The sequence below is a fragment of the Salmo salar genome, chromosome ssa22, assembly GCF_905237065.1.
Source record: "Salmo salar chromosome ssa22, Ssal_v3.1, whole genome shotgun sequence".
NCBI lineage: Eukaryota > Metazoa > Chordata > Actinopteri > Salmoniformes > Salmonidae > Salmo > Salmo salar.
In genome coordinates, this window is record NC_059463.1 from 17,797,794 (window position 1) to 17,858,741 (window position 60,948).

Genomic DNA, 60,948 nt, shown 5'->3' on the forward strand with positions numbered 1-60,948 from the left:
AGAAATTAATCGAAGGCAGACGTCAGGAGGTTGAAGTCGGCCAGTACGATGAGCAGTGGGCCATCATCAGGAAATGAGCTTATCAAAGTGTCAAGCTCATTGAGGAACTCTCTAAAGACACCTAGTGGGCGATAGATGGCAACAATGTTAAGCTTGTGACAATATGGAATTCAAATGAGTAGATGGATAGGTTATTGAAGGAGAAAAGAGAACATCTCCAATTAGGAAAAATTAGAAGCTCTGTGCCACCAGCAAAACGGGGGCCCCCTGGAGGTCAAGGTCCCTGTACACGTGCCCTGCATGCCGGTCGGTATTCAGCCATGATTAGTACAAATTTAGCTGGCTAGCTACTAGACTAATGGACCAATCAAAAACTTGTTAGCTGACATGGCTAATTGAGTGACTGACATAACAAGAGAAACTGCTGATGGACAACCAAATTTCGAAATTGCACCTGGTGTATTCTACTCTTCTTACTCTCAACAGTAAGTTGAGACCCAGACTGAGTTCGCTTATGTCTCTAATGCCTGGAACCGACCTTGCCCTGGCATGACGTGGGCATGAAACAAACCTTACCCACCTTTCACCCACCACTCCTGGGGATCTTTCCCTCAAAAATGGGTCCATTGTTGTAGCACTGCCTAAAGTCTTGCAAGTCTCTCAAGTTCAGGCCAAAGTCCACTTCTCTTCAGTGCTGGCAATAACTATTAGTGTGAGAATGTTATTTGCCAGGAAGTCAGACATTATTGGCAAGACGTGTCATTTGGGACTGTGTCTGACGTCTGTGTGTGTGCGTGTTATGGAGATGTGTGGAGGTGAAAAGGACTGCCACGCTGCTCTTATTGGTTCTCAGCCTATGGCCTGGTCTGTCAGTGGATCATCTGTGTCTCTGTGTCCCTCTGGCACATACTTCAGGAACACGCTGTTTAATGCTCTACCCACCTCACTAACGGCCAACAACCTTACTTTACTGCTCTATAGCAAGGTTACAGGCACCTCTCTCTTCCTCTCTGACATTCTTGTGCCCCTCCCTAAAGTCTTGCAAGTGTCTGCAAAGTTTAGGCCAAAGTCAGCATGTCTTCTGGCAATAGGCTACCATTGGCATGGATATTGACCAATGTTCAGGTCAGAGATGAATGGTCAAGACATGGCCAGAGCGTCAGACGTATTGCTATATCAGTGTTGGGTAATGCGTGTGTCTGAGGCAGTGGGGGCGTGGTGCTAATGTGGATGGCAAGGAGTTAATGCCTACCTGATAGTCCCTTTGTGCCCTGTGGCGTCAGCCTCTGTTTGTGTGTTTTAGTTCCTTTTCTTTCTTCCTGTGGCCCATTTCCACCCTGGGGTGTTCCAGGAGGCTGGGTTAGAGAGATTACTGTGGGGATTGCTGCTGCTGCCTGTGATCTCAGGAGAACAAGGCAGTGTATATCTTCTCCTCTGCCACTGGGCCAGACACACACACACACACACACACATACGCACACTCCCGACTCCCTACCTGTCCTGTAGTGACTGGCCATTCTGTGAATGAGGAGTTGGTATGTTCTCCCTTTGTGGTAGCCTAGGCTAATCTCTTTCAAGAAGGGAAGAATTACAGTCCGCAGCTTAGGAAACACAAGAACCCCATCTCCTCTCTTTCTGTCGCTCTCTTTCTATCCACGGACTCTTTCTGCTGTACAGGGCCCCCAGTTAGCATGTTATGCCTAGCTAGTAGCTAAGGCAAGGTTGACAGTTTATCTGCAGAGTAAACTGGAAGAGAACAACACTGTTTTATTCCATGTTCTATTTTGCCCTCAAGACTACCTTCACCTTAACTGATACCGTTATTTACATCATACCAGATCGCTGTTTGTTCCATAATCAACATTCTGTTGCTCTCAATGTTATTTCTCTGATTGAAAACTCATTGTTACTGTGTTTATGAGTGTGTTTGTGGCATTCTGTCTTTGCGAATGTCAAATGGCAGTAGCTAATATGTGGGCACTGGGTCTACATTATTTTATCACCAGTCTCACCCTCTCAGTTGTTGGTCTGAATGAGGAAATGCAGTTTGTTGTGTGAGGTTAAGATTAAAACGCTTCTGTCATACAGAGAGAAATAGCTGAGTTCAGTTCAGCTCATCCCTCCTCGTACTCTGTTTTTCTGCTTCTTTCCTTTTTTCTCTCTCCCCTCCCCAAGCCCCCTCCATCCCTCTTCGTTTGCACGCTCTCTTCCCTCGAAGGGTTACCACCCAACAACCTGCTCCTGCTTGTGATTGGTTGAAGTGGGCTGAGTGGGCGGGTTTATGCTTGTGAGAGTTACCAGTCAGAGCAAGTGCAGGCTGTCAGTGTCAGGAGGGTTTCAGTGGAGTCAGGCAGACCAGACTCTGGAAAGCAGAAGCAGCTGCACAAACCTTCCTTTCAACCTCAGGACACAAAGGACTGTCTGTTCCTACACCTCTCTGCCACCTACTTTCTAAGGCCAGGAGGAAAAAAGGGATTTAAGATCAACAAACGTCGAGATGATATTTCTCTCTCTCTCTCTTCCTACTTCCCTCTGTTTTTGTCTTGCAAAATCCCTCCTGCACAGAGGAGAGATAATCACAGCCTCCTCTGAGGGAACCAAAGAAAAGAAGGGATCAAAATAAACGACAACGACATCAACAGAGATACCCAGCGGCCTGCGTGTGGTCGTCCGACTGTCCCGTTGCGGCCCTGCTGTACTGTGTCCCTGAGGAGGGAGACTAATGCGTGTGGCGTCGCTGTACTCCGGGTCAGTGGAGGATGAGTCCGGTCATGGAGGCTCAGACCATGCAGGCCAAGCAGCAGCAGCTACAACACTATCTGGAGAAAGGGGTCCCGCTTGAGCCCTTCATGCACCAGGTGGGGGGCCACTGCTGCGTGCTGCGTTTCGGGGAGCAGACCATCTGCAAGCCCCTCATCCCCCGAGAGCACCAGTTCTACAAGAGCCTACCCAGCGCCATGAGGAAGTTCACCCCCCAGTACAGAGGTAAGAGACTACCCCGACAGACACATTTCAGTTGAATGCGTTCAGTTGTACAACTGACTAAGTATCCCCCTTTCCTAACCCCAACCTCCACCGCATCCATCTACTGTGTGTGACTGGGTTAATGTTGTGCTGCTGTGTTCTCTCTCTCTTTTTTCCATATTACATCCTCTCTCTCACTATCTCTTGATTGGTATGGAAGGCAGTTGGAAAAGAGGGTAGGCTATTGCAGGTGCATGCATTTTTTACTATGCAATTTTCATTATTCACGGTCCATGTAAGCCCATGGTTTTAGGGTGTTTTCAGGAAGTCTGACTATGGCCCTCCACGGAAGGATCAGGTGGGTTTTGTCAATTCTCCCAAGGCCCAGGGTAGGACTTTGCATGCCAGCCAGGATGCTGTGTGGTAGCAGGTGCTATTGGACCTGGCCACAGGAGGGCACTGTAGCATTGGAGCACCACCAGGGTGTCCTGCCCCTGTGTGCAGTCACACAGAAACCAGTTGGAGCTGTGTTTCTCTGCCCATAGAGCATGCAGAGCAGGTAGAATGTAGTATAGTATGCATTAACCTCTCTGGGGTATGTGGGACGCTATTCAATAGCCAGTGAAATAGCAGGGCGGCAAATTCAAAACAACAAAAATCTCATAATTCAAATTTCTCAAACATACAACTATTATATCCCATTTTAAAGATACACTTCTCGTTAATCCAACCACATTGTCCGATTTCAAAAAGGCTTTACGGCGAAATCATAACATTAGATTATGTTAGGACAGAGCCGAGACAAGAAAAACCACACAGCCATTTTCCAAGCAAGGAGAGGCATCACAAAAACCAGAAATACAGCTAAAATGAATCACTAACCTTTAATGATCTTCATCAGATGGCACTCATAGGACTTCATGTTACACAATACATGTATGTTTTGCTCAATAAAGTTCATATTTATATCCAAAAACCCCATTTTACATTGGCGTATAATGTTCAGAAATGTTTTGCCTCCCAAAACTTCCGGTGAATGAGCACATCAATTTACAGAAATACTCATCATAAACGTTGATAAAATATTCAACAGTTATTCAAAGAATTATAGATACACTTCTCCTTAATGCAACTGCGGTGTAAATTTTACAATAATCTGAGTACAGCGCTCGGATATCAAAACAAGCCATACAGATACCCGCCATTTTGGAGTCAACAGAAATGACAAAAATTACATTATAAATATTCACTTACCTTTGATGATCTTCATCAGAATGCACTCCCAGGAATCCTAGTTCCACAATAAATGTTTGTTTTCTTCGATAAAGTCCATCATTTATGTCCAAATACCTCCTTTTTGTTCGCGCGTTTAGTCCACTACTCTAAATGCAGGAAGCGCGCCGAAATGTCACGACGAAAAGTCCAAAAAAGTTCTATTGATGTTCGTAGAAACATGTCAAACGATGTATAGCATCAATCTTTAGGATGTTTTTATCATAAATCTTCAGTAATATTCCAACCGGACAATTCCAATATCTTCAAAAAAGTAAAGGAACACAGTTAACTCTCATGTGAGTGCGCGCCACTGAGCTCATGTCATTTTCTCAGTCATCTACTTCCAGGAGCTCTTATTCTCTCCCTATTCACAGTAGAAGCATGTAACAATGTTCTAAAGACTGTTGACATCTAGTGGAAGCCTTAGGAAGTGCAAAATGAACCCTAAGTCACTGTATAGGCAATCACTTGAAAAACTACAAACCTCAGATTTCCACACTTCCTGGTTGGATTTTTCTCAGGATTTTGCCTGCCATATGAGTTATGTTATACTCAGACATCATTCAAACAGTTTTAGAAACTTCAGAGTTTTCTATCAAAATCTACTAATAATATGCATATCCGACCTTCTGAGTCTGAGTAGCAGGCAGTTTACTACGGGCACACCTTTCATCCGGACGTCAAAATACTGCCCCCTACCCTAGAGAAGTTAATTGAAGACAGGTTTAGTTGCACACATAAATATGCATTCTAACAGGAGAGGGGTGAATCTGTCATGCCATGACATCAGTATCTAAGGCTTGAGATTCAGAAGGCAGTGTGGACCTGCAGGGTCCTAAAGTCCTCTCAATCTGGTTAACTCTCCCCTTCCACCACAAGTGCTGCGTCTCCCCTCCACTGTCTAGCCCTTTAACAGTGGGTTATCTAACACTGTTACGGTTCACTGCAGCTGTTTGTCTTTAGTCCCTGACAGACAAGTGAAAGGTGAACCTGTGTGTGCACACAAGGAAGAGGAGATCCAATTCATCCCAGTCTGTATCTCCCTTTTCTATCTTCATCTTCAATCTTCCCTTTGAGCTACAGTACCTTTCCATGTTAATATTTGCAGCTGTTGTGTCCTGTGCATCCCCACAGAGAGTTGGGGTGGCTGGGTGAGAGAGGTGGGATGATTCTGGATAGGGTAGGGTGGGGCATGACTCATGAGAGAGGGGGGTTAGAATGATGCACTTGCGGGATGGGCGTGAGAGACTGAGTGACTGAAATAGGCTTTCACTTCATCCATCTGGTCCATCTACAGAGACTGCAAACGGTGCATGCTGTTCTGTTCTCTTATTGCACAAGTTGTTGTAAGGCAATATGCATAGGTTTACATTTGTGTTGGTTGGTACTCTATGGTGTTTTTAAGATGTTTTATTTAATTTTGCTCTGTCGCCTACTGTTTAATAATATTACTGCTATAATGGTTTGATAAACTAGTTCAAATCAATTCAAATCAATAGCATTTTTGATTGCATCTGCTCGAGCTTCGGTGGTTTGTGTTCGAAGTAACTTTCCTTTTCTGCATGATTGATAGTATAATATTGAGTGTGTGTGTGTGTGTGTGTGTGTGTGTGTGTGTGTGTGTGTGTGTGTGTGTGTGTGTGTGTGTGTGTGTGTGTGTGTGTGTGTGTGTGTGTGTGTGTGTGTGCTGACACAACAGCATACTGTACACAAATATAAACAAGATTTCCAGATAGACACAGCCTCTATTGGTTTTTCCCAAGCCCCATATCTCCATTGCGCTCTCTCTCTCGCTCGCTCAAGATCCGAGTTGGGAGATTTGTGTGTATGTTTGTTATGGAGTTGTCCAGGTCCTTTGATCTCTATCAGGTTGAGAGACACCAGGGCAGACAGCTCTGGAACTTTAGGAAGGCAGGAGAGTAAGAAGAGTTGGGGGTAAGAGACAGTCATTTGCATGTAAAAGGATCATTGAGCACCAATATGTGAAGTTCATAGTGTCATGTTAAATTGGATGTCAAGTGAAAGCTAAGACTATCTTTTTTAGATTAAGAAATATGTATATATTTTTTTTAAATACTATTTTCCATCCCAAAAAATTTGAATAAGTAAATAAGTAAACTCACATATCTAATTTCATCTCCCTCATGAGGAGGGAGGATAATGAAAGTTCACAGAAGTAACAAGTAAAGGTAGACCTATCCATTAGTTATTGTGATTTTACTGATATCAATTTTGTTCATGAATTGTTAAGTGATAACTAGAAATTCTGTTACCAGGAATATTCTAAAAAAATCGGTAACGGAATTTCTGCAATTGAATTGGCTACAATGGGAAATCATAATAGTCACGAACTACAGTTGGGTTCACAAGTTGACAGTACAGCACAGTAGACAGTAAAGAAAAGTAGAGTTCAGTACAGTATTGTAGAGTTCAGTAGAACACACGAGTAGAGGACAGTATAATGTATTGTACTCTACAGTACAGAACTATACTGTACTGGATACTCTACTGAGCTCTACTGTGCTGTACTTCAATGTCCAAACTTGTGAAACATAGACTCTACTAGCGAGGTTTCCATCCAATTGGTGACTGATTTTGATATTCTAAAATCCACAAAAACAATATGCACATTTTCCCACCAGAGATGTTTCAATCAAATTGACTTGTTGCAGATAACAGTCGTTATTTGATGATGTAGTGCACATATAAATAACTTTTGCGGTTACATTCACATGTACCGAATGCAAAATACAATGGATTTCCATTGAATTTAAACTCCACTGATGGTTTTGTCAGAAGAAATGTTGCGTTATATAGCGAATCTCTGGTCTTGGCACATGTGCTCTAGCCAACAGCTCACAGAAACAGTGTGGGCAGGCTACCTACGTGATGAGTACGAGATGATTTCTATTTGTCAAACGGCAGCCACGCATCGATCATCAGAATAAGACCCACGATGTTTATTGGAAAGGAGAATCAAGCTCGTCAATGTGCACTTTCACCACATATCTTATTTCATCTGTAGCCTAATAAACTGCATGCTTTCCCAAAGTCTTAGTGGGAGGACCACACAATATCGTGTGACTCCACGTTTACATTGATATTATGGTTATTATATCAATATTTGCACATAAAGGCATTTCCACCATCATTTCTCGCATCATTCATTTTACCGACACAAAAAGATCCCACCCACAAATTTTCTGTTTCCATCAGGCCTGTCGTGACATTTTTTATCCGACATGTACTTTGCTCGGTTGGATGGAAACCTGGTTTATGATTGGTTCAGATTTGGTCCGGCCGAAACAAATTTGTTCTAGTTTGGGGGCAGAGCTATACCCAAATAGTGTGTAGAATAGTACCCAAATATGCAAAGGAGGATTATGCATATTTATACTTTTGTGTACCTATTTAGGATACATCACCATGAAGAGAATGACATTCAGAGTTTTTGGAAAACATGTTCACATAAAAAACTGAGGGAGATTTACCGGAATTCTGTTACCAAGCTTTGCATCTGCACAGTTCTTCCAGTAAATGTGTTTTTGTGAAATCTTCAGTGTAAAGTGTTAAAAGTAGTCCTTGTGAGTTGTATGGTTTGTTTAACTTTGAAGTCAATGGTTTTTGTTTGGCATATATTTTTATAGAAAATTCTTAGTCTCAGCGCAATTCTGTTACTGTGGAATTGCCCAGACAAATACTTCCCAGTTGATTATATTTCCTGCTTGGAAATTCAAATACAGTATTACAGAGAGAGAGAGAGAGTCAAAATAACCATTGCTTTGCAATTTCTATGAGGTTGATGTCTTACCGGTTGTTCTTCTTCCTTTCCTCTCTCTCTTCGTCTCTCTCTATCCCTCAGGTGTGGTATCTGTGAATTTTGAGGAGGATGAGGAGGGCAACCTGTGTCTCATAGCGTATCCCCTGCAAAGTGACTCTGGGGTGGGGGACCTGGAGAATATAGACCCATCGGTCAATGGCGAGCCCAACAGCAAGATGCTCCAGTGGGGCATCAAGCAGCTGTCTGCCCAGAGTCTGCCGGACTCACGCAAAGACAAGGACAAGAGGTGAGAGACGAGAGAGAGACGGATGCACTTGAAACACTGTTACAGAGACCTACTGAGATAGCCTGTATGTCTATTTATTGGTGTGACTGGTGACTGAGACAAATACACACACACTTTAAAACCCGCTCATTTGAGATCCCTCTTTTAAAAGTCACTGAGATCTCTTCTTCTAGTCAAAATAATGAGCAACTAGGCATTTTTATACATGACACTAAACATTTTTATTTAACCTTTATTTAACTAGGCAAGTCAGTTAAGAACAAATTCTTATTTTCAATGACGGCCTACGAACAGTGGGTTAACTGCCTTGTTCAGGGGCAGAACGACATATTTTCACCTTGTCAGCTTTTGGATTCGATCTTGCAACCTTTCGGTTACTAGTACAACGCTCTAACCACTAGGCTACCTGCCGCCCATGATGGGGATGTTAATTGCTTAATATACTCATGAACCATGCCTGTCTGGAGGCACCTGCTTTCAAGATACTTTGTATGACACATTTTCCTTTCTTTTGGAAGTTACCTGTTTACCTGTAGGTTGAGACACATTGTAGGTTCTAGAATGTAAGCTCGATGCTCTCCACCCCTCCTGACTCCCCTCTCTTCCTATTTCCCCCAGTCATAAGCCCGAGGGGGAGGTGTTGGAGTGGCTGCAGCAGGATGAGGTGCCTCTGGGAAGCAGAAACGCCATCCAACACAACCCATGGAGACTCAAACTCCAACAAAAACACCTGCAGAGGATGAAGGAGAACGCCAAGCACCGCAACCAGTACAGTATCCTTTCAGCGTGGAACAACCACTTTGAACATCAGGCCATCCAGCACCTGCCTGCAAAGTTTGTCCATGTACTGTACCTAAACGTATTACTGTGTAGTACTGCCTATTTCTTCGCTCTGCAGAATCTTGTGCCCAAAGTAGCCTTACAATCTCACAGATAATCCACTTGTGACATCTGTGTATTTGTTAGTGAAGTGGATTGATGCGAGGAAAGGCTCGAGATGGATTGGTGTCCGGTCCATCTGATGAATTAGTGTCTGCTGATAGGGATTCAGGTCTTCCTACTACATTAGCGGAGAGTTAAGTCTCCAACCAGGTGCATTAGGAATATGATGTGATTCTCCTGTAACCAGAGGCTCCTTGACTCAGGACCCCTTCCCAGAATTCATCCTGCTGGAGAACCTGACGTGGCGTCACGCGGTTCCGTGCGTGCTGGACCTGAAGATGGGCACGCGGCAGCATGGTGACAACGTGTCCGAGGAGAAGAAGGTCATGCAAATCCGCAAGTGCCAGCAAAGCACCTCTGCCTCCATCGGAGTACGCCTCTGTGGCATGCAGGTGGGCACAATGTTAACTTGTGTGTTATTGATGGGGATGAGGCAGAATTGAAGAGTCTGAAATGATATATTGGGGAGGCATAGCTTAGTTCTAGTTCAGAATGAAAGGGAAGAAATGTGTTTCTGAACCCCTCCATCTCCTACCTCTCTCTCAGGTATACCAGTCAGATTCGGGTCAGCTCATGTTCATGGATAAGTACATTGGGCGTAAACTAACCCTGTCGGGCTTCAAGGAGGCTCTGTTCCAGTTCTTCCATGACGGGCGGCGTCTGCGGCGCGAACTGCTCTCCCCGGTGCTGCGGAGGCTCAGGGAGATGCAGGCAGCTCTGGAGGGCTGTGAGTCCTACCGCTTCTATTCCTCCTCCCTGCTCATCATCTACGACGGTGAGCCACCCCGCACACACACACGCAGAGGCCCCGAGGACAGTCTGTCTGAGGAGGAAGAAGAGGAGGAAGTGGAGAAAGATGAAGAGGCAAGTGCGTTTGGGTTTCCCCGCAGCAGTAGTAGTGGTAGAAGTGGTAGCATTGGAGGTGGACGTCTGGCAGCCCGATCTGATACAGGCCCTGGCCCGGCGGTGGATGTGAGGATGATTGACTTTGCCCACACCACATGCCCTGACTATGTGGAGGACAGTGTGGTGCACGAGGGCCAGGACAGTGGCTACATCTTCGGTCTGCAGAACCTCATCACCATCATATCCCAGCTGGAGGACCACTGCACAGACTGAAACACACAGTTTCTCTTCTTTCTTTTGAACTCATAGAAGACGCAGAACACAGGACTCCAGAGGCTGGACATAGGGACTGAACATTGCTGTAGCCAGTTTTTCCACAGGAGTCCTTTATTTGGGTGTTTTTGTTTGTATCTGTAAGGGATACAAAGGCCCATGAAGGTTACATTTGAAGAGACATTTGTAATATTTTCTTTAGTTGACTCAGTGTGTTGTCGCCATTACCTGCTTACTCTGTTACCTATTACAAAGTTGGTTATTTTACCCAGTTATTTATTTAGGGAAAAAGGCACACAAGAAAGTTTGAAATTATGTCCAAGACTGCAAGCATGGATTCCAATGATCCAAAGGTGCCTGCCTTATGCAAGCACACACACATGCACTGATTTTGATGTGTGCTACTGATTGGGCAGATGTATTCTGAAAAAGCAAACAGAGAAACTGCTGTATGTGTGTGAAATAAGTTGATGAGAGGAAAGAGAAAACAACATCTCATCTTCCATTTTTCTTCTATACCAGTTTATTTGGCCACCCTCTATTCTTCTCCTTTTGCATTCATAGAATATACTATGGTATATTCAGATAGCAAATAGATTACATACAGAGACTATATCTTTATTTATTTGACATGTTTCTTAAATAAAATTTAAAATTAAAAATTAAAATAATAAAGTGAATGGAGATAAATTGTATGTTATTCATTTTGTTAGAATAATATTAATTAATATTGTTATTTGACATGTTCAGGTACAGTTGAAGTCGGAAGTTTACATACACTTAGGTTGGAGTCATTAAAACTCATTTTTCAACCACTCCAGAAATTTCTTGTTAACAACCTATAGTTTTGGCAAGTCGGTTAGGACATCTACTTTATGCATGACACAAGTATTTTTTCCAACAATTGTTTACAGACAGATTATTTCACTTATAATTCACTGTATCACAATTCCAGTGGGTCAGAAGTTTACATACACTAAGTTGACTGTGCCTTTAAACAGCTTGGAAATTCCAGACAATTATGTCATGGCTTTAGAAACTTCTGATAGGCTAATTGACATAATTTGAGTCAATTGGAGGTGTACCTGTGGATGTATTTCAAGGCCTACCTTCACACTCAGTGCCTCTTTGCTTGACATCATGGGAAAATCAAAAGAAATCAGCCAAGACCTCAGAAAAAAATTGTAGACCTCCACAAGTCTGGTTCATCCTTGGGAGCAATTTCCAAACACCTGAAAGTACCACGTTCATCTGTACAAACAATAGTACGCAAGTATAAACACTATTGGACCACGCAGCCGTCATACCTCTCAGGAAGGAGAGGCGTTCTGTCTCCTAGAGATGAACGTACTTTGGTGCGAAAAGTGCAAATCAATCCCAGAAAAACGGCAAAGGACCTTGTGAAGATGCTGGAGGAAACAGGTACAAAGGTATCTATATCCACAGTAAAATGAGTCCTATATCGAAATAACCTGAAAGGCCGCTCAGCAAGGAAGAAGCCACTGCTCCAAAACCGGCATAAAAAAAGACAGACTAGTTTGCAACTGCACATGGGGACAAAGATCGTACTTTTTGGAGAAATGTCCTCTGGTCTGATGAAGCAAAAATAGAACTGTTTGGCCATAATGACCATCGTTATGTTTGGAGGAAAATGGGGGAGGCTTGCAAGCCGAAGAACACTATCCCAACCGTGAAACACAGGGGTGGCAGCATCATGTTGTGGGGGTGTTTTGTTGCAGGAGGGTCTGGTGCACTTCACAAAATAGATGGCATCATGAGGGAGGAAAATTATGTGGATATATTGAAGCAACATCTCAAGGCATCAGTCACGAAGTTAAAGCTTGGTCACAAATGGGTCTTCCACATGGACAATGACCCCAAGCATACTTCCAAAGTTGTGGCAAAATGGCTTAAGGACAACAAAGTCAAGGTATTGGAGTAGCCATCACAAAGCCCTGATGTCAATCCTATAGAACATTTGTGGGCAGAACTGAAAAAGTGAGTGCAAGCAAGGAGGCCTACAAACCTGACTCAGTTACACCAGCTCTGTCAGGAGGAATGGGCCAAAAATCACCCAACTTATTGTGGGAAGCTTGTGGCAGGCTACCCGAAACGTTTGATCAAAGTTAAACAATTTAAAAGGCAATGCTATCAAATACTAATTGAGTATATGTAAACTTCTGACCCACTGGGAATGTGATGAAATAAATCATTCTCTCTACTATTATTCTGACATTTCACATTCTTAAAATAAAGTGGTGATTCTAACTGACCTAAGACAGGGAATTTTTATTCTGATTAAATGTCAGGAATTGTGAAAAACTGAGTTTAAATGTATTTGGCTAAGGTGTATGTAAACTTCTGACTTCAACTGTGTCTATCTTGTATATTATCTGGATTGTCCACAGTTTGTTGGAGGGGAAATAAAAAATGTTTTTGGCTGTGGTAAAATGTACTGTTCTGCTCTGTTCTCTTTGTGTGCTGATACTGTATTATACAGTTATGGCCATTGTCACTACAATCAGACATTTTCTACATTGTACAAGAGTACAAAAACAAAACTTGTATTGCAAGTTTTTACTGCTTCTAAAACTGCTCCTTGCCCCACGTGTTTTCTAAAAATAGCTTTCAGCTAATACAATGTTGACATGTAATAGATGGAAAAACATATAATTTATTGAAAATGTCACTTGCATCTTTTTTGGCACTAACAAAATCTATTCTCCTTCTGGCACATCGAGTCCAATTGGTTGTAATGGGTCTTTTGTATTTTTGCCCTGCAAACTAGAATGAACCCTGACTATAATAGAAGGCTGGCAACGCTCTTAGATTATACACATTTAATGGAAGGTTAATGTGAATGATGACGGGGAATGCCTCTCAAAGTGCCAGCGCATTTATAAAACAGAATTTAATCCATGATTCGCTTGGAAAGTATGAGAACTGCAGCTCCATAATGTCAGTTATGATGCAGTCCCACTACCACCTGCTGGGTCAGGGGGAAAGACCTGACCACAGTGCTCAGACTGCTCTGTTAGATCACGTCTACGAATGGAGGCTAGAATCCCATCTAAATAACAGAGTATCACTTTCAGTTTATTAAAATGTCAGATGAACATTTATCATGATCACATTGGGTTGCTGAGAAACATGGGCTCTCTGGAGCTAATCAAAATAAATGATGCAAAGCGTCACATGACAGCTGTATGATCCAGAAAGGAATACAGAGACTGTTTGTGTGATGGTGCCAGATGGGGCTGGTACTACAGTAAAACGTCAAGTGAGGTCATCCAGAGCTGGGGGGGAGATGGTGTCTCGGGCAGCCCACCGTCAGGTCCTAACCAGTCTGAGGCGGAACGAGAGGAAACGAGACAGAGGAGAGTCAATCAGCCGGTCTCGGGAGGAATGCTATGAGTCACAGACTTCTGGAGACATGTGATCCACTCACTGAGCACTCAGAGCTTTTCTCTCTCTGTCTCCTGTGTACGCAGCGGTGATAGACCATTATCTGCCTAGCAGCTCAACTTCCCCTTTAACTCTGTCTATGTGCTGTGCTTCAACAAATAACATATGGTGGACATTGACAATCAGAGATTCTTTCTGCAATACGCACAAGCCATTGTGTCGGTCAGTGCGTCCGTCTTCTGTCTACAGGTCTCTTGTTTCTCTAGTTAGTCTGACTGATTTAAAGGGTCAGTGTCCTGCTAATAAACCTCTGTATGTGGGGTAGGAGACTCATGTTTAACCTCTGCACTGTATGTGGAGCAGGTCTGACCAACTGGCTGTTGTGACCCAGAGGACACAGCTCCAATCTCAGGGTGAACAGCTGGGTGGATCAGGGCAGGGGGCACACAGACACGCACAAACACACGCACATTCACTGCTTGAAATCACTCTCTCCATTTCTCCCCATACTAAAGATATTTGATGTGTTTTATCTAGTCCCATTCCTGTGTGAGATTGCAGATAGAGAGATTGAGTGATTTGATAGAGATAGTATAAACTGTCATATCTCCAGTCTCTTGAGAAGGGACTGTAGTTGATGTTAATGTAACAGTAAAGCCACTGAGTGGACTGTTCTATCTTCTAGACTGTGTGTGTTGTTCATGCCCTTGCCCTTCTTTTAACTCTGCTCAGGCTGCCATTGCAAGTGGTCCAGTTGCTTAACAGTGGTACAAAATCACTATGGCAACAGCAGCATAGTATTTTTAGGTTTTCTCTGAAGCTGAGGATAAAATGGTGTTCCAGAATCTCAGATGTTTGTGATCATCATACCCCAAATGATCAAATACAATCCCCTTCAAACACTCAGCTCCATTTCAAACAAAAGTATTTATTTCTTATTTGTTAATGTGTCATTCTCCAGTGACTACCATGTGATTCATCTATATTTGGAATCAGAGTTTTAGCTCTCCTATTTTTCTCTCAACCTCATTCTGTCTCCTCTAAAAGCATGTGCTCAAATCCAGCCATTCTTAAAATACTCACCCCGGCTAACTTAGATTTCTGTTTGGTGAAATCGAAAGGAGCCAGAATGCTGCAGAATTTAAGCTTAATTCCTCTTGCCCTCCAATTGAGTCCCACACAAACATCCATCTCATACACAAACAAACACACTTCAACAGCCTGCCAGAACTCACAAACGCATACACAGATTAAGAGTGTTTAAGAGTTCTGAGAAGACCAAGCTAGGCACAACAAAAAGCATACAAATGTCAAAATGCATCAAGGGAAATAAACACAAACAGGTTTGTACAGCTCATCTTTTTTGGACTGAGTATATAGGTTGATGGACACAGGCAGACACAAGCACACCGATTCCCTATCAGTCCCATCTCCCACTCAGTCCATCTGTCTCCTCTCAAACAGACAGCCACAGAATCCCTAATTTGTCTGACATGCGAAGGCTTGCAACGGCTTACATACATTTACTGTGGCTCTGCCGCTTTCGCCTGTCAAAATGGACTGTGTGTGTGCATGCGTGTGGTTATGCTTGGTAAGTTTGGACAGAGGTTAATTCAGCCCGAGTCAGTGCCTGAGGGGGTGACAGTCGGTTACATAAACAGAACGAGGCTGTGACAGAAAGAGAGAGGAGATAGACTCTTTTCCAACTCCTCTCTCTTGCTCATAGAGAGTACACAAACAACTTCTCTGTGATAAAGGATGTGTTTCGATGTGTCATCTGTAGGAAGCCAAAGGCAACGTTGACTTTTGAAGGAATTATATTATATTCAATTCCATCACATGGAACGTCTTGATTAGTGCTATGTTAGCTAGCTACATAGTTGCTTTGTATCATGATAAGGTGTAGTACTGAAACTATCGAGGTTAACTAGCCAGCTACACGTTCAAACAAAGTCAACAACGCAGCCACTGCTAGCTAGCCTACTTCACCAGCCAGCTGTACTGTATCATCTTCGTCATTTTAGTCAATAACATTTTTGCAACGTAAGCTTAACTTTCTGAACATTCGAGAAGTGTAGTCCACTTGTCATTCCAATCTCCTTTGCATTAGCGTAGCCTCTTCTGTAGCCTGTCAACTATGTGTCTGTCTATCCCTGTTCTCTCCCCTCTGCACAGGCCACACAAACGCTTCACACCGCGTGACCGCTGCCACTCTAACCTGGTGGTCCCAGCGCGCACGACCCACGTGGAGTTCCAGGTCTCCGGCAGCCTCTGGAACTGCCGGTCTGCGGCCAACAAGGCTGAGTTCATCTCAGCCTATGCTACCCTCCAGCACCTCGACTTCTTGGCACTGACGGAAACATGGATTACCACAGATAACACTGCTACTCCTACTGCTCTCTCCTCGTCTGCCCACGTGTTCTCGCATAACCCGAGAGCATCTGACCAGCGGGGTGGTGGCACTGGAATCCTCATCTCTCCCAAGTGGACATTCTCTCTTTCTCCCCTGACCCATCTGTCTATCTCCTCATTTGAATTCCATGCTGTCACAGTTACCAGCCCTTTCAAGCTTAACATCCTTATCATTTATCGCCCTCCAGGTTCCCTTGGAGAGTTCATCAATGAGCTTGACGTCTTGATAAGTTCCTTTCCTGAGGATGGCTCACCTCTCACAGTTCTGGGTGACTTTAACCTCCCACGTCTACCTTTGACTCATTCCTCTCTGCCTCCTTCTTTCCACTCCTCTCCTCTTTTGACCTCACCCTCTCACCTTCCCCCCCCTACTCACAAGGCAGGCAATACGCTTGACCTCATCTTTACTAGATGCTGTTCGTCCACTAATCTCATTGCAACTCCCCTCCAAGTCTCCGACCACTACCTTGTATCCTTTTCCCTCTCGCTCTCATCCAACACTTCTCACTCTGCCCCTACTCGGATGGTATTGCGCCGTCCCAACCTTCGCTCTCTCTCTCCCGCTACTCTCTCCTCTTCCATCCTATCATCTCTTCCCTCTGCTCAAACCTTCTCCAACCTATCCCCTGATTCTGCCTCCTCAACCCTCCTCTCCTCCCTTTCTGCATCCTTTGATTCTCTATGTCCCCTATCCTCCTGGCCGGCTCGGTCCTCCCCTCCTGCTCCGTGGCTCGACGACTCATTGCGAGCTCACAGAACAGGGCTCCGGGCAGCCGAGCGGAAATGGAGGAAAACTCGCCTCCCTGCGGACCTGGCATCCTTTCACTCCCTCCTCTCTACATTTTCCTCTTCTGTCTCTGCTGCTAAAGCCACTTTCTACCAGTCTAAATTCCAAGCATCTGCCTCTAACCCTAGGAAGCTCTTTGCCACCTTCTCCTCCCTCCTGAATCCTCCTCCCCCTCCCCCCCATCCTCCCTCTCTGCGGATGACTTCGTCAACCATTTTGAAAAGAAGGTCGACGACATCCGATCCTCGTTTGCTAAGTCAAACGACACCGCTGGTCCTGCTCACACTGCCCTACCCTGTGCTTTGACCTCTTTCTCCCCTCTCTCTCCAGATGAAATCTTGCGTCTTGTGACGGCCGGCCGCCCAACAACCTGCCCGCTTGACCCTATCCCCTCCTCTCTTCTCCAGACCATTTCCGGAGACCTTCTCCCTTACCTCACCTCGCTCATCAACTCATCCTTGACCGCTGGCTACGTCCCTTCCGTCTTCAAGAGAGCGAGAGTTGCACCCCTTCTGAAAAAACCTACACTCGATCCCTCCGAAGTCAACAACTACAGACCAGTATCCCTTCTTTCTTTTCTCCCCAAAACTCTTGAACGTGCCGTCCTTGGCCAGCTCTCCTGCTATCTCTCTCAGAATGACCTTCTTGATCCAAATCAGTCAGGTTTCAAGACTGGTCATTCAACTGAGACTGCTCTTCTCTGTGTCACGGAGGCTCTCCGCACTGCTAAAGCTAACTCTCTCTCCTCTGCTCTCATCCTCCTAGACCTATCTGCTGCCTTTGATACGGTGAACCATCAGATCCTCCTCTCCACCCACTCCGAGTTGGGCATCTCCGGCACGGCCCACGCTTGGATTGCGTCCTACCTGACAGGTCGCTCCTACCAGGTGGCGTGGCGAGAATCTGTCTCCGCACCATGTGCTCTCACCACTGGTGTCCCACAGAGCTCTGTTCTATGCCCTCTCCTATTCTCGCTATACACCAAGTCACTTGGCTCTGTCATATCCTCACATGGTCTCTCCTATCATTGCTATGCAGACGACACACAATTAATCTTCTCCTTTCCCCCTTCTGATAACCAGGTGGCGAATCGCATCTCTGCATGTCTGGCAGACATATCAGTGTGGATGACGGATCACCACCTCAAGCTGAACCTCGGCAAGACGGAGCTGCTCTTCCTCCCGGGGAAGGACTGCCCGTTCCATGATCTCGCCATCACGGTTGACAACTCCATTGTGTCCTCCTCCCAGAGTGCTAAGAACCTTGGCGTGACCCTGGACAACACCCTGTCGTTCTCTACTAACATCAGGGCGGTGACCCGATCCTGTAGGTTCATGCTCTACAACATTCGCAGAGTACGACCCTGCCTCACACAGGAAGCGGCGCAGGTCCTAATCCAGGCACTTGTCATCTCCCGTCTGGATTACTGCAACTCGCTGTTGGCTGGGCTCCCTGCCTGTGCCATTACACCCCTACAACTCATCCAGAACGCCGCAGCCAGTCTGGTGTTCAACCTTCCCAAGTTCTCTCACGTCACCCCGCTCCTCCGCTCTCTCCACTGGCTTCCTGTTGAAGCTCGCATCCGCTACAAGACCATGGTGCTTGCCTACGGAGCTGTGAGGGGAACGGCACCTCTGTAACTTCAGGCTCTGATCAGGCCCTACACCCAAACAAGGGCACTGCGTTCATCCACCTCTGGCCTGCTCGCCTCCCTACCTCTGAGGAAGCACAGTTCCCGCTCAGCCCAGTCAAAACTGTTCACTGCTCTGGCACCCCAATGGTGGAACAAGCTCCCTCACGACGCCAGGACAGCGGAGTCAATCACCACCTTCCGGAGACACCTGAAACCCCACCTCTTTAAGGAATACCTGGGATAGGATAAAGTAATCCTTCTAACCCCCCCCCTTAAAAGATTTAGATGCACTATTGTAAAGTGGTTGTTCCACTGGATATCATAAGGTGAATCCACCAATTTGTAAGTCGCTCTGGATAAGAGCGTCTGCTAAATGACTTAAATGTAAATGGAAAATGGAAAAATGGAAAACGATACAATACATGATGTTCTATAGATCCAATACATGAATAACGACACTGAAAGAACAGGGATTGACATGATTGACATGCATTAACTGCCTCTAAAAATAAGGAAAATAACAGTTGAATCTGGAGCAGTTGCAAATGAATTGTCCACTCCCGTCACTGTGTGTTCCCACAAGTCTCTACTGCACGTCTGCACATTTCTCTGTGTGGACGTGTGTTTCTCTGTTAAGAGTTCATGCTGATTTTTCTCCAGGGCCTGTATGAGTGTTTGGCAGAGCTAAATGTATTTGTTGTATGGTAGCCTACTTGTCCAGTATGTGAGTGTGATGGTCAGCTACTCATAAGATCATAGACAAAACTGAGTGAACCACTCAGACATGCACTTCAGACATCTCTGTCCATTGACTGAGGGAAGCGTGTCCCCTCTGGGGCCAGCCTCACAAGAACAAACAGATACAACAGAAAAAGAGCAACAACATCAGTCTTAGTGTCAATATTGGTCTGTCATGTTGCCGACTGTCATGTTGCTGTCAGTAATGCATTTTTGAAACAATATGCACCATAAATATACGTGTATTTTATGTATAATCGCAATGTTCAATCAATCAGCTCATGGAGAAGCAGGTAAGAATTGTACTGATGGAAGTTCCAAAAATATATATGTTTTCCCTGATTAATCAATTAGAGAGGATGGAGACAGGTATAGTGACAACAGTAGCTGATCAAGGTGGATGAGGCCATCAGATCACTTAACACACAGATTGGGTTAGATTGGAGGTCCTAATGAACAGGTGCTCTTTCATCGGAGAGGGGATAGCTGACAGAACAAGGGGCATCTTTGTTGGTTGTAAAGGCAATATGTTATGCAAAATGCATTGTTATTCATTTGTTATTGCATTGTCCATTGCTAATAATAATCATGGAAGGAGGGTTCCCATTGGGCGCAGACATTTTTACATTTTAGTCATTTAGCAGACGCTCTTATCCAGAGCGACTTACAGTAGTGAATGCATACATTTCATAAAAATTTTTATCTTCCGTACTGGTCCCCCGTGGGAATCGAACCCACAACCCCAGCGTTGCAAACACCATGCTCTACCAAGTGAGCCACACGGGACAGACATTAATTCAAGACGTTAATTCAATGTCTATTCCACGTTGGTTCCACGGAATTTCATTGAAATTATGTGGAAACAAAGTTTATCCAACCAGTGTGTGCCCAGTGGGTTACCTCATATTCGTTCCTTCTCTGGCTATGTTGCCAGATGTGTCTCATTGGGTCATATATTTTCAACTGCTAGAAACAAGCCACTTCCTCTGTAGTAATGGTGAAAACATAACGGTCATGAATCTGCGCTCAGTTTACTCTCAATGGCACTCAGAGGCTGCGGTACAGCGAAGACTATTATCACATCAATTATTATCTGGGTGATTTTTTTTCTAGGTCGCACAGCAAGATATTTATGAGCAATTTAGAGCAGACCGGAATTGCTTGTGTCAACTTGAACTAGCTAGCTAGTAAATGTTAGCCAGATAGCCAGCTAGCTAGGTTAAATAAGAAAAGATGCATTAATTCAACGTTGGCTAGCAATTAAGATACTTGTAAACAAGTCAAGGTACCTACCCAGCAGCTTCTCAAAATATTCTTCCACTTCATAGCCGCTTCGAGAAGATATTTACTCAAATAGTCTGAGCTTCATGTGTCTCACCTGACAACATGAGGTTGGCGCCTGAAACAAATAATTTGTTTCTACAGCAGGCATAAGCTATTACTGTAAAGAAATACAGTATGTTTTTTTGTATGTTTTTCATTTTTGCTGTAAAACATGTACAGTATTTTACTGTGCATTATACAGTGTTTAACTGTTGAAAATTACAGAACAGTTTTACAGTGTATGTGAGTACAGGAGTCTGCGTGTGTATGAGGTGTGTGTGAGCTTGTGTGTGTGTTTTATGTGAGTGCATCTTTGTGTCTTACTACAGGAGATGGCACAATGGCTGTTCAACAGTCTGACTGCCTGGAGATGTTTCTCAGTCTTTTGGTCCTGGCTTGATGCACCTGTACCGTCTCTTATCCTTTTCATATACAAACCAAAATCCCACAAATTTACAATAAGCTTTTTTACACCAGCTTTTCCATATAACTGAAATACCCCCCAAAAAACATGGCTAAAAGCCACCTAAAGAACTAGTCATGATTCCAGCATTTTCACAGACCCTGTAACAAAAATACAGGTATTGGGTTTAGGGTAACCACATTTAAAATACCCAAATGCGGGACAAAAGGATGATTTTGCGGGACATTCAGTGTAGCCTACATGAAAACTTTTTGGGCAGCACTGACAGATAAAGCCTATTGAATCTCATTAGAATATGCATAAAATGCATACTCCGATTGCAACGTCTGCTTATTCCCACACATATTGTCTTAAGAATCTTTTATATTTTTAAACAACTTGGCACATCTATATTTGGGGAGTTTCTCCCATTCTTCTCTGCAGATCCTCTCAAGTGCTGTCAGGTTGGATGGGGAGCGTCGCTGCACAGCTATTTTCAGGTCTCTCCAGAGATGTTCGATCAGGTTCAAGTCCAGGCTCTGGCTGGGCTACTCAAGGACATTCAGAGACTTGTCCTGTGCTTAAGGTCATTGTCTTGTTGGAAGGTGGACCTTCACCCCAGTCTGAGGTCCTGAGCGCTCGTGAGCAAGTTTTGATCAAGGATCTCTCTGTACTTTGCTCAATTCATCGTTGCCTCGATCCTGACTAGTCTCCCAGTCCCTGCCACTGAAGAACATCCCCACAGTATGCTGCTGCCACCACCATGCTTCACCATAGGGATGGTGCCAGGTTTCCTCCAGACGTACTGCTTGTCATTCAGGCCAAAGAGTTTAATCTTGGTTTCATCAGACCAGAGAATCTTGTTTCTCATGGTCTGAGAGTGCCTTTTGGCAAACTCCAAGCAGGCTGTCATGTGCCTTTTACTGAGGAGTGGCTTCCATCTGGCTACTCTACCATAAAGGCCTGATTGGTGGTGCTGCAGAGATGTTTGTCCTTCTGGAAGGTTTTCCCATCTCCACAGAGGAACTCTAGAGCTGTGTCAGAGTGACCATCAGGTTCTTGGTCACCTCACTGACCAAGGCCCTTCTCCCCCAATTGCTCAGTTTGGCCGGGCGGCCAGCTCTAGGAAGAGTCTTGGTGGTTCCAAACTTCTTCCATTTAAGAATGATGGAGACCATGTTTTTAGACAGTTTTGCAAATGTATTAAAAAAGGAATACAGAAATATCTAATTTACATAAGTATCCACACCCCTGAGCTACTACATGTTAGAGTCCCCTTTGGCAGTGATTACAGCTTTCAGTCTTTCTGGATACGTCACTAAGAGCTTTGCACACCTGGATTGTACAATATTTGCCCATTATTCTTTTAAAAATTATTCAAGCTTTGTCAAATTGGTTGTTGATCATTGTTAGACAACCATTTTCAAGTCTTGCTCTAGACTTTCAAGCAGATTTAAGTCAAAATTGTAACTCGGACACTAAGGAACATTCACTGTCTTCTTGGTAAGCTCCAGTGTAGATTTGGTCTTGTGTTTTAGGTTATTGTCCTGCTGAAAGGCAAATGGTGTGAGGTGGTAGGCAATAAATAGGCCATAGAAGCAAAGTAATTACAATTTAGCAGATTAACACTGGAGTGATAAATGAGCAGATGAGGATGTGCAAGTACACCTCCGTACTTTCAGGCTCTGATCAGTCCCTACACCCAAAGAAGGGCACTGCGTTCATCCACCTCTGGCCTGCTGGCCCCCCTACCTCTGCGGAAGCACAGTTTCCGCTCAGCCCAGTCAAAACTGTTCGCTGCTCTGGCACCCCAATGGTGGAACAAGCTCCTTCATGACGCCAGGACAGCGGAGTCAATCCCCACCTTCCGGAGACACCTGAAACCCCACCTCTTTAAGGAATACCTGGGATAGGATAAAGTAATCCTTGTAACCCCCCCCCCCCCCAAAAAAAATGTAATTATAAAAAACAAATATGGAAAAATTGAAAAAGAAATTATATGATTTAGATGTACTTTTGTAAAGTGGTTGTTGCACTGGATATCGCAAAGGTGAATGCACCAATTTGTAAGTCGCTCTGGATAAGAGCGTCTGCTAAATGACGTAAATGTAATGTAAATGTACAGATACTGGTGCGCAAAAGAGCAGAAAAGTAAATAAAAACAATATGGGGATGTGGTAGGTAGATTGGGTGGGATATTTACAGATGGACTGTGTACAGCTGCAGCGATCGGTTAGCTTCTCAGATAGCTGATGTTTAAAGTTAGTGAGGGAAATATAAGTCTCCAGCTTCAGCGATTTTTGCAATTCGTTCGAGTCACTGGCAGCAGAGAACTGGAAGGAAGGCGGCCAAAGGAAGTGTTGGCTTTGGGGATGACCAGTGAGATATAACTGCTGGAGCGCGTGCTACGGGTGGGTGTTGTTTTCGTGACCAGTGAGCTGAGATAAGAGCTTTACCTAGCATAGACTTATAGATGACCTGGAGCCAGTGGGTTTGGCAACGAATATGTAGCGAGGACCAGCCAACGAGAGCATACAGGTCGCAGTGGTGGGTAGTATTTGGGGCTTTGGTAACAAAACGGATGGCACTGTGATAGACTGCATCCAGTTTGCTGAGTATTGGAAGTTGTTTTGTAGATCACATCGCAAAAGTCGAGGATCGGTAGGATAGTCAGTTTTACTAGGGTAAGTTTGGCGGCGTGAGTGAAGGAGGCTTTGTTGCGAAATAGAAAGCCGATTCTAGATTTGATTTTGGATTGGAGATGTTTAATATGAGTCTGGAAGGAGAGTTTACAGTCTAGCCAGACACCTAGGTATTTGTAGTTGTCCACATATTCTAGGTCAGAACCGTCCAGAGTAGTGATGCTAGTCGGGCGGGCGGGTGCGGGCAGCGAACGGTCGAAAAGCATGCATTTGGTTTTACAAGCATTTAAGAGCAGTTGGAGGCCACGGAAGGAGAGTTGTATGGCATCGAAGCTCATTTGGAGGTTAGTTAACACAGTGTCCAAAAAAGGGCCAGATGTATACAGAATGGTGTTGTCTGCGTAGAGGTGGATCAGGGAATCACCAGCAGCAAGAGAGACATCATTGATATATACTGAGAAAAGAGTCAGCCCAAGAATAGATCCCTGTGGTACCCCCATAGAGACTGCCAGAGGTCCGGACAACAGGCCCTCCAATTTGACACACTGGACTCTGTCTGCGAAGTAGTTGGTGAACCAGGCGAGGCAGTCATTTGAGAAACCAAGGCTGTTGAGTCTGCCGATAAGAATATGGTGATTGACAGAGTCGAAAGCCTTCGCCAGGTCAATGAAGACGGCTGCACAGTACTGTCTTTTATCGATAGCGGTTATGATATCGTTTAGTACCTTGAGCGTGGCTGAGGTGCACCCGTGACCAGCTCGGAAACTGGATTGCTCAGCAGAGAAGGTACGGTGGGATTCGAAATGGTCAGTGATCTGTTTATTAACTTGGTTTTCGAAGACTTTAGAGAGGCAGGGCAGGATGGATATAGGTCTACCAAACCCTAACCCGGACGATGCTGGGCCAATTGTGTGCCACCCTATGGGACTCCCAATCACGGTCGGTTATGGTACAGCCTGGAATCAAACCAGGGTCTGTAGTGACGCCTCTTGGACTAAGATGCAGTGCCTTAGACCGCTGCGCCACTCAGGAGTCATTAGTTAGTTCAATGAATTTGTATTCGCTCTCTTCGGACTTCGGCTGCATATTTTCCGCCATTTTCTTCAAATCTGAAAACATTGTGAAGCCACGGCCATTTTCTGAAGAATTGCATTATGAGCCTTAAAATTATGGAAATAGTGTCCTCTGCGTGTATACTTCGTATTTTGATTAATTTAGTACGAAATCTGGGAACTTTTGGCATACTAACTATATCCATACTTTGACCAATAAGCATGCTATATACTCAATTCACATCACAAATAGTATTGTTAGTATGAGTATTCGAACACAGGTCTATTCTCCTTGATTCTACTTCCATTTTATTCAGAATCCACGTTTATCATCCGCTTCCGCCATCTTTCCTCACTAGTTCCAAATACACATCGCCTGATGCCTCCTTGTTGATGTTCTGTTCCAAAACCATCTAACCAAAACAGAGTGTTATGTTTCACTATATTGGATCATTCCAATATATTGGTATCAATCGGCGGCGGACGGATAGATCCGAGGTGAGGATTTACAGATTCACTCCCGTGTACACCTGTGTCACGGCTGGGGCCCGCCCCTATATATAGACCCCATGGCCGCGACACACGTTCTCTTTCATTTTCTCGGCGGACGTCCATATGGTTTGAGGTAAAAACTTTCTGAAATTCGCTTGGTAAGTCACTGGTAAGTGTAATATCTTGTGTGCATCTATTAGTATGCTGGCTCTTGCTGCCACAAACTGTAATTTACCTTACACAACTTGTCGGCTGGCTTGTTCTATGTGTGTGCTGTGAATTGCTTTAACATGCTGTTCCCTGCACCATAGGCGCGGGTTCTCTGCTAATTACCCTGCTGGGTTTTTTTATTGTTCTTTCCCCTGCAGAGTGTAAGAGTATCATGGTGGGCTTTCCACCAAGTTGAGACATTAACTTTGGAGTTCCTTAACGGAGTTACTCCATCATATGGCTGTTTTTACTGCTTGGATATTAAACCAGCTAGGTAATATTGCAGTTGGCAAAAAAAAAATTAAAAAAAATCAAATCCATTACCTGGTTGCTGTTTTTTTGTCTGACCATTTTTTTCCCACATGGGTCTCCCCCATTTTTTCTAGAGGTACTGGATCATTTATCCCTCACCGGGTTCCTATTCCTCCAAACGGGTCACGACATAAGCTCTCCCAGGGCGTCGAACCCCTGCTCCGTGGCCTTGTTGGCTTGGCTGAGCTTATGGCTTCCCTTTGTGACAGGTGTGATAGTGGCATCCGGAGAGGGCGGTGGAGCGCCCTACTGGATGCCTGTTTTGTGTGGTGTTCTCAGAACGTCTGCGCCTGGCGCGATTGGAGGCCATGCGCAAGTGGGTCGGCTAGGCTTGGACTCAGGCTGGGGACGAGCTCCATCCCTCAGGAGTGATGCGCCAGCAAGCTGTAAGTCCCTTTACTGGGCCCAGTACCTCTCCCAGGCCATCTCTGACTGGCCCAATCCCGTCTACCAGCTGCTCTCCAGAGCACATTTGCCACTCTCCCCATCACCCCAGGGCTGATGTTTGGCCCAGGGGTTGATGACATTCTGGAGCAGACCGATAAAGTTTGTAGTGACTGGGAGACCCTGAGATAGTTCATGCCGCCTCCTCAGGCCCCAGGTCCAAAGCAGACGGACTGTCGCCACCCACCTGCACTCGAACGACGGATGGACGGACGGGGTCATCCCTCTCCTGCCCCATCGCTTCATGCTGGGGGACGACAGCGGAGAGTGTCACAGCGTGCGGTGGAGCAACGACCAGTCAAGTGTCACCACCATAGGGACGTGCTAGGCGCTCGGGGCGCTAGAGAGGCGGGCCCCGGCAGGCCTCGGCCGCTTCTCCCTGTCTCAAAGGGCAAATCGGGAGGAGGGTGTGGAGTCCCCCTGGGTGTTGTCCACAATGCTCGAGGGGTTCCGACTCCACTTCCGGTGCTGTCCTTCAGGGGCCTTCGTGTCACCACGGTGGCCGACCCTTTCGGCAGGGGTGGGTGGAATCCGCCCTGACCTGCCAATGCCTGTTGGGCTTGCTGATGGCAGCCTCGTTGCTGATTCCCCTGGGCCTGCTCCATCTCCAGCCTCTTCAACGGTAGTTCAACTCACACCGGCTGCACCCGAAGCGTCACCGCCAGCTGCGAGTGACTGCACAGTGCCTCAGGGCGTTGTTGAGGTGGCGCTGTTGCTCCTTTCTCTCAGGTGGGGTGGAGATGCTGAGGATGGGCAGCCGGAAGCTGGTCAGCACGGATGCCTCCCAGAACGGTTGGGGGGTGTGACCAAGGGCAGGTCTGCCAGCGGCTGTTGGCTACCCCCTTGGAGCGGCAGGCACATCAATACACTAGAGCTCCAAGCTGTACTACTGGCCCTGTGGTCTTTCCTTACACATCTGAAGGGAAGACATGTCCTGGTAAGAACGGACAACACCACAGTGGTGGCTTACATCAACCATCAGGGTGAACTGAGGTCCCACCGCCTCCATCTTATGGCATGGGAGCTCCTTCTCTAGGCTCAGGGACATCTAGCGTCTTTACGCGCAGTGCACATACCTGGCATCCTGAATGTGCAGCGTATATGCTCTCAAGGGAGGGCCCGCCACCTTGGGACTGGAGCCTACATCCCCAGTTCGGGAGGGTGCAGGTGGACCTGTTTGTGTCCCTGGACAATGCACACTGTCCCTGTTGTACTCCATGTCGGAGCCAACAGGGCCTCTGGGCTTAGATGCTCTGGCTCACGATTGGCCAGGGCTGGAGCTTTACGTATTCCCCCCTTTTCCCCTGATCCAGGCTGTGCTGGATGGCGGATCATCGTCTGCTGCTGGTGGCCCCATACTGGCCCAGACGACCCTGGTTCAGCCTTCTCCTGTCCCTGTTGTCTGGGACACCTTGGCAACTGCCCCTGAGACTGCTGTCTCAGGCCGGGGAACTCTGTGGCATCCGAGCCGCACTGCCTCAGTCTGTGGGCTTGGCCGCTGAACGGCACCAATGGTCCATGTTAGGACTACCATGCAGAGCGCAAGGGCACCGACTCCTATCGCGGCATACCAGTTGCATTGGCGGTTGTTCTGCTCTTGGTGCACTGGTATTGAGGTTGTGCCCGAGTCATGCGGGGTGCAGTATGTCCACCAATACCTGCAGTCTCACTTGGATGAGGGCTTGGCAGCCTCTACACTGAGAGGGTATTTGACCGCTATACCTGCCTGCCATGTGGGGTGGATAGACAGGCCGGTGGGGTGCCATCCCTTGGTCTGCAGGTTTATGAAGGGGGTTCGTTGCCTGTGTCCAGCTAGCACCCGCTCAATGGCGAGCTGGGATCTGGATGTGGTCTTGGCAGCTTTGGCAAAGCCGCCTTTCGAACAGTTGGAGTCTGCCTCCCTGAAACACCTCTCTATGAAGGTGGCTTTCTTGGTAGCGATTACTTCCATGAAGAGGATGGGTGAGCTCCATGCTCTTTCGGTAAGTTCTGAGTGCTACCGGATGGACCCCAAGGGGAGGAGTATATCTCTCCTCTCCAACCCTTCATTCCTCCCCAAGGTTCTGTCAGACAGCCATGTGAACATCCCTTTTATCCTGTCTGCTTATGACCCCCCGGGAGTGGCAAGGGACTCTGGACCTCCCTCCAGCATGCTGTGCCCTGTGCGAACACTGGCTGCCTATGTGGAGCGGACATGGTCAGTGAGAACAACAGACCAGCTTTTTGTCTGCTATGGTGAGAGAGTCGTTGGGGCTGGGTTATCAAAGCAAAGGCTCTCTCACTGGATTGTGGTCACGATTACGACAGCATACCGCCTGTCTGGCAAGCCAGTGCTGGGATCTGTGGTGGCACATTCAACACGAGGGGTGTTGGCATCCTGGGCTCTACTGAGAGGAGTGCCCCTCGCTGATATCTATGTTGCGGCCAGCTGGGCTTCCTCTTGCACCTTTGCTAGGTACTATCGGGTAAATGCGTCGCCTCCCCTTCCGGGGACTGTGCCAGGACCCCCTTCCACATTGATGGCCCCTGCGTCTCGGTCCCGCGCTGGGACTTCGCTGCTGGCTGCCCAGGTCCCTCTAGCACCGACTAAATCTGGCACGGGTATACCCATATATTGGAGTGATCCAATATAGTGAAACATAATGAAGGTTACGTATGTAACCAAGGTTATGTGAGCTATATGGATCACTCCAATCGTCTACGGTGCTAGAGGCGCCTCAAAAATGATGTAGAGAACGTGTGTCGCGGCCATGGGGTCTATATATAGGGGCGGACCCCAGCTGTGACACAGGTGTACGAGTGAATCTATAAATCCTCACCTCTGATGTATCCCTCCGCCGCAGAGTGATACCAATATATTGGAGTGGTCCATATAGCTCACATAACCATGGTTACATACGTAACCTTCGTTTTCGACACACCCACTACTTTCCTTTCGACACACCCACTTGCCCATACTCGCCATATTGGCATATTGGGATGCCATATTGGAATGCAGCTACCCACTTCTCCGAGAGTCTCATCTTTCGATAGGTGGTGAGTTTGTTGCTTGGTTTGGGTTTTACACACGATTTCGTGATGATTTTCTTGTCCGGGTGTGGGTGTGTCATGTGTAGAAAAAAAGCTGCTATCACAAGCCCCATGTTTTGGAAAAGGGGCAAACTTTATATCGGCAGAAAGAGGTGATTAAGCTGCAGCCACTACAAGTGGTAAATCAATAGCATAAACACACGGGGAGCTATTCACGGGTGCCTCAATCGACTCTAGGTCTAATAGAGAGACACTTAATCATTGTCCAATTTTTTTTGCACATAATTGATTTACTTCACTTTACCAGTTGCTCACTTTTCTGCGCTTGCATGATACAGTGTCATTCTAGGGCCAACTGAAAGCTGTACAAAAAAAGAACATGCAGTGATAAAAATGGTATAATGCTGACCCCTGATGGCAGTACGTGTTAACTAGAACATTTTCTGCATTCCCAAATCATTGAAGTCAAATAAACAGTATTTTAATTTGTTCATGATCATGCATTTTAATTTCAGTGAAGGTAAATTAAACTACCGAATGAGCAGTCTCGTGATAATTTATAAATTGTAATGAACTAGCTGCAGTTATTCTGAGGTTTTGCATTTACTGCAAGTGTAATATTTCTTGTTTTATCATAATCAAACGCATATTTGAGATTTATCTGTTTTGACTAGATGGGATACATTTTTGTCAGATTTGACTTTTGGCAGCAGGTTAGGAGAATTTACGCAGCAGGTTAGGATAATTAATTTAGCAGGTTATGAGAATTATGCCGTGTTCGGAACTACTGGGAACTCGGAAAAAAAACGTGCTACGACTGGAAAAAACCTAACTCGGATTTTGAAGTCGGAATATCGGGCATCTTTCTAAAGCTCCGTCATTCCGACCTGAAAATCAGTGACATCATGATTTGACCTCTTTTTTTCCCCTTTTCCCAGTTATATTGAAAGCATCACAAGTTTCAAATTCAGACATTCTTGAACGCGGCAAAAGAATCCCCAAGATCTGACGTGTAGTAGGAGCTTCATTGATGACGTGTCTTTACAGCGCATTCTTTTCTGTGCAGAGCGGTTCAATGGTGCCACGCAAACTGTGCTGATTCTTCAAGTGGCACCAGTTTAACACAACAGGAATCGGATAAAGGACACCATGGGCAGTGAGTTATTTTTCTAACGTCTGTCGATGTATCTGTGAATTGCATGTTAAATGTATATTTTGAACGTTTAGCTAGTTAGATTGGCTGTGAACGGACATGTATTGTAGCTTGCTACTAGCTAGCCAATGCTAACGTCAGCTGTAATGTTAGGTCGTTAACTAGTTAAACTTACCGTACCTTAGTTAGTAGTTATGGTGTTATAGTTATTAGCTAACCAGGGTTACACAATCGTTTTACTTATCTATTCACTGTAAAATATTATAACGTTTTAACGGAATGGGAAGCTAACGGCAGGAGGCAGCTAACGTACAATCGCTGCTGACTTTAGCTAACGAGGCTCATGAAGTGCCCACAAATTGTTGACCCTTGGCACTTAGTTTGGACATTTCAGATTGCTGTGTGCACCTTCAACATTCGCTAACTAGTAACCCTCTACAGTCTTTGTCATTCTAGGAAATGTTACTAGCTAGCATAGTCTGCTGTGTCAGTACCTGTGCGCAGAGATACTGCCTGGTTCAAGTCTTTGAATTGACAGTGACATCAGACAAACTGGGTGGTTCGTGCCCTGAATGCTGATTGGTTGAAGCCGTGGTATATCAGACCGTATGATGACATTTATTTTTACTGCTCTACGTTGGTAACCAGTTTATAATAGCAATAATGCACCTCAGGGGTTTGTGATATATAGCCAATATACCACGGCAAGGGGCTGTGTCCTAGCACTCTGCGTTGCTTTGTGCGTAAGAACAGCCCTTAGCCGTGGTATATTGGCCATATACCACACCCCCTTTGGCCTTATTGCTTAATTATGACTAGTTTGCTGCTAGCTTGCTTACATTGTTTTGAATAAACCACATTGGCATTCCCAATGAATGTCAACTTCTTTGAAGAACTAAGGTTAGCTGTCCAGCTACAGTTGATATTAGAGGTCGACTGATTATGATTTTTCAACGCCAATACCAATTATTGGAGAACCAAAAAAATACAGATTAATCGGCTGATTTAAAAAAAAAAAAAGTGTAATAATGGAAATTACAACAATACTGAATGAACACTTTTATTTTAACTTAATATAATACATAAATAAAAATCTATTTAGTCTCATATAAATAAGTGAAACATGTTCAATTTGGTTTAAATAATACAAACAAGTAAAAGTGCAATATGTGCCATGTTAAAAAGCTAACATTTAAGTTCCTTGCTCAGAACATGAGAACATATGAAAGCTGGTGGTTCCTTTTAACATGAGTCTTCAATATTCCCAGTTAAGAAGTTTTAGGTTGTAGTTATTATAGGACTATTTCTCTCTATACCATTTGTATTTCATATACCTTTGACTATTGGATGTTCTTATAGGCACTATAGTATTGCCAGCCTAATCTCGGGGGTTGATAGCGTTGAAGTCATAAACAGCGCTGTGCTTCAAGTACTGCGAAGAGCTGCTGGCAAACGCAGGAAAGTGCTGTTTGAATGAATGTTTACGAGCCTGCTGCTGCCTACCACCGCTCAGTCAGACTGCTCTATCAAATTATAGACTTAATTATAATATAATAAATAACAGGTGGTCAGCCTGCCACGCAGTCTCCTCGTGGAGTGCAGTGTAAACGGTGTCCAAAAATGCAGATTACTGATTGTTATAAAAATTTGAAATCGGCCCTGACTAATCGGCCATTCCGATTTTTAATCGGTCGACCTCTAGTAGATATACTGTATTTCTATTGCCTCTGTTAATCTGCTCTCATAATCAGCCTAGCTATAGGCCCACTAGTTTGTTCCCACATACAATATAGCTAGTTAACTCACTGGATTGATTACCTTACTTAGCTAACTAGCTAATGTGAGTGGAGCCTAATTTTTGCATGCATGGGAGTGATGACGTTTCATCCTGATAAAGTGTAACTATCTTTCACTGGTTAGGACAAGACTTATTTTACTGTGTATGTTGTATGTAGGTTTTTTCCCCCCAAAGAAACAAACCAACCTCGTGTTTTGTTTTTTTTCCAGTTAAATTTTTGGAAGTCATAAAGCCGTTTTGTGCGGTCTTACCTGAGATTCAGAAACCAGAGAGAAAGGTATAGTATACCGCGATCTCTCCTCACTAGCTCTTCAACCATCTTAGCTCTAGTGATGTTTCTAAAACCTCCCTCTTTTACCTCTACAGATTCAGTTCAGAGAAAAAGTACTATGGACTGCCATCACTCTCTTCATCTTCCTGGTGTGCTGCCAGGTTAGTATCTGCTGAGCTGAACATCTCTCTGTGTAATTCTATATATTGTATGGTTCTTGCAAAGAAGCCCTGCCTGTCTTTGGTCTTATTATCACTAGCTGATAATATGGTTACGGCAACAGGTAATGATGACTCAATGAGTGTAGTTATAACTCTTGTGGGTAGTGTATTGGGTTCATTCTTTCTCTTTGTCTCCTGTCCTCCTAGATTCCCCTCTTTGGCATCATGTCCTCGGACTCTGCAGATCCCTTCTACTGGATGAGAGTAATCCTGGCTTCCAACAGAGGTGAGAAACGAACAGTCTGGTTCTACTTAGTTTGAATGCTTGCCTGTCCCTGTAATCATCAGTCCATATGGAGGAAGACAAGTTTGAACTGTGCGTCCCTAGTAACAAAGGGGTTTAAAAAAAAAAAAAAAAAGAATCTCTCATTGAAATGCATAAATTTTAGTGCTGCGTTAAATGGCTTAAATATATATATTTTTAGATAACCAAGCGTTCTATCTATAACTGAGTTGATGCCTGATATATGATGTGTAAAGCCAGCAAGTCTAATTATTTCAAGCTACAATGCCAAGGTGATAAAATGCTAATTCAATGCAATAACTGCATGCACGCTGGTGTCCTGTGCCATTGTAAAAACAGAAAAAGTTGCTGGGTCTGTAGTGAGAGTGAGAACGTTATCGTAGTTTTTGCTTTGCTTCTTCTCCACTGCAGTGTATTTCTGGAGGCTTGGACTGGAAATATATCGTGCAGATTAGCTGGTTGGATAGCCAGCCAGTCATGATATTGGCTGCTAAGTAGCTACAGTTACTACTAGTAGCTAGCTAATAGAAGAGAATATTAAGAAGACGGTTCGTCAAGTGTCATGACTCCATGTTATGTATACCTAGCTAGCTATATAGCTTGAGGCTAGGCAGAAGCGTTGTCACTCTTCACTGCAGAAAGTGTGTGTGTGTGTGTTTTGAACATGATAACTTTCAAGCAACCCAAAGATGGTAAGCTATCTAGTTGGCTAACTATTTTTGAATTAGGCATTAGTTTCATAACCCAATCTAGCGAAGTTTGCAAGCTAGCTTCATCTGGCCTGCATAATACTTTCTGCCTTGTTTGTCGATCTTTAATGTTACCTAACTATGCCGTACCAGCCTGCCTAGCTGCCCATCTAACCAGCTAGTAATAGGCAGCTAGCTAATAGTGCTGAGTGAATAGTGCTTTGTCATTTCGATTTGATTAAAAACAATAATAATGGATTTCGGTAATTAAAAAAAATCACAATGCATTATGAAATGACATTCAAATGTTTGTTTTTTTCATGTTAAATTTCTAATCCCAAAATAATTAACCTTCAATTGCCAAAACATTTAAAATATTTGATTGTCTCTGTCAGGTCCACATTGGATAGACATCAATAGGAAATTACTATAAAATATATTTCAGATGTGAATATTACTTCGTTTTTATTTTATTTTAAATTCCTTAGTCATCATCTCTGCTCAGGCTGTAGCAGCCAAACAACTCTTTGCTCCCCAACTACTGTACTGTCTTTAGTCATCCAATTTAGCTAGGCTAGCCTGCTCAATCATGCTGCAGGGCTGTCTTGAGTATCCTTTTACTAGTTCTTCAAAGTAAATGAGACAGTTCCTGAAAGTACATCTCCATCCCTCTGTTGTGTACATTCCTCTCTCATGAGGTCTGTGTGAAACTAACCGAACGTAGTAGGCGTAAAAGTGTATGCGTTCTTACGCTGAACTAGGTTGAATATTTGCTTTATGGAAACTACAACTTCCTTCAGCCCAGCGTGCCACAGTTTTCTTGACGTGATTTCTCTGTAGAGAAACGGTGCGTTGGGCTCACCAAAACCCTCAACTAAATGGAATTCAAGTAATTGAACAGCTGTCGGTCAATTAGTTGTTTAATAACCAAAAAAAGGAAATGTCGGTAAATCGCTCAGCACTACTAAAGATTTATAGTACAGAAAATACATTCTTCAAGTCTAAGTTGGATATTAGAAGTGCTGTACTTACTAAAGAATCTATTGTACTGCCAGTTAAGATGGCATGAATGTGATCTTAACCAAGAAATATAGCATGTTAACTTCAAACAAAACACAGCGTTCTAAAGCTTTACCCTTCCTGGTTGTTGCTAAGCTAAACAATGGGCTCACGTCATTGACCCAGTGGTCTAAGGCACTGGATCTCAGTGCTTGAGGTGTCACTACAGACACCCTGGTTCGAATCCAGGCTGTATCACCACCGGCCGTGATTGGGAGTCCCATAGGGCGGCACACAATTGGCCTGGCGTCGTCCGGGTTTGACCGGTGTAGGCCGTCATTGTAAATAAGAATTTGTTGTGAACTGACTTGCCTAGTTAAATAAACAAATATTGACACCTGTCTCCCTCCATTTATTAACGGCTCTCAATCTTGGCTACTGATCATGTTAGAAGCATCTATTACACCTTCACTGTTTGGTTCCCACCTTTTACATGGAGAAATAATTATTCCCTGTGATGTTATCAGGTCTTATCTCTTTTGACAAGCAGTCTTTGCAAAAGCTGACATTCTTTAGCTGATATCACTGTATTCAGACCTTTGCCTTTGTTAGAATCCCCTTTTCCAGTACAACAGTGTTGGTTCATAATAATGGTTGACTGAACAGTACTGTGATCCTCCACCATTCTACAGGTACTCTGATGGAGCTGGGTATCTCACCCATTGTTACCTCTGGTCTCATCATGCAGCTGCTGGCTGGAGCCAAGATCATTGAGGTTGGAGACACCCCCAAGGACAGAGCACTCTTCAACGGAGCACAGAAATGTAGGTCCACCCTCTAATCATCTTGCACAGAAGCAGTTTTTACTAAGGAATGGGATTAATCATAATACGTTGAATTATGGTTATATAGCCACCTGGCAACTGTTCTGATTTGTGGGCTTGTATATGACGGGTATTAGAATAAGTGTGTCTAGCCTGTCATAAGGCTGGGGTGTATTCAGTATCCCGTTGCAAAGTGTTTTTCCACTCACAACAGTCCAAGGATATTGAACAGTCCGAGGATATTGAATGCAACCATCTTCCTTTTTCTCTGCAGTGTTTGGCATGATCATCACCATTGGGCAGGCCATTGTTTACGTGATGACTGGCATGTACGGAGACCCCTCAGAGATGGGTGCTGGGATCTGCCTGCTCATCATCATTCAGGTTAGTTAGACCCCCCCCCCCCAGAGACCTAACTTTCACTACTACCCTTTGGCAGCCATTTCTTTAATCTGTCAATCAGCCATGCTCAACAGTCTGCTCTGCTTTCATCCTCCTGGTCAGGTAGCCTAGTGGTTAAGAGCGTTGGGCCAGTAACTGAAATGTCGCTGGTTCGAATCCCTGTGCCAGAAAGATGGAAAAATCTGCCGTTCTGCAAGGCAGTTAACCCACAACTGCTTCCCGGGCTCCGCACCTCTCCCATTTCAGTTGAATGCATTCAGTTGTGCTGACTCGGAATACCCTTTCCCTTCCCTATTTTAAGCTCTCTCCTTCTTCCCCAGCTGTTTGTGGCAGGTCTGATTGTGCTGCTGCTGGATGAGCTGCTGCAGAAGGGCTATGGTCTAGGCTCTGGTATCTCCCTGTTCATTGCCACCAACATCTGTGAGACCATCGTCTGGAAGGCCTTCAGTCCCACTACTGTCAACACTGGGAGAGGTAGGTAGCACTAAGGTGTACATGCACTACATGACCAAAAGTAGGTGGACACGTGCTCGTCGAACCTCGCATTCCAAAGTCATGGGCATTAATATGGAGTTGGTCCCCCCCTTTGCTGCTATAACAGCCTCCACTCAGCCACAAGAGCAGTAGTGAGGTTGGGCGATTAGACCTGGCTCACAGTCGGTGTTCCAATTCATCCCAAAGGTGTTCTATGGGATTGAGGTCAGGGCTTTGTGCAGGCCAGTCAAGTTTTTCCTCACCGATCTCAACAAACCATTTCTGTATGGACCTCACTTTGTGAACGAGGCCCTTGTCATGCTGAAACAGGAAAGGGCCTTCCCCAAACTGTTGTCACGAAGTTGGAAGCACAGAATCATCTAGAATGTCATTGTATGCTGTAGCATTGAGTTCCAGTGAAGGGAAATAAGGGGCCTAGCCCGACCCATGAAAAACAGCCCCAAACCATTTATTATTCCTCCACCAAACTTTAGTTGGCACTATGCATTGGGGCAGGTAGCGTTCTCCTGGCATCCGCCAAACCCAGATTCATCCATCTGACTGCTAGATAGTGAAGCGTGATTCATCACTCCAGAGAACGCATTTCCACTGCTCCAGACTCCAATGGCGGTGAGCTTTACACCACTCCAGCTGACACTTGGCATTGTGCATGGTGATCTTAGGCTTGTGTGTGGCTGCTCAGCTATGGAAACTAATTTCATTAAGCTCCCGATGAACCGTTCTTGTGCTGACGTGGCTTCCAAAGGCAGTTTGGAACTTAGTAGTGAGTGTTGCAACCCAGGACAGACGATTTTTATGCGCTTCAGCATTCGGCGGTAAGGTTCTTTGAGCTTGTGTGGCCTACCACTTCGCGGCTGTGCCGTTGTTGCTCCTAGACATTTTTACTTCACAATAACAGCACTTACAGTTGACCTGGGCAGCTCTAGCAGGGCAGAAATTTGCCGAACTGACTTGTTGAAAAGGTGGCATCCTATGACGGTGCCATGTTGAAAGTCAATAAGCACTTAAGTACAGGTCAATCTACTGCGAATGTTTGTCTTTGGAGATTGCATGGCTGTGTGCTGGATTTTATTTTTTTTTTTTATTTTTTTTTTTTTTTTTTTTTTATACACCTGTCAGCAATGGGTGTGGCTGAAATAGCCGAAACCACTCATTTCAAGGGGTGTCCACATAATTTTGTGTAACTAGTGTATGTGTATTTACAATGTGCTCTTGTTCTTCAGTCAGGGTTGTTCCCCCTGCTGTGCTGTGGTTAGTTAGGTAACCCTGTCTCTTGTGTCTCAGGAACGGAGTTTGAAGGTGCCGTCATTGCCCTGTTCCACCTGTTGGCCACCCGCACAGACAAGGTGCGCGCCCTAAGAGAGGCCTTCTACCGCCAGAACCTGCCTAACCTCTTGAACCTCATCGCCACAGTCTTCGTCTTTGCTGTAGTCATATACTTCCAGGTCAGTGGACAGACAACCCGCTTTATAGCCTATATCGTCTTGGCTGTCATTTGATTGGTTTTACAAATGGCTTTCAATTCATTGCTTAAGTGACCTTTATGGCCATTGGATCTGACAATGTGAACATAAATGTTCAGACCAAAAAGCTGCATGCATAGAATAATTGAAGACAAACTTTGAATACCATTGGATTTCCGTGGTTGTATTTGAAAGGTCTTGAACACTTCTCGCCTCCTCCTTCCAGGGCTTCAGGGTGGACTTGCCCATCAAGTCTGCCCGTTACCGTGGTCAGTACAACACCTATCCCATCAAGCTCTTCTACACTTCCAACATTCCCATCATCCTCCAGTCTGCCCTTGTGTCCAACCTGTACGTCATCTCTCAGATGCTCTCCACGCGATTCAGTGGCAACTTTCTGGTTAACCTGCTGGGCACCTGGTCTGTAAGTACCTGTCCACAATGAACTTTGAGTGTCGCTTCTGTGTTCATTACACAGAGGTGGAGACTTGCCTCACCCTTGTTCATTACACCTGTACTATTTAAAAATGTACATCCACTTAGTTATTTTTTTCTCATCACATTTAACCTTCATGAAGTTCAAACCGATACTGAATACGTCTTTGTGTTGTCTGGTAGTGTGTGACTGTAAACAATGAAGAGTCTGTTTGACGCCATAGTGGTGGTTATGGTCACATGTTTTGGACTACTATGACAGCACACTGGTAGTGTTGACAGATTAGACATTTCTTTCAGCAATCCTGTGTAAGAGAGCTAGCCTTCAGAAGGTTTTAAGAGGGCTCCAGATTAACATTTTCCCCTGGTCGCACTGGTGCCTCTCTTTTTCAGTTGGTGGCACCAGCCCAAGATTTGGTCGCACGCCCATAAAAAATGGGTAATGCATAACCATGGTAGCAATTGAAAGGGAACAGTTTGGAGACTATTGGAAAATTGATTTTTATGTGCATTTTAATCTGAAAATACTCCTGATACATTCAGTAACATAAGAATATTCCTGGAAAATGTAGGGTAGAACAACCTAAGTAATTTCAATGCCCTTTATGACTCAAGAATCTTCAACTAGTAAGGTGCTTTTGAGCTCTCCTAGCTGTGCTGTTGAGGAACTACGGCAAGCACAACCCTGCATCCGCACCATCACACAGTACTGTTTACACAATCCAAAAACAGTCCATTTTATAAATCACAATATGGGTGAGATGTGCATCACAAGATATTTCAGTGTTATGCTTTCACAATGAAATTCAAGGAAAGTATCATTATTTTGATACACATAGAAAGGAGTTATGATTGGTGGGTGCGCATTTCTTTCTGTGAGCTCAATGGCCAGTTTCTGTAGAGATAAATCAGATCAAGCCTGAACTGTACGACGTGGTTTCCAACAGGCCAATATTCTACATACTTTAGCGCAAAAAAACCTTGGTAATTAACTACAATGAACATACAGTAGTCCATTCTGCGCCTACTGGTCCGGTCTTTCTTTTACACCTGCTATGTAAAAGAGACAGAAATGCATAATCAAGAGTGATAGAGCAGTTGCTTAGCGCGCTATCTTGACCTGAAAATGCATGATCTAAGTGATTGATAGTTGGTATTCAACAGTCATAAAAGTATGACTTATTGATTTACTTTGAAGAATTACTTAGATAGTGATTTGTCAGACTGCATAGGCAGTAGCTCTATAGAGATGACTTGGAGTGAAGTCAACAAGTAAAACTAATGTAATATACACAACTGAAATATTTGATTAAAGTTATGTGAATAAATGATGGTTAGTAAGTGATGAGCAAAAACTACCATCATGGGAATTGTATTCAACACACATAATGCATTAAATCTTTTTAAAAAAACAATCAAAATTGAAAACGGATTTTAATACTCAAACTGAACAGACTTCAAAAAGCACTAATCGCTCAGCACTACCAAGCAGGAATGCATAATTTAAGATTTTGATGTGCAACCTATTCTAGTGATTGTAATGGATTTGGGGTTGCAGAATTTTGATTTCTTTTATCCAAAAGAGATGTTTTGAGTGAGGTTGCAATGTAGAAAACATGTGACTCAATGGTCGCAGTCTTGAGCCCTGTTTTACTCATAACAGCCCTGATTGGGCTACGCTTACATGGAGAATCTATACTTAATCGATTTGTGTGTTTGTATAGGATACTTCCACTGGAGGACCAGCTCGGGCCTACCCAGTTGGAGGTCTCTGCTACTACCTCTCTCCCCCGGAGTCCTTTGGTTCTGTTCTGGATGACCCCATCCACGCTGCCATCTACATCGTCTTCATGCTGGGCTCCTGTGCCTTCTTCTCCAAGACATGGATCGAGGTTTCAGGATCCTCGGCCAAAGATGTGAGTCACTTGATGCACTAGATGCATTTGCTTCATCTGTTACAGATGCACTTACTGTAGGTACACTGAAGTATGTGTGGTAGTTGCTAACTCTGCATGTTTGACAGGTGGCTAAGCAGCTGAAGGAACAGCAGATGGTGATGAGGGGACACCGAGAGACCTCCATGGTGCACGAGCTCAACCGGTAAAAACATACACACCTTTGGTTGCACTCTGGCCCAAGTGTTAATTGCTGCGTGTTTTTCTACACATTTCTAAAATCTTGTTCTTTATGAAGGTACATCCCCACAGCTGCAGCTTTCGGTGGCCTATGCATAGGTGGGCTGTCTGTCATGGCGGACTTTCTGGGCGCCATCGGTTCTGGTACTGGAATTCTTTTGGCCGTGACCATCATCTACCAGTACTTTGAGATCTTCGTCAAGGAGCAGAGTGAAATGGGCAGCATGGGAGCGCTGCTATTCTAGAAACACCCTCCAACACGCACCACAGACACACAGCCTCCACCCTCTACAAATTACTTACTTTTTGTTTTGCATTGTATCTAATGCGCACAAATCAGTACATTCTGCCTCTGACACGTCCTCTTTCTCAGCTTCTTTGTGTTCCCAGAAGCTCTTGAGGGCTCACGCAGACTGGATCTCACTGGGAAAGAAAGATGGCACTTGACCCAGTGTTCAGCATGGAATTGCGCCTGTTCTGTCCCGTTTTTTATTTTTCAATACCATTACCCTCTCTTCATCTGACCAGCCAGGCTACTCTGCTGATGGTCTTATCTTCTATAGAAGCTTGCTCAAGGAAATTGAAGACTGACACCGTTTTAAAGGAGTCTGTTCTTAAACCAACAAGCACTACACCTGGACATTTTTGGAGAGTGGAAAGAAAGCCATGTCATTAATTTTAGGCCATTGTAAGCTGTGCATGGGGTTTGAAGAGCCACATTGGGGTAAAGAAAGTATAAATATACTTGTTCATGTATTCCTTAAATGGCTCTGGGAATCTCTAACAAGCTTTGTTGGTTTTCATTTACTTGTATTTTTTTTAAATCAAGGAATATATTTCTATTCATGCTGGTCTTATCAATAGCATATGTTAGTACTTTGTCTCTGGGTCCTAAAGGAAAATGTTTGTGTTGTGGTCTTTTATTCCCAGACAATCGCTGTAGAAACTGCCTAGATGTCATTGGATGATGGTGGGTTTGGTAGGAATGGGGTTTCATTTAGTGTTTTTTACTTCCTGTATTGGACATAATTATGAAATTTGACTAGGATTTTATTTTTTAGATCCTCATCCCCCCCCCCCCCCCCACTGTAAACCATCAGTGACCCCCAAATAAAACACTACCATGGACATAGGGCCCATGTCTTTGTTCAGGCCAATATTTTTCAATAAAAGCTAGAAAACAATATTCTGTGTTGAACCTTCACATGGCATAAGTCACACTACAATATGCATCAAACAGGGTGTATACCAATATTATTGTGGTACATACTGCCAGATGAGTGCAGTACAGGTTTCACTTCTCTTTGGTAGAGTACTGCCAAATAGTAATCTGGTACTGTTGGTAGGAGTTTCCCCGCACCCCTGGTCCAGTTTCAGATTGTTTTTATCCTCATTATGGGGATTGTGTAATCTGACCCTGGATCTACCGAGATCTGCTGCACAAATCACCAGTGGCTGCCCAGATGACGTCATGAGGCTGCGTCCAGAAAGCGAAGCAAAGAGGGGTCAACGGAACGGGCGGTTATTACATGACTATGTGCACTGCAGCTAATTGTTGTACAAAAACCGTCGTGGCTTCTGATTTAAGTAGAGGACCAACGGATACCACCACCGTCTGTCATGTCGTACTGTAAGCAAGAGGGTAATAGCGCACCTTAGATTTTCATTCATTTCACTTGTCCAATGAATGTCATTGAAGCGGCTAGCATGGTAACGTTAGTTCTCTAGTTAGCTTGCGCAGCAGGTCAGCGTTGCTTGTTCCAGATTTATTGGTGCAGTAATTTCATGTAGCTTAGTTGCAGTCAGTTATAGGGTTTGAAGAGGTCTATAAATGGGACAAGCAGATTCACAGGATTAATCTGATTTGTAAAGGAAGGCTATTAGTACGAGACGAACACATTAACTTCCACGCTAGCCAGATAACTAACTAGCAAGGCTAGTAGATGACTTCAGGCAGAGCTGTCAAAGCGCTTACCAGAAGATACCGACCCTACCGTTACGTTGTTTACACTAAGGTCAGAACGCAATCATGGTTCCATTTAGTTCTGACTAGGTGGCATTCAGCCATTTGCTTTGCCCACGACTACCCTGTGTGTGTGAACTACATCCCCGACACTGTGTTTTAACATTTATAAACGTCAATCATTGCTTGCAATATGGCTTTCGAAACATATGGCCCTTTACCTTTCATCAGCAAGAACCAATCCTTCAAATAAAATATATTTACATGCTGACCACACTGCTCGCGCGTTGCGTGAGCAAAATAAATGTACATGTTATTCAATCATTGCACCCACACTGCTCACGATATTTTGAGTAGCCAGACATTTATAGAACTTGGTTCTATTTGTGATGTGCTGAAAGTCCCATCTTTCCCATCTCATTGGTTTTTAGGAGCATGTACCCACGTGGGTGATTGAAACATGAACTGAGGTCCACAGTCCAGTTGGTAGTGGTAATGCACCTTACAGTTGGTTTGCCGACCACCATATAAAGTCAGAACAAGAAGCCTGAAGGAGGAGAGATTACTAGAAACAAACTTCCACCCTTTTATTTGTGGATTAATTGTCAGAGTAGAGGACAATGTTAATATCCCAGGACAAATGAGTTGCAACAGCAGCTAGCTAGCTAAATTGACATCAATGTTTAATGCTTTTTGACCTGTCCCAAAATTAATATAGTTGGTTCAGAGTTCGTTTTGATATTTCAACTTGTGTGTCCTGATCGCATCTGGTATGGGTGGACAAAATCAACATGCATGCGGGCAGTCTCTGTCAGCATGTTAAGGTGTGTTCACACCGCACCTTAGGCTAGGGCTAAGAGCCTCAGCCCTGGGCTAAGGGCGATTTTAGCCTGGGGCTAAGTGAGTTTTCACACTTGCACATTCTAAAGTGGGTTAGCACCAACCTTAGCCCAGGACTAGCTGGCCCCGCTCCGGAGCACTTTTGGTGGTTTTCCAGTATGAATCAGGGTCAGGAACAACTACTAGACTGCCCAGTCCAATCAAAAAAGCTGCACTGTTATTTTGACAAGTCAATTCATACTATTTAATCCTATCTGAGGACAAAAACCAAATCCATGCAAAAATATTGGTTGCTATGCCTAACAAACATGGTTATTATGGCTGGCTAATGTCTTCTCACTTATCAAACTAAAGCTACAAACACTACAAATATCCATTTAAATGGATATATCCATGTTGATAATATTGTTGAATGATTCCGCCTAGATCAGAAAAGTTGATGCCTCGTTCATGCACACCATTCTCTGTCCAGGGGCGAGATGGAATTTCAAAAGTGAAACATTGTTTCCGAGGTCAGACAGGCAGATGGCGAAGTTTATACAAACCATCACTGTTGGAAATCAAATGCTAGGCTAGACACAAGATGAGAAAATGTGTTAATAAATGTTGTACTGCTTATAACATTGGTCACATGTTGTTTGTCAGTTAGCCCTGGGCTGTGGAATACAAGTGTGATTCCTTAGCCCAGGTCTAAAGCTTAGCCTAGGGTTAACAAATGCTTGTGTGAACACAGGCTAAGCTAGCCCGGGGCTAAGAACAATGCAGTGTGAAAAGGCCTTTATAGCAGTTTTGCACATATCCATACCGCTATGGGTACCTCCATTCAACGAAATTACACCTCCCGAGTTACGCTTACAGACAGATGTGCAGAGCATGTTAGATAGTTAAACGTACCTCAATGCAGGGATGGGATATGCCACTGTACTCCAATTTGTACCTTTATCCAAATCCACACTGCTCCGTCAAGAAGATTGAAATACTGCTCATTTTTCTCTGAAAACTGCCCTTTTCATTCTCATGCTCGCTAGCTGTAGCCACTGCAGCCATTTTGGAATGGCTTTGTCAGCCAATCAGCTCCTTTGTTGTTTAACTCAATATGCCATTCCATAATGGCAGCTGTAGCTACTGCTAGCTAGCATGAGGATGAAAAGGGCAGTTTTCAGAGAAAATAGCAGAATTTAAATCTTCTCGATGGAGCAGTGTGGATAAAGGTCAAATTTGAGTACAGTGGCATATCCCATCCCTGCATTGAGGACGTTTTCTGACCTACGTCTCGCGCCGGCTCTACGGTGTCCTGATGTAACCATGATTTGCGTTCCGACCTCAGTGCAGCTCAGTGTAAACAAGCATAACAGTGGCGTCGGTATCTTCTGGCAATCGAAGCGCATGTCATGTCAGGTGACAGTTCAGTTTTTTTATATCTGGACCCTGCTGGTTAAACATAGTTAGTGGGCATTGATTAAGCATTCTGTTTACAGAAAAACAGCTGTTGTGAAATTGTTAACTTAGCAGCTATTATGGCCAACATATTAATAGCCAACCACTTGCCTTGATCCAATAGATAAATCCATTTGTGAGTCTATTGGGTCAGTCAGACCATATTAACCATGAATTTGTATAATTGGTCTCCCACTTTGCTTTAATAAAGCCAGCCTGGAGACTGGGAAGGGGAAGTGCAATTAGTATGTCATGGTCATAGCTCAGTGCCTGTTGTTTCCTTAGAGATGGCATCTTTTCATTCCATCCTCTCACCTGTGTTTTTCTCCTTGCCAGGTAAAGATCGCATCATCTTCGTTACCAAGGAAGACCATGAAGCACCTAGCAACGCTGAGCTCATTGCAGATGACCCCAATGACCCCTACGAAGACCAGGGTAAGTGGGCTGTGAATTCATGTCAGGGATGTAGAAGGATTATGAAACACTCAACAGTAGTGTAGTCATTACAAAGATACCAACAAAGAGGTGAATTCTGAAGTTACAACCATGTCAATTCAGTGCATTCGGAAAGTATTCAGACCCCCTTCACTTTTTACACATTTTGTTACGTTACAGCCTTAACCTAAAATAGAATCAATTAAAAAAATAGAAATAAGGTATTTCTGTTCTTTATTTTTAATACATTGACAAAAATGTTTTTTTTTTTAAAACACGAAAAAATAACAGTTTTCGCTTTGACATTATGGGCTATTGTGTGTAGATTGCTGAGGATATTTTTTTTTTCAACCACTTTAGAACGTAACAAAATGTGGAAAAAGTCAAGGGGTCTGAATACTTTCCGAAGGCAATATATATATATGTGTGTGTCTGTGTGTGTGTATATAGAGAGAGATATTACAAATTTAAAACAGAAATACCTTATTTACATAAGTATTCAGACCCTGAAATTGAGCTCAGGGGTATCCTGTTTCTATTGATCATCCTTGAGATGTTTCTACAACTTGGAGTCCACCTGTGGTAAATTCAGTTGATTGCACATGATTTGGAAAGGCACACGCCTGTCTATATAAGGTCCCACAGTTGACAGTGCATGTCAGAGCTAAAGCCTAGCCATGAGGTCGAAGCAATTATCCGTAGAGTTCCGAGACAGGATTGTATCTAGGCACAGATCTGGGGAAGGGTACCAAAAAATGTCTGCAGCGTTGAAGTGTCCCCAAGCAGTGGCCTCCATCATTCTTAAATGGAAGAAGTTTAGAACCACCTAGACTCTTCCTAGAGCTGGCCGCCTGGCCAAACTGAGCAATCGGGGGAGAAGGGCCTTGGTCAGGGAGGTGACCAAGAACCCGATGGTCACTCTGACAGAGCTCCAGAGTTTGTCTGTGGAGATGGGAGAACCTTCCAGAAGGACAACCATCTCTGCATCACTCCACCAATCAGGCCTTTATGGTAGAGTGGCCAGACTCTCAGACCATGAGAAAGAAGATTCTCTGGTCTGATGAAACCAAGATTGAACTCTTTGGCCTGAATGCCAAGTGTCACGTCTGGAGGAAACCAGGCACCGCTCATCAGCTGGCCAAAACCATCCCTAAAGTGAAGCATTTTGGTATTTTATTAGGATCCCCATTAGCTGTTGCAAAAGCAGCAGCTACTCTTCCTGGGGTCCACACAAAACATGAAACATAACACAGAATGACATAATACAGAACATCATTAGACAAGAACAGCTCAAGGACAGAACTACATACATTTTTAAAAAGGCACACGTAGCCTACATATCAATGCAGACACAAACTATCTAGGTCTAATAGGGGAGAGGCGTTGTGGTGGTAGCATAATGCTGTGGGGATGTTTTTCAGCGGAAGGGACTGGGAGTCTCAGGATTGAGAGAAAGATGAACGGAGCAAAGTACAGAGAGATCCTTGATGAAAACCTGCTCCAAAGCACTCAGGACCTCAGACTGGGGCGAAGGTTCACCTTCCAACAGGACAACAACCCTAAGCATACAGCCAAGACAACGCAGAAGTATCTTTGGGACAAGTCTCTGAATTTTATTTTTTTATTTCACCTTTATTTAACCAGGTAGGCCAGTTGAGAACAAGTTCTCATTTACAACTGCGACCTGGCAAGATAAAGCAAAGCAGTGCGACAAATAACAACACAGAGTTACACATGGAATAAACAAGCGTACAGTCAATAACACAATAGAAAAAAAGAAAGTCTATATACAGTGTGTGCAAATGGCGTGAGGAGGTAAGGCAGTAAATAGGCCATAGTAGCAAGTAATTACAATTTAGCAAATTAACACTGGACTGATAGATGTGCAGATGATGATGTGCAAGTAGAAATACTGGTGTGCAAAAGAGCAGAAAGTAAATAAAAACAATATGGGGGTGAGGTAGGTAGATTGGATGGGCTATATACAGATGGACTATGTACAGCTGCAGCGATCGGTTAGCTTCTCAGATAGCTGATGTTTAAAGTTAGTGAGGGAATAATAAGTCTCCAGCTTCAGCGATTTTTGCAATTCATTCCAGTCACTGGCAGCAGAGAACTGGAAGGAAAGGCGGCCAAATGAGGTGTTGTCTTTGGGGATGACCAGTGAGATATACCTGCTGGAGCGCGTGCTACGGGTGGGTGTTGTTATCGTGACCAGTGAGCTGAGATAAGGCTGAGCTTTACCTAGCAATGACTTATAAATGACCTGGAGCCAGTGAGTTTGACGACGAATATGTAGCGAGGGCCAGCCAATTAGAGCATACAGGTCGCAGTGGTGGGTGGTATATGGGGCTTTGGTGACAAAACAGATGGCACTGTGATAGACTGCATCCAGTTTGCTGAGTAGAGTGTTGGAGACTATTTTGTAAATGGCATCGCCGAAGTCGAGGATCGGTAGGATAGTCAGTTTTACTAGGGTATGTTTGGCGGCGTGAGTGAAGGAGGCTTTGTTGCGAAATAGAAAGCCGATTCTGGATTTAATTTTGGATTGAGATGTTTAATATGAGTCTGGAAGGAGAGTTTACAGTCTAGCCAGACACCTAGGTATTTGTAGTTGTCCACATATTCTAAGTCTGAACCGTCCAGAGTAGTGATGCTAGTCGGGCGGGTGCGGGCAGCGAACGGTTGAAAGGCATGCATTTAGTTTTACTAGCATTTAAGAGCAGTTGGAGGCCACGGAAGGAGTGTTGTATGGCATTGAAGCTTGTTTGGCGGTTTGTTAACACAGTGTCCAAAGAAGGGCCAGATGTATACAGAATGGTGTCGTCTGCGTAGAGGTGGATCAGGGAATCACCCGCAGCAAGAGCGACATCGTTGATATATACAGAGAAAAGAGTCGGCCCGAGAATTGAACCCTGTGGTACCCCCATAGAGACTGCAAGAGGTCCGGACAACAGGCCCTCCGATTTGACACACGGAACTCTGTCTGAGAAGTAGTTGGTGAACCAGGCGAGACAGTCATTTGAGAAACCAAGGCTGTTGAGTCTGCCGATAAGAATACAGTGATTGACAGAGTCGAAAGCCTTGGCCAGGTCGATGAAGACGGCTGCGCAGTACAATCTTTTATCGATGGCTGTTATGATATCGTTTAGTATCTTGAGCGTTGCTGAGGTGCTCCCGTGACCAGCTCGGAAACCGGATTGCACAGCGGAGAAGGTATGTGGGATTTGAAATGGTCAGTGATCTGTTAACTTGGCTTTTGAAGACTTTAGAAAGGCAGGGCATGATGGATATAGGTCTATAACAGTTTTGGTCTAGAGTGTCACCCCTTTGAAGAGGGGGAAGACCGCGGCAGCTTTCCAATCTTTAGGGATCTCGGACGATACGAAAGAGAGGTTGAACAGACTCGTAATAGGGGTTGCAACAATGGCTGCAGATAATTTTAGAAAGAGAGGTTCCAGATTGTCTAGCCCAGTTGATTTGTACGGGTCCAGGTTTTGCCGCTCTTTCAGAACATCTGCTATCTGGATTTGGGTGAAGGAGAAGCTGGGGAGGCTTGGGCAAGTAGCTGCGGGGGGTGCGGAGCTGTTGGCCGGGGTTGGGGTAGCCAGGGGGAAAGCATGGCCAGCCGTAGAGAAATGCTGAATGTCCTTGAGTGGCCCAGCCAGAGCCCCGACTTGAACCCGATCAAACATTTCTGTAGAGACCTGAAATAGCTGTGCAGCGATGCTCCCCATCCAACCTGACAGCACTTGAGAGGATCTGCAGAGAAGAATGGGAGAAACTCCCCAAATACAGGTGTGCCAAGTTGTGGTGTCATACCCAAGAAGACTCGAGGCTGTAATTGCTGCCAAAAGGTGCTTCAACAAAGTAATGAGTAAAGGGTCTGAATGCTTATGTAAATGTGATATTTATTTATTTAAAATTGTATAAGTTTGCAAAAATGTCTAAAAACCTGTTTTTATTTCATCATTATGGGGTATTGTGCGTAGATAGATGAGGGGGAAAAAAACTATTTAATCAATTCTAGAATAAAGCTGTAACATAGCAAAATGTGGAAAAAGTCAAGGGGTCTGAATACTTTCCAAATGCACTGTACATGCCAGCAAGGTGGAAAAACCTGCCGTTCTGCCCTTGAGTAAGGCAGTTAACCCTCAACAGCAATTGCTTTCCGGGCGCCGATGACGTCGATTAAGGCAGCCCCCTGCACCTCTCTGATTCAGAGGTGTTGGGTTAAATGCGGAAGACACATTTTGGTTGAAAGCATTCAGTTGTGCAACTGACTAGGTATCCTCCTGCCCTTTCCTCTTGTATCCCTATTCCTCTAGGCCTGATTCTGCCTAGTGGGGAGATCAACTGGAACTGTCCATGCCTGGGAGGGATGGCTAGCGGGCCCTGTGGCACACAGTTCAAGGAGGCCTTCTCCTGCTTCCACAACAGCAATGAGGAGGTGAAGGGTTCAGAGTGTATCGACAACTTCCGCACTATGCAGGAGTGTATGCAGAAGTACCCCGAGCTCTACCCACAGGAGGACGAGAACGATGGAGTCGCCGCGGGAGGCGCTGACGCTACTGCCCCTGCGCCTGCTGAGAACTCTGCCCCCATTGATTCTACTGCACCTGAGCCCGCAGAGGACTCGTCCCCAGCACCAGTGGTGTCTAGTGACTCTACCCTGTCCCCCCCAACACCTGAGTCTGCCCCGTCATCCGACAATACACCACCCACAGACAGCCAGGCTGCCAGCTAAAATCACCCACCGTCCACCATCCCCCGGTCTCTCCCTGAAACCACTGCCGTGCCCAGACCACTCTCTGGGGAGATCAGCTCGGTCCACTGATGCCTCAGACCTGTTCTCTTGGTTCAACATTCATCACGAGGGAGAATTACTTTTAAAGGGGGCCTATAACTGCAGAGGAGTTAAGTCTCCTACAGGGAATATGCTGTGAGAGGAGGAGGACAACACAAAAGAAATACACATCTTTTTCTTATGCTTTTTTATCCAGTGGTTGTTGAGCTCCTGAGGTTCCTACAGTGGTGAGTTTGTAGAGGAGGACTTGTTCGCTGAAGGGACTTTAGTTAAAGGATTCTCATCCAAAACAATTGATCTGCTTATTATCAAGCTTTAAATCAGATCATTTGTGCCATTCTATTTTAATTCTACACTGGAGGTGTGTAACCTACTATCAATGTTACTGGTCAGACTAGTTTGTGATCACTTGACTTAATGTTAGGCTTGGGCGGTATACCATATACCAGGGTATTTGGAAATAGTTGGGATGCTTTTTTTAATACTGTCAATAGCATTGAACATTTAAACTTTATTTGACGTTTTTCAATACATTTGAATATTTGTTGCTACTTTTTAAGTAAATACCCACAGTCAACTTGTGCAATACTTTAGGAGATAAAGCAGATCACGTTCTTCATTTCACCGGTCACATTATTTTACATTATGAAGCTTACCATAGTTCCCCAGAACAGTTGAGCCAATCACGTGGTTGTTTGTTTGTAAGTAGCACAACTGGAGAAAGCGGGAGCAGGTGAGTCCAGCTGTTTATTGACGGGTCGCGTTGTATATTGAAAGTCGTGTTTTTTTTTGCTTCAATAGAGTGATCATGGAAGTGCAACTATAGTTTTCCTTCAGAAAAAATACATTAGTGCCACATATTAGGGAGAAAAAAGCTTCATTGTAATCAGATGACAAAAGTAGTGCAACGCTATTTGGCTGGCAGCCACACAAGTAAATGAGCTTACAATGAAAAAGCAAGGTATTTTTTGCAAAAATTATGCATGGCCATCATGTGTCTGTTTATCATAGAAAGAATGTAGCCAGCTACATTTCCAAATGTTTTGCCTAAAGTTAATATTTTACCAAAGAAAAGTAGGCTGGCTACACCGAGAAAGTGCTCTGACTGATGTGTAGCTACTTGTCTGCTGATATAATGCCCATTCGTGAATTCTCATCAGAGTGGAGACAATTGAAGCACAAAATGAGTCTGATGCAGAGCAGAAATTACATTAAGAAGCATTTTACGTCTGCGTTTACAAAACACTACAAGATATTTATTTTTTAAATTTAAATTCTGCATTAAATTGGCTCCCGAGTGGTGCAGCGGTCTAAGGCACTGCAGTCCCTGGTTCGAATCCAGGCTGCATCACATCCGGCCGTGATTGGGAGTCCCATAGGGCGGCGCACAATTGGCCCAGCGTCGTCTGGGTTTGGCCGGGGTAGGCTGTCATTGTAAATAAGAATTTGTTCTTAACTGACGTGCCTAGTTAAATAAAGGTAACATTTTTAAAATGTAAATTAAAGTGACCCTTAAATTTAATTTGCTAGTTAATCTAAGTAAGTGGCTCAATTAATAAAGTGAGGGGGCATCTTATTGTGTTAGCTTTCTGCCGTGTTCTCCTCTCTTCTCAGAGCAGGCAGGCCAGTTGCCCTAGCGACTCCAGACTCCACACAGACACAATGTGTAGGCTACATGCTGCTTCAGAGCCAGTACTGTTCTTCCTTCAGACAAGCATGAATCAAAACTTTGTTAATTTGCAGTGTCTCACGTTCGCATTCACTTGTAAATGTCCAAACTCACCAAAAATAACATTTGGTAGCTCCTACCTATATATGTACAACTTTATGAGCCTGTCTTTGCAATTCCTTTATTTTCGTTGGCGCCCGTTAGCAGATTTAGTCAGCAGCCCCCATTGAAATTCGCTATTACGTGTGCTAATTTTGTTAGCATTCTGTTAATAGACGCCCAATGGTTTCTTTTTTTTGCTTTGTTTTTGCGCCCCCTTGTGTACGAAGCCTGTAATACCGTATATCCCGGTATGAGAAAAGGATGGTATGATATGAAAATCTGGATACCGCCCAACCCAACCCTACTTCATGTTTGTGTTTGACAGATCATGGTAAGAGATAGAGATAGGATTAAAGCTTGATTACTCTTGTGTACTAAATTGCTGCCCAAAGATCATGTGACATGTCTGTTTTTCAATTTTAAGTTTTGTCAAAAGTCCTGAATGTTGCTGTTGGTATGATGTTTTTCCACCAATCTGTGTTTTGAATTTTACCTCACTATTACTTAATAGATTTTTCCATCCAATGACCACCCCTCATAACCCATATACCTGAATAAAGTGGAAGTCCATTGTCTGTGCAATAATTTCCTCGAAGGAGAGAATTAAACACTGCGTGCCAACTGGGATTTGGTTATGGGTTGCGTAATAGTCTCATGAAAGAGGGAGCTGTTGGAAATGTATTGGTCATTGACAGTGACACTAATAATCAGAGGGGGAGCTTTGGAACATTGGGGCTAAATCCTAACGTGAGATGTGTGTTTTAGGGCTGACCCCATTTAGTCAGTTGGTCGATAGGCTGTTGGTCGAGCAGTCGCAAATATACATTTTCTATGGCGTGTGACGAGAAACCCGTCTGATTCACGCTGGCCTCAGTGGACTAATCCATTGCGAAGGCCACGGGGATGGCTCACCAGTAGTACATTTACCGTTCTAGTCTACAATATTTGTTTGGTTAAGATAATTTCTATTAATGCATTCAATATATTATTGAGGTATTTTACATTTCTCATTGTCGGACTGGATACGTTATTTGCCGACCGCACAACATAAGCTACACTTGTGGGCAACATGTTTTGGTTTATTTCATTCCATTTACGGAGTTATCAATGTATGGATTGTCTTTTGTTTGTAGCGCTCCTGTCAATGTTCATTAATGATGCGCGCCTGATTATTCATAAAAGTAGGCCTAGGCTACCTGGCTGAGGACCTGATAGTATTTGTGATTGTCTTAAAAAACCTGTTCCCAACCCTCCTCCCCTTGCTGATGACCTTAGCTCCTGAAGTTGCCGGTAATAGTCTACTCCACTGGTCGGCAACCTTTTCAATTTGGAGTGTCAATTTATCTTACCATTTCTACCTGCCAGTTATTATTTTCAAAAGTCTCATTTTCGTGGAACGGTTTAATTTCATTTATAATAAAGTCATCGTATCTCAAAATCATTATATGGTTAATCAAAATTCTAAAAGTAACGTCTATTGCCATTGGCAACTATGTAGACTAAAAATAGCATACATAAAGCCAACAAATAAAAACATTGCAGCAAGCAGGTAGAAAATATTTTGATAAGTTCCTTGCCTGTCTGCAAATAAAAGTGAAAAAAGACACCTTTTAACATTTCGACCAAGATGTTGTTTTAGTCAGGGACAGCCCTAGTGTGTTTGTAATGCAGTGACATCAATACTGGATTCATCTGAAAATGTGAGATACAGTGTGTTTAGATCTCAGGATTTGAGCCTTTGAGATATGACTCTTCTGGTTAGGTGCCACGGGTCCTGGAAGGCCAAATATGTTTGGTGCTGGCTGATATTATCAACTCACGTTCTTATGAAGAAAGACTGAGTACACAGAGAGGCCTCTAGTCATAGGTGCCAGGTGCCATCCACAGTGAAGGTGCTTCCTTCACCTGCTTTTGAAACATGTAATTTCAAGCCTTAATGCACTAGTACTCTTTTACCTGTCCTGATTAAAAGTATTACTGAACAATGTCTTATTACCTCTTTCAAACATATGTTTAAATACTGTTCAAATAAAACTAGAGCTTCTGGACCATGATGCTTTGAAAGTGATTCTTCCTCTGGGATCTTGTTCATTCTTCGGTAAAACTGCACCACATACATTGAACCTTGTATCTTTTCAGATTAAGACATTAGCTACATTTTCCTAACACTTACATTTCTCAGGTTTATCTTTCTATGTACTCTGTAGGCCCTATTTGTTGCAGAAAAGATGGCGATGGCTGGGACGTGTGTAGACTTCCACCAGACGTGCACCCTGCGATTGCACTACGCTGAAGAGAAAGACAGGACGCCCAAAAGAGACATGGAGAAGAACAATAGAAAATAAGATGGAGTGTGGCTTGACCTGGGGAACCCTCACCAAGAAGGCTGCAGACTGGAAGCAGTGCACTCCTGTGGATGCCTTATGTGACTCAATATTTAAATAAGTATGTGTACTTGTTGCATTTTTCATTAGCACACTTCACATGAAAAATAAATGATTGGAACTGGACACTGAAAAAAATACAGTACACTAAAAGCAGTCAAAAGCAGCACTGTAATGTACTGAGAACCTGGTAGACATAAAAAGGCATGGCTTTGGATATACACAGTCTGAAAAACTGGTGTACTAGGGTTTGTTGTGTCTAGTAGATTCCAGGGGGATGTTTGTCTGTATGTGGGATGGCTCAAGTTAAATCATCATCATAAGAATGGCTCTAAAGATTCCAGTATCCAGTCCATCGCTCTTTGCATCATATGGCAGGGTTGTAGTCTTATATGGGCACAATTTTCCATAGCAATTATTGGTCAAGACACTTGGTCAAGCCTTATCCACCGAGTTTGTCCTTTTCCTGAATGATCTAGTGAACCAGTGATTTCCCCTGGTCCATTTCCATTCAGAGTGCTCTGTTATGAGTTTGGAGAGGGTGTTCAGGGGCAGCCCTGCCTTAGGCCCTCTGATATGTGGGCCCCCAGTTGGGAGGTCCAGGGAACCACCACACTCTGCATGGTGACCAGCAGCCGCCCTGTCCCTGCCTCCTCTGGACCCGCCAGCATGTACTCCACCCCTGGAAGAAGAGGGAGAGGGTTCAGCCTCAATCCTGTTTATTAGAATTTATATCAGAGTGAACAGAGTAGCTCCCAACCTTGTGGAAAAATAAGGACAATATTTAGAACATACTGAATATAGTAGCACGATACTCTGTTCTGTTTGGTGATGTATATGTTGGGCTACCTGGATTAAGGATGGGGCAGGTGCACCCCCGGATAGTCCAGGATATGGGGTAGAGACTGTGTGTGCCATGGGAGAGCGGCACCTGTCCTGACCGCAGGACCTTGCGAACTTTGACCTGTACCTCTGCGTGGCTCCCCTTGTCATGAGCAGACAACACACTGGCTTTGATCACTGCCACAGACACACATGGAGACACTCATCACTGAAAGCAGTTACACCCAGCTAAATCAAAGAATGATGGAATGTACACCTAATGCGGCATAAATCCCCACGGAATTGAAACAAAATACACTGCAGTACTGTATGCATTGCTTATATCACTTGACTAGACCAATGGTCAAGGCCATTACAGAGTCAGGGGGAAATTACAATTCTGTAAGATGTACAGTATGTGAGAGCCTTGGGAAATATTTTACCATAGGCATGTTTGGTCTTACAGAGATCCGAGACACTCCTCAACTTTCTCTCCTTACAGCTGCATTTCCCTGGAAGGAGCCATAGACAGTGTCAGCATCACATGAATATGTTTACTCAAACCCATGGCGGCAAGATTTAAGTAGCGAGGTGCATAACTCTAATGCTAGTGTGCATCATCATTCACCTGTGTAGTGCATGGCAGAGACTGCCAGTTCCTTTGACCACACTGCCTCGCCCTCACTGGTCAAGGCATGGTCCATGTCAGGAATCTTTCCCCCCATAGGGACATTGAAAACCTGGTTATTTGCATAGCTGCTGAAGTGACAACGAGAATACGGAGGTAAGATGAAACTGGAAATGGGAAAGAAAGCCACATAAGAAACGTTGGATTTAGTAAAGAAAACAAATGTCTTACCTGTCAAGACAAAGCCCAGTGTGGGGGTCACAGTTTTGGGGACAAGCACAGGGTTTGCACCCCTCTTCCCCAAAGCCCCAGTACCCAGGGAGACAGTGGCTACAGCCTGTTCCCCCCACACCAGGTCTGCAGTGACACTGTCCACTCCTCGGGTGGCACCATGGGCCCTCCTCCCCAGAGCTGGCTGGTAATGAGCCCAGTGGGTCACACCAACAACCTGTGAAAGAGAGAAAAAGACTTAAGACCACACACACACACATTTCTCCCTCGTCTCTTCTCGCTCTACCCACACATACTACTGTTACAAATCCACACCATTAGAGGGAGACAGATGTTTTAATATACACCCATGCCTGCAATTTCAAGTACTGTTATACATGATGTATAACTGGAATTCACTGACATGTGGGACAGCAATGAATGTACGACAGATGAAATGTAGCATTCACACGTTATTCTATATTACTTTCACTGGTCCATAGGTTGTCCCGACTTACGTGTGCAGATGTGGGAGGAGCCAAGGTGCATGGCCGGGTGGCGGTGGTAACCGTGGCGACAGCGCTGGCACCTGCGCCCTGCTGTGTTGTGTCGGCATTCGTCACAGACACCCCCACTGGTGGCCCCTGAGGACAGCCACGCCCTCTGGGAGAAGTGACAGCTCGCCGCGTGGCCGTAACACTCACACTCTGGAGCACAGGGAGACAACGATGGGACGGGAGAGAGGACGGCGGGGTTAGTCAACTGGAAGGATAGATTATGAGATGACACCCAACGGTAGGTTTGCCAACACCCCCGGTTTGGCTTGGAGTCTTGACCTCCCTGCAGGCAAAACTTTTCCAGGAGATCTTATTCATGTTTGAATGAAACGTAATAACTGACGTATAAACAGTGTTGAAGTATTTCTATAATCTCTCAACATGAGCTTGATTTGAGTTGGCAACCCAACACTGCCAGGGCCATTGACCCATCTTAGTAGGGCACTCACTGTGGCACGGGTGTGGCTCCCCACTGCTGCCGTTGGCTGCCCTCCAGGGACGGTCATTGTATAGAGGGGCACACCTCTCACAGTGTTGTCCTGCTGTGTGGTGAGTGCACACGCACCTGCCAGGCACCTGCAATAAAACAGGGCTATTTAACACAAAGGACAAGCTTAGATAATGAAGCATTTTTAACACACACACACACACACACACACACAGGCCACACTCACCATGTCCTTCAGTGTGTCCTGTCCGCCACTGTGTAAACAGTGTTCTGAATGGCCATGACAGAGACAGGTCCCTCGAGCCAGGAAAGTGTAAATGGCAAAGGGAGCTGAGGCAGGGGGCTCTGAGCTAGGCTGGGGGGAAGGGAGGAGGGGGAGATTCAGGTCCGTAGGAGGGTAGGAGAGTCCAATGGAGGAAGAAGAGGTGGAAGGTGCGACAGATAATGGGCAGGTCTGGGCCTTGAGAAGTCTGAGGCGGAGGTTGGTGAGGGTCAGCTGGGAAAGGCCCTCTGGACTGTAGGGGTCAACTAATCCACCAGGGCCCAGAATCCGGAATATTACCTTTTGAGAAAGATAAGGGTCTACTGTATACTGTTTGTCTACTGTGCTTCTAAAATTGTGTCTTACACCACAGAGTAAATGAGACATTCTGTCTGTCGCCTTACCTCTCCCCTGCTGCACGGCTTGGCACTGGAGTATCGGGACGTACACAGCGAGCCAGGCTGACCGGTGTCATCAGGAAGACCAAATGCAAGACTGCAGTTCTGTGCAAACAGCTTGAGCGTCTCCCACGTCCGACCAAAGTCCTGCGAGCGCTCCATGGCCATGGCAGCGGGCCTGGGGGAGTGGAACAGCAGCACCACGTGGGTCAGACAGAAACGAGTCTCCAGGTCCAGACGGACCTCCTCCTCCTGGTCAGTGCCCACGCCCGAGGCCCACCAGGTGGCTGGGTGCAGGAAGGGATCATCCACCATGTGGGCAGGCGGGTGAAGGTCAACTGGACAGGGGTGGAGGGGAGTGGGGCACGGGGAGTGTTGGGACCCATTCCCACAGCAGCCTGAGAGGGATGTGAGGCTCCTGCCACTGGCCAGGTTGCCCATGGGAGGACTGCAGGCATGGTCTACACACCTGGAGGCTGAAGATAGGGTGGATGGAGAGAGTTAATGCAGAAGAAATTTAAAATAAGAGATCTCCTAACTGCATACTGAAGGCTATTTTCCCATGGGAGAGTGTCAATGCACTCAGAGTCCAGTAGGAAAGGAGGCAATGTGCGGAACGTGCATCTCAGGTTGCATCATCCACGGTAATCCAGTAATATCAGAGTAAATCAGGTGACAGCAGATTGATGAGTGCGGCATTTTCTGAACAACACCTCCAACAACACATAACACCTCACATAATTTTGCCCCAAAACAATTAAAACTTCTCTCACCCAGTGGCATATGGGCTATTAAGGTGAGCGCAGATGCCGCCCCATGATAAATCAGCTCACTTTGCCAAACTCAGGTGCGCACAATATATAGCTTGTCTTTGCCCGGCGTGCCTCTCCATGGTGCTGTTGGAGAGACGCAGCACTGTGGCGCTCCACCAATGCTCTGTCAACGTCATCGAACATAAATCATATAGCCTATACAATAGAAAAAGTATATAGTCTCTTTGGGCTTTTCTGTAGACTACAGGGCGACCAGATTTATGCCAATGTCATGAAACAGACACTTTTTACAGAATGCGTGTTTTCACTCAAATAGCCTAAATGGCGCACTATTAAACTATTAAATAAAAATGCGCTTCGATGTGAATATGAATTAACATGTTAACAAACATACCATATTCTAAAAACATGACAGGTCAAAGTAAAATGGACAAAACCAATTGAACCTAATTATGTTACTCAAGAATACTGTCAGAGTTTGCGCAGTGGGCTAAATTGTAATGAGAATTAGCAATTTCAAGTTTAGATCTATTCGTCATTTTCTGAGCTGATGATTGCTAAGAAGAAAATATGAACTGCATTTACAAGATAATGCAATGCCTGAAAACAAGGGTAGCTAACATACTGAGTTTCATGTTTGGGGAAGCTAACAATTGATCTTACACCATTTCTACCGATCTGCGTGCCAGTTAGAATGTTCATATGCGCATTTCAATAATAAAGTCTAGTTTCTCAAAATCATTGTCACGTGGTTATTAATACAAATCCGAATTAAAATGATACATCTATCAAGTTGAAATTAAACGAATGCAGGAGCACCAGCCTCGGACATATAGACGCATTGATACAGTGCTCTCTGCCATATGGACACACTGATAAACTGTGGGCCATTGGTGGCTAAATAAATGAGCGCATGGAACTCAGAGATAGGTTAGGCCAATGCAGTAAGCCTATAACTTCCATTGTCAACTAAGTAAAAATATATAAAGCCGACAAATAAAAACAGAAAATATCCTGATGAAAATGCAGGTTCTTGCAATCGCATTTATCCCTCTAATTCGCCCCTCTGCCTTCCTTCCTATTTGTCTTGACTTTAACTATCTAGTGAATTGCAACATTGTACCAAATAAATCAACTGGGTCAGGCCAGAAGCTGCAGCTATAGCAAACTTGCAACATTGTAGCCTATTACGGGGCCTCAGTTTCCAGTGCACGTGAGTTCTAGACAGACAGCTGTTTTTCTGCGTGAGGGGAAACTGTTCTGGTATTTTTTTGCGCTTCGCCTAGGGCAGCATATCGCCAAGGATCGGGCCTGGGTGATAGGCTTTCACTTATCGGTCAAATGTGCCATTCATAACTGGAAAGAGAACAAGGCAGATTACGGAACCTTCAGCTGGTGGCACGGCACTGTGTGCCCAATTCATCCCACAATGGAATGTATTATGATACATTCCTATCCACTGCGTCGTCGCGATAATAGCGCCGAATATAGGCGTAGCCAACATAAGCATTAGGCCTATATTATGGGAAAAAATCGAATCTAAAATGGGGAAATACCATAGGCCTATTAGGATATTATTCATAAGAGTCAAAATAGCCTATGTATGGTAATCTTGAATTCCAGATATAGCCTATAATCTGGCTAGTTGGTTGATAGCCTATTGCTGCATCCCGTCATATCAAATTAATATCAAGATGATGGCCACTCACCTGTCCCGCTTTGCATGAGCGCTAAAATTAAAGCGCAGTTAATCGCCAGCATCTCAAATCGAAGACGAGCTGTAAGTGGTTTCACAGGCTCAGAATCCCGTTGGATGAGTTTTCACCAATCCAATGACAACAAAACTGCACACAGTCAAATAGTCGAATTATTCTCGCCGGTAGTGCAGATGCGCTTCAGCATCACATGTTTTTGTTTATACCAAAAATGAGCGCATTCCAATGAGAACATAAAAATTGCGCATACCTGCCCAAATCCCTGTTATTTGAAATCCTATCGAGGCGCAGTTCGAGTCATCCAAATGTTTTGTTTGACATCTTGTCATTAATAATGATGGGGGAAATTATTGTATTCGCATTCAGAGAATTAACTATTTGCATTAATCAATGACGAAGTGTTCCGTGCGCGGTTGGTCCTTGTCGCACAGATCTCATCTAGGGACAAGTCAGGCATGCCCTCATGTCAATAACGATACCAGCTCATGTTTCCTCGCACAAGACATTGTCGTGTTATTGCTACACCTCTACACTCTACGCAGGACCCTATGTGTGTAGCCTATGCCGAAGCCGCCTACGGTCAAGTGTTGTCTTGAGTGAGAGTTTAAATGGGCTCACACACGCCCTGAGATTGGTAGGCATTTACCCATGACCGTTCTCATAGCAGCCGGATATTATGCTGGCAGCACGATCGAGGATTTATTTGTATTCTTTCATAGTAAGAGTCCCCTGCAAAGACATGCTAAACTTTGTGAATATTTTTAACATTAGTGCAGTACAACTGTTTTTCACAGCATGTTAAAATTAACAACTTTAAAAAAATACATGGATAATTTGACATTTTATTTTTAATATTGTATTTTTCATACAATTTCTATTGAAAGTTTCCACAAATACTGATATGTTGAAAGCTATTGTGTAGGTCAAATACAAATACATGTTATTGGAATTATTCAATAGAGTCTGCAAAACTTAAAATGGTCTCTTGTGCTGAGTAATGCTTTTAATACAAAGTGCTTGTGACCCCTTACTCCACACACTCCATTCACTGCAATGCAATACACTGTACATGGGATACACATTGGCTTGCAGAGAGAATGTTTTTACCTGTCTCGGCTA

At 44.5% G+C, this 60,948-nt stretch overlaps 4 protein-coding genes across 7 annotated transcripts; 3 read left to right on the forward strand and 1 right to left on the reverse strand.

Annotated features, from left to right (window-relative positions):
* Window positions 1-2,331: 2,331 nt before the first annotated feature.
* On the forward strand, window positions 2,332-11,273 carry LOC106582920 (inositol hexakisphosphate kinase 2). Its single transcript, XM_014166546.2, has 5 exons — window positions 2,332-2,985; window positions 8,102-8,306; window positions 8,925-9,079; window positions 9,465-9,640; window positions 9,795-11,273. The coding sequence occupies exons 1-5, from the start codon at window positions 2,760-2,762 to the stop codon at window positions 10,365-10,367; spliced, it is 1,335 nt and encodes a 444-aa protein (XP_014022021.1). The 5' UTR covers window positions 2,332-2,759; the 3' UTR covers window positions 10,368-11,273.
* Window positions 11,274-30,316: 19,043 nt separating this feature from the next.
* On the forward strand, window positions 30,317-41,563 carry sc61a (transport protein Sec61 subunit alpha). The gene is given in 12 exon segments (NM_001173947.1): window positions 30,317-30,406; window positions 32,411-32,478; window positions 32,568-32,633; window positions 32,841-32,919; window positions 35,318-35,449; window positions 35,724-35,833; window positions 36,172-36,325; window positions 37,631-37,791; window positions 38,036-38,233; window positions 39,969-40,160; window positions 40,268-40,344; window positions 40,438-41,563. Coding segments are annotated over 12 exon segments (1,431 nt in total). The 5' UTR covers window positions 30,317-30,399; the 3' UTR covers window positions 40,625-41,563.
* A 267-nt stretch (window positions 41,564-41,830) lies between these two features.
* Window positions 41,831-52,207, forward strand: LOC106582923 (mitochondrial intermembrane space import and assembly protein 40). Of its 2 annotated transcripts, none has more exons than XM_045705061.1 (3): window positions 41,831-42,009; window positions 44,956-45,054; window positions 49,383-52,207. In XM_045705061.1, the coding sequence occupies exons 1-3, from the start codon at window positions 42,000-42,002 to the stop codon at window positions 49,799-49,801; spliced, it is 528 nt and encodes a 175-aa protein (XP_045561017.1). In that variant the 5' UTR covers window positions 41,831-41,999; the 3' UTR covers window positions 49,802-52,207. The 2 variants fall into 2 exon arrangements, with proteins under 2 accessions (XP_045561017.1, XP_014022025.2); XM_014166550.2 differs by having other exon boundaries at window positions 41,836-42,021.
* A 1,961-nt stretch (window positions 52,208-54,168) lies between these two features.
* On the reverse strand, window positions 54,169-60,478 carry LOC106582921 (netrin-4). 3 transcript variants are annotated; one of them, XM_014166548.2, is made up of 11 exons: window positions 60,080-60,478; window positions 59,824-59,958; window positions 57,348-57,817; window positions 56,908-57,243; window positions 56,683-56,809; window positions 56,195-56,383; window positions 55,698-55,914; window positions 55,467-55,597; window positions 55,282-55,350; window positions 54,866-55,036; window positions 54,169-54,698 (listed from the first exon to the last, which is right to left on the reverse strand). In XM_014166548.2, exons 2-11 carry the CDS (start codon window positions 59,873-59,875, stop codon window positions 54,562-54,564), a joined length of 1,899 nt encoding a protein of 632 aa, XP_014022023.2. In that variant the 5' UTR covers window positions 59,876-59,958; window positions 60,080-60,478; the 3' UTR covers window positions 54,169-54,561. The 3 variants fall into 3 exon arrangements, with proteins under 3 accessions (XP_014022023.2, XP_014022024.2, XP_014022022.2); XM_014166549.2 differs by having other exon boundaries at window positions 55,467-55,594; window positions 59,824-60,478; XM_014166547.2 differs by having other exon boundaries at window positions 59,824-60,478.
* Between the last annotated feature and the right edge of the window lie 470 nt (window positions 60,479-60,948).

Bases quoted from the DNA above. Each gene is read 5' to 3' on its own strand.
- LOC106582923 (XM_014166550.2), top strand. From the start codon at position 42,000: ATGTCGTACTGTAAGCAAGAGG. The intron at 42,022-44,955 runs GTAATAGCGCAC...TCTCCTTGCCAG, and splicing joins GTCGTACTGTAAGCAAGAGG to GTAAAGATCGCATCATCTTC. The intron at 45,055-49,382 runs GTAAGTGGGCTG...CTATTCCTCTAG, and splicing joins TGACCCCTACGAAGACCAGG to GCCTGATTCTGCCTAGTGGG.
- LOC106582921 (XM_014166548.2), bottom strand. From the start codon at position 59,875: ATGCTGGCGATTAACTGCGCTTTAATTTTAGCGCTCATGCAAAGCGGG. The intron at 56,384-56,682 runs GTGAGTGCCCTA...CCTGTGCTCCAG, and splicing joins GGAGCCACACCCGTGCCACA to AGTGTGAGTGTTACGGCCAC. The intron at 55,037-55,281 runs GTAAAATATTTC...TGTCTGTGGCAG, and splicing joins TAAGACCAAACATGCCTATG to TGATCAAAGCCAGTGTGTTG.
- LOC106582920 (XM_014166546.2), top strand. From the start codon at position 2,760: ATGAGTCCGGTCATGGAGGCTCAGACCATGCAGGCCAAGCAGCAGCAG. The intron at 2,986-8,101 runs GTAAGAGACTAC...TCTATCCCTCAG, and splicing joins GTTCACCCCCCAGTACAGAG to GTGTGGTATCTGTGAATTTT. The intron at 9,641-9,794 runs GTGGGCACAATG...CCTCTCTCTCAG, and splicing joins TACGCCTCTGTGGCATGCAG to GTATACCAGTCAGATTCGGG.